This window comes from Coregonus lavaretus (assembly GCF_964263955.1).
Source record: "Coregonus lavaretus genome assembly, chromosome: 31".
Classification (NCBI taxonomy): Eukaryota; Metazoa; Chordata; class Actinopteri; order Salmoniformes; family Salmonidae; genus Coregonus; species Coregonus lavaretus.
This window is the reverse complement of record NC_140018.1, coordinates 39,371,632-39,432,088: the sequence shown is the minus strand read 5'-3', so window position 1 is coordinate 39,432,088 and position 60,457 is coordinate 39,371,632. Positions and strand designations below refer to the sequence as shown.

Sequence of the window (60,457 nt, the reverse complement as noted above, 5' to 3'; positions counted from 1 at the left end):
CATTACTAGCCCAATGCTCTTCACCGCTAGGCTACCTGCATAATGAATGGGTATAGTAGGCTATATTATCCCCTTGGGATAATATATTGAAATCTATCTATCCATCGATATTTGATCTTGTATGAGCGTATCCAAAGAACGGTCTTCTGGATGTGTTAGTTTAACTCCTACATTAATTATTGATGCAAAACCTTTCGTAGATAAATGTACATGTACCTCTTGCTGTCCATATTTAATGTAAATACAATTTGTTTGGATGTCTTTATTTACATTTACGTCATTTAGCAGACGCTTACAGTTAGTGAGTGCATACATGTTCATACTGTCAAATCACTAAGAATATCAAGCGTGAGCAACCTTTTTTCCAGAGAAACATCGGGTAGCCACTAACCAGTAGTCTTGCACAATCAGTCGTCATTAAACCCACAAGACATAACTCAGTAAAAATTGCATTTATTTCAGCAAGACACACTTCAAATGTGCAGAATTGGATATTGAGAATGCTAATCGTTAATTCCAAATACTGTCTGGATGTAAATATACTGTAGTTCGAGTGATTGTTTCTACATCTCCTTTGCGTAGACACAGTGAGGTAAGCAGATATTAAAGGAAGCCTTGAACCACTGACCCTTACACAAGACAGCCAGTCTTCCAAGTGGAAAAGGCACCGTTTTTCTACACACACAGTAGGGCTGGTGCTACAAGAGACAGTGCCAAAGAGAGTATTCATTCACATTAAATAATCAGGTTCTCTTTTAATTTTTGTACATCATTTAGAAGAGTCAATCTCAGTAGAGTCGGGCCCCGAATCCAAAAGTCTGTTTGATGGCTTCAAAGTAGTATCTCTTCCAACCCTCCTTCGTCCTATCCTCCTCTCCTGTCGGGACATCTTTACATTCCAGCTTCAGCTCCGTCTCATTGCCCCGATCCTTCATGTTTAGAGTGATAGTCGCATAGTGCTCTGGAAGAGGGAAAAGGGGAACGTTTTAGCATAATTTGTTGCGAAAACAATATTATATCCAATACTTTATGTTACTATCCAGGGTTTCTCAAGTCCAGTCATGGGGTCCCAACAGGGTATGCAAGCTTTTGTTCCTGCCCAGTTTCAACACACAGGATCCAACTAATCATCACGCCCGTGATTAGTTTAATCAGGTATGTTCAAATCAAAGTTTATTGGTTGTGTACACAGATTTGCAGGTGCTATAGCAGATGCAACGAACTGGTTATGTTACTAGCTCAAACAGTGCAGTAGAATCAAATATGTTTATAACTAAACCAAGACACACCACAGCTTGTCGTTTCCAATTGGAAGAAATTAGTCAGTGGGCAGAACAAGCAAAGAGGTGGGCAGAGCCAAGCAAGCGCTAGCGATATTCTATTGGCGAGTTCTAGTACACATCTGCATATTTCTGTTAGGGAATGCCTATTCTGAAGTGCACGTGTGCAATAACTCAATTTGTCTTTCTACCCCTTCTAAACAGCTCAATATTTTTTATTTGTTTGCAAAGGGTAAAGTCTACAAAACGTAGTCCACTCTGTTCATAACAGATTCTAGTTTTGGGAACAGAAAACTGTACTGAGATCAAATGTTTAATTGATGAGAATATTTGCAGAATGTGGCCAAAATCCATCTCGTTCCATCTTTTCCCACTGCCTCAAGGTGGGCTTCCTCGCACTACCATATTTGGTAGTGAGTGGAAATGCCAACCGAATGCTTCACATTTATACATCCAGTGAAATATCTCAGTGTTCTGTGGTAGAATGTCTAGCAAATACAAAACAAATAATCTAAAAATCTAAACAAGAAATCAAGCAGTCAGAACGAGTCCAATTTACAATCCAAAGTAGATATATCACGTCATCTTGGTAAGCAACTCAAGTGTATATTTGGCCTTGTGTTTTAGGTTATTGTCCTGCTGAAAGGTGAATTTGGGTCCCAGTCTGTTGGAAAGCAGACTGAACCAGGTTTTCGGCGGTGCTTAGCTTTATTCCGTTTCTTTTTATCCCCCCCCCCCAAAAAAAGTATTTGCTGATGACAAGCATACCCATAACATGATGGAGCCACCACCATGCTTGAAAATACAAAGTGGTACTCAGTGATGTGATATGTTGGATTTGCCCCAAACATAACACTTTGTATTCAGGACATAAAGTTAATTACCTTATGTGTGCCTTATTGCAAAATGTTTTATTCTGTACAGGATTCTTTTTTAAGTGATCTTTGACCAACAGATGCATATCTGTATTCCCAGTCATGTGAAATCCATAGATTAAGGCCTCATTAATTTATTTAAATTGACTGAATTCCTTCTGTGAACTTTAACTCAGTAAAATCTTTGAAATTGTTGCATGTTGCGTTTATATCTTAGTTCAGTGTAAAAATAAATGTTGGTCTGATGTGTATAAGGAGGAGAAACAAGATGCAGAATTTGGAATATTTGTAAAATTATTCTTCCCAATTGTTGACAAGCATATACCTGTTAAGAAACTGTGAGAAGTTTTAGAGCACCCTGGATTGATGATGAATTTAAAAATGGTATGGTTCAAAGAAATTGTGGGGGAAAACGGTGGATAACAAGTCAGGCTGCTCAGCTGACATAGTGTAAATTGAGAAATGTGACTAAACTTAAAAATATACACTACCGTTCGAAAGTTTGGGGTCACTTAGAAATGTCCTTGTTTTTTAAAGAAAATATTTTTTTTGTCCATTAAAATGACATCAAATTGATCAGAAATACAGTGTAGACATTGTTAATGTTGTAAATGGCTATTGTAGCTGGAAACTGCAGATTTGTAATGGAATATCTACATAGGCGTACAGAGGCTCATTATCAGCAACCATCAGTCCTGTGTTCCAATGGCACGTTGTGTTTGCTAATCCAAGTTTATAATTTTAAAAAGGCTAATTGATCATTAGGAAACCCTTCTGCAATTATGTTAGCACAGCTGAAAACTGTTGTGCTGATTAAAGAAGCAAAAAAACTGGCCTTCTTGAGACTAGTTGAGTATCTGGAGCATCAGCAATTGTGGGTTCGATTACGGAATCAAAATGGCCAGAAACAAATAACTTTCTTCTGAAACTCAGTCTATTCTTGTTCTGAGAAATGAAGGCTATTCCATGCGAGAAATTGCCAAGAAACTGAAGATCTCGTACAACGCTGTGTACTACTCCCGTCACAGAACAGCGCAAACTGGCTCTAACCAGAATAGAAAGAGGAGTGGGAGGCCCCGGTGCACAACTGAGCAAGAGGACAAATACATTAGTGTCTAGTTTGAGAAACATGCGCCTCACAGGTCCTCAACTGGCAGCTTCATTAAATAGTACCCGCAAAACACCAGTCTCAACGTCAACAATGAAGAGGCGACTCCGGGATGCTGACCTAGGCAGAGTATTTTCGGCTCTATTTACTCTTAGATTCGAAAATGCTAATTAGCATCAAAGTAGACATCACACAAGACTACAAATCCCTGCAAGATCCTGCACATCATCTCAAGCTGGCATCTTTGCTAATAGGTATTGTGTCAATTTAAAACTTGCACAAGACAGTTCACAGACTTGTCAATTTAAAGACATTTAGCAAATTTATTTATTACCAAATGTAGCTAACAGATAGTTAATCCAGAGATTCAGAGCCGTCTCGGAAGGGAGAACAACAACAATCAAGCGTCCTCTCTCCACATGTAACACAGGAGATGTGTTGGTGGAATTTCGGGAGAATTCTCCTCAGATTTCCTTTGATAAAGTCCTCAACTACAACAAATGCGGCCTCAGGAAATGCGGTTTCCAGTTTGCTCAATGTCACGTATAGTTCTAGGATGAAACAAAAGCCTGCATACTCTGTCTATCCCCAGGAGCTAGTTGAGAAAGCAGTTAGTGTTGTAGAGATGACCTGTATAGACATGCTGAAATGAAATGGTCATTGAAAGTTGCTGAGGTTAAAAGCAGAACACGCAAATCAATAGAGCACCACTGGGCAAGGTGGGGAAACCTACCACATGGCCATGTCTTGAACCTCCACTTCATAACAATCTTCTCATCTGGGACCTAAGAAGTATAAACAAAGACTACAGTTAGTTTTGGACATTCTTCCACAATGGGTTATGATTGACAGATAACAAGTATGATCTCAAGCAGACACGTGTCCTCACCAGCTCTGTAAACTCTCCGTTGACACTTCCCTCTAGCAGCTGAAACTTCCCTCCTTTTTCTCCGTCAACCACAGCTGCAGCATGGGTGAACGCCTGGACCATCTGCATTACCAGAGAGGAGACCAGAGTAGAGTCAAATCAGCAATGATTCCTACAAGCCCTCAGCCAATTGTAGTCATGATTCAAAAAGCGTTATGGGCCACCAATTGAAAAGTAGGTGGACATTATCTTATAATAGGCAACATTTCTGAACCGGAAGTAATCTACACAGAGTTAATGTCTAGTCTAGTTCATTGAGGTTGCTCCTCGTTCCCTATTGAAAGCAACAGTAAAATCCAACATGGGATATAAGAGTGAATCAAAAACATTTGCACTGGTGAAAATGATCTCAAAACCTTGGTAAAACGCTTTCTTTTGAAGGCAAACTAGCACATGCACTCAATTATATTCTTACTCTCTCTAACTACACTATTAGGGCAACTGGGCATGTTAATGACATGGGTGAAGCAGTAAGGAGGGTTTCCCAAACTTGGTGCACGTTTTGGTTTTTGCCCTAGCACTACACAGCTGATTCAAATAATCAACTAATCATCAAGCTTTGATCATTTGAATCAGCTGTGAAGTGTTAGGGCAAAAACCAAAACATGCACCCCTTGGGGTCCCAAGGACCAAGTTTGGGAAACACTGCAGTAAAGCATCTCTGCATCTCCCCATTGCCAAACTATGGTTGTTTCAATACTCTAAAATGGCATCCTTTCCTACTTCCTCAGTGACTGGGGAAAGAACTGGGGTGTATTCATTACGTCTGGCAAGGGAAACCGTTTAAGAACCAAAACTGAAGCAAACAGAGCAAATGGAACGAAACGGAGAAACTCTCGTTTTCGTTACAAATGTTTTTGTTTGGAGTAAACGGTTTCTGTTGCAAAACATTTTGCAAAATAGAATCAACGTAATGAATATACGCCTGGAGTATATTTTGGTCATGTAGTGTATTACTTCCAACTGTCATGTCTGACCCGATCAGTGATGTTCGAGGAAAGGACACAAGGAAAGGACTACTTGACCACTCACGTTCTGGTTGATGAAAGTTCTGTACAGCTCGTTAGGTGAGGTGAGGAAGGTCTCCTTGAGACTAAACTTGCAGGTTGAAATCTTGACCCCTGTGCTGGATGGTGGAGCGGAAGCAGAGGGACCAATCTGGGGACATACAACAGACAACCATGATCATTAAGTCCCAGTATTTGTAACTTAGGTGAAGCTCAAGTAATGCTCGATAAGCTTGAATACTTGATATCCAAAACTTGGAAGTTAAGTAAATTAATTATGGAATGGATTCATGTGGTGCTTTACATTGTATGAAGGGCGGGTGGGGATGCTCCATGAACTTAAACTTCACAGTTATTTCTGCAGATAAAAAAAAAGTATTCTCTAATTTCTTAATTTGTTTTGCTAATTGGACTATTTTTGAACACAACATGTATGGATCATTCCTTACACTGTTATTGCTAGTAAGGTTTTAACCATTACCCCCTTGATACATTGGTTCTTTGGTTGCGTCCCAATTCTTCATTTGTTTGTATTGGATTGACGTAAACATTAGCTGGAAGTTCCCACCATTGTTAAATCCATGACGGAAGAGAAAAGGTAGAGAATCAGGGCATAAGGTAAGAAGGCAACTACCACCCACCTGGGTTTTGTCAACTTTGACCTTTGTCTGTGTCTGCGATGGCTGTGGCTTGCTCGCCGCCCCATTCACCGTGGGCAGGATCATGCCCTGAGTGAACTCTGCAATCATCGTAAAAGTTCAATTTCAAATCAGTATCAAGCTGAACTAGCGCCTATAGAAATATCGCTATGAACAGGCAATAGGGTTAAATAGATTTGAATAAAGGCCTCACCTGATTTCAGGTGGCCAACGTAGCTCCCCAGGGCAGCTCGCACTTTCTTCGCTCCCTCCTTCCTCATGAGTTCGGTGAGAGGTGTATTGGGTTCATCCTTGCAAAGAGACACACTGATCTGTGCCCAGAAAAAAAAGAGAGCAAAGATTATACAGATTGTTGTTAGTTGTTCTACCCATATAAAAGTAATGCAAATAAATTAACTTAACTCCCTTTGGGCCCCCGGGACCAGGGTCAGGGGGCACTGATATAGACTAGATGTTGTTGGTGCTACTTTTGGAGAATGGTGTTGTTGGTGCTACAGTTGGAAGCCCGCATTACACCCAGCATTCTTAGTGTCAGCAGTGATGTTGCCATTGCCAATTACTGTCATTACAATTTCTTGTATGTTTAGTTTTTGTTTCCATCATTGTTTATTTTTATTGTCTATTTTAATTTTATTTACTTCTTTGTGATGTCCTTGTATGAAGCCTTGGTGGGGTGGGTGGGAGGGATGGATGGATGGATGGATGGGATAAGGGACTAGGGATGTTGTACTGTTTTCAATGTCTCTCTTTTCTCATATCTGAAAATCTATAAATAAAGTTGGAAAGAAATAAACGTAACTATTTTTAAGAGTAAATAACATTACAACCAACAGCTGTCGATTAGCCTGAAAGAACATGATCCTGAATGGCATTCTGTCATAACCTACATCTAGGTCGTCCATGTCATTTTCATCGGAGAGGTTGGGAACTTCAATGTTCCCTTTGTACTTGATTCCGGTTTTTGATGTTCCTGAGGGAGAGAGATAGAAAGAGCAGGTGATGTCACGAAGCCTACTTTGAAGAGAGATACTATGACAACCCACCCACTTCTCACTGAACCACAGGGTCTTTGTATACTGGAGAATATAGCTACAATCTCATCACCATGGAAACGAGTGCTACGCTGCTCTTAGTTTGGCTCAAAACCCTCTGTGTTTCAATCAAAATGTATGATACATTCAGCAGAAAACACCTTACTATATGTTCAACATGAGTTCCATACGGAATGGTGTGTGTGTGTCTGCTGCACTCACCGGTCCACGTCGCCTTGACGTTCCACTCATAGAAGTAGATGAGCTTCCCCTTGCGGTTGTTGATGGACGCCTCGCCGTCCAGCTTCGGGACGTCGGTGACCTCGCAGCGCCCCTCAGGGCCCTCCACGCACAGCCCCAACAGGAGCTCCTTCAGCTTGTCTGTCGACCAGCCTGTCACATCACGCTCCGTCCTGTAGGGACACACAATGCATTCATATATTCAACTAGGTTGTGTTCATTGTGGCACACACCATAACAGAAACAAGCATTTGTTATTGGAGGATTTCCCTGTTTCAGACCTTTCTTATATTTAGTGCCTTATGTAAGGAACTAGTAAAACTGAGATAATATGGTAATTTAGCTGTCAACATTGGCACAGTGACATGTTCAGTATCTGGCCCGTGAGGGTATCAAACTCACAACCCAGGTGTTGCTGGCACCATGCCAGCACAGCTCCATTGTAGCAGTGTGTGCATTGCCCTAGATGGACTCAAAAGAAGGTAAGCTGTTATAATAACATATTCTTAGGCAAGTGAATCTTTCCTTCAGAAATATAGTTAGTTCAATTGGGTTTATATTATAATAATAATAAACATTGCCTTCAGAAAGAATTCACACCCCTTGACCTTTTCCACATTTTGTTGGGCTACAGCCTGAAATTAAAATGGATTAAATTGAAATGCTTTGTCACTGGCCTATACACAATACCCCATAATGCCAAAGTAGAATTATTTATTCCTACATTTTTACTAATTAATAAAAAATGAAGAGCTGAAATGTCTTAACTCAATAAGTATTCAATTATTTTTATGGCAAGCCTAAATAAGTTCAGGAGTAAAAATGTGCTTAACAAGTCACATACTAAAGTGCATGGACTCACTCTGTATGCAATAGAGTTAAACATTACTTTTGAATGACTACCTCATCTCTGTACCACACACATACAGATAATTGTAAGGTCCCGCAGTCGAGCAGTACATTTCAAACACAGATTCAACGACAAAGACCAGGGAGGTTCTCCAATGCCTCGCAAAGAAAAGGGGACCTACTGGTAGATAAAAAAAATACAATGTTTAACAGACATTGAATATCCCTTTGAGCATGGTGAAGTTATTAATTACACTTTGGATGGTGTATCAATACACAGAGTCACTACAAAGATACAGGCGTCCTTCCTAACTCAGCTACCGGAGAGGAAGGAAACCGCTCAGGGATTTCACCATGAGGCCAATGGTGATTTTAAAACAGTTAAAGTTTATGGCTGTGATAGGAGAAAACTGAGGAAGGATCAACATTGTAGTTACTCCACAATACTAACCTAATTGACAGAGTGAAAAGGAAGCCTGTACACAATAAAAAATATTAATTTCAAAACATGCATCCTGTTTGCAACAAGGCACTAAAGTAATACTACAAGAAATGTGGCAAAGCAATTAACTTTTTGACCTGAATACAAAGTGTTATGTTTGGGGCAAATCCAATACAACACATTACGGAGTACCACTTTCCATATTTTCAAGCATAGTGGTGGCTGCATCATGTTATGTGTATGCTTGTAATCGTTAAGCACTAGAGAGTTTCCAGGAGAAGAAAAAGCACAGGCAAAATGTGGAAAACCTGCTTCAGTCTTTTCTACCAGACACTGGGAGATGAATTCACCTTTCAGCAGGACAATAACCTAAAACACAAGGCCAAATCTATACTGGAGTTGCTTACCAAGAAGACAGTGAATGTTCCTGAGAGGCCAAGTTACAGTTTTGACTTAAATCTACTTGAAAATCTCTGCCAAGACTTGAAAATGGCTGGCTAGCAATGATCAACAACCAATTTGACAGAGCTTGAAGAATAAAATAAAAAATAAAGGGGCAAATGTTGCACAATCCAGGTGTGGAAAGCTCTTCGAGACTTACCCAGAAAGACTCTCCGCTTTAATCGCTGCAAAAGGTGCTTCTACAAAGTATTGCAATTTGTAAGTCGCTCTGGATAAGAGCATCTGCTAAATGACGTAAATGTATTGACTAAGGGGTGTGAATACTTATGTCAATTAGCTATTTCTGTTTTTCAATAAATCTGCAAACATTTCTAAAACCATGTTTTCACTTAGACATTATGGGGTATTGTGTGTAGATGAGTGGAAAACACATTTTGAATTCAGGCTGTAACACAACAAAATGTGGAATAAATCAAGGGGTATGAATACTTTGAAGGCACTGTATTTCAGACCAGTGTATTACAGTTAATTTAGTCTTTGATTTAATAAGTAAAATATCTTTGAGTAGTAAACAGGGAAACAACGAGCCCCAGTTCGCAATAGAACATACCATCGTTTACTACCTAAATTATTGGGATCATCTCGTTACCACCAGTGTTCTGAATACATTGAGCTCGTTCACAAAACAGACCACAGGACACTTTTTCACACATTTATTTGTCAAAGGTCCACGGTGGGTCTGTGTAAGCTAATGCGATTATATTGGAGACAGGTTTAGAGCAGTGAATGTCATTCATTTACTGCTATAGTATTTCTCAGAGAAGTAACGTATGTAAGCCTACAGTACCACAGCGAGGTCAAAAAGGTTGTGTGTGTGTTGGAGAGACTGATTATTCTCTACCCCCAGTGCATGTGGTGTACTATGGTCTGGGCCACAGTGGAGAGGGTGAAAAGCTTCCAAGTTCCTCAGCGTGTACATGACTGACGACCTGAAATGGTCCCCTCACACAGAGTGGTGTAGGAGGCTGAATAAATGTGGCTTTGCCTCTAAGACACTCACAAACTTCTACAGATGCACCATTGAGAGCATCCTGTCGGGATGCATCACCGACTGGTACAGCAATTGCACAGTCTGCAATTGCACAGTCTGCACAACTGCAGGGGTCTCCAGAGGGTGGTGCGGCCAGCCCAATGCATCATCGGGGGCACACTGCCTGCCCTCCAGGACATCTACAGCACCCGGAGTAACAGGTAGGCCAAGAAGATCATCAAGGACCTCATCCACCCGAACCACGGCCTTCTCACCCCGCTATCATCTAGAAGGAGGAGACAGTACGAGTGCATCAAAGCTGGGACCAAGAGACTGATAAACAGCTTCCATCTCCAGGCCATCAGACTGTTAAAAAGTCACCACTAGCCGACCTCCGCCTTAGTCACTGTTACTAGCCGATTACCACCCTGTACCTTAGAGACTGCTTTGCCCAGTGTACATAGTTGTCACTTTAATAATGTTAACATAACATTTACCTCCTTTATATGTATATACTGAATTCTAGACATTCTGTATTCTAGTGCATTCAGAAAGCATTGAGACCCCTTAACTTTTTAAGTTAAGATTTAAAAATCTCAATCTACACAAAATACCCCCATAATGACAAAGCGAACAGGTCAAGATTTTTGTAGATTTATAAAAAATTCAAAACAGAATTATCTTATTTACATTAGTATTCAGACCCTTTGCTATGAGACTCAAAATTGAGCTCAGGTGCATCCTGTCTCCATTGATCATCCTTGATGTTTCTACAACTTGATTGGAGTCCACCTGGGGAAATTCAATTGATTGGACATGATTTGGAAAGGCACACACATCTATATAAAAGGTCCCACAGTTGACAGTGCATGTCAGAGCAAAAACCAAGCCATGACATCGAAGGAATTGTCCATAGAGCTCCGTGACAGGATTGTGTCAATACACAGATCTGGGGAAGGGTACCAAAACATTTATGCAGCACTGAAGGTCCCCAAGAACAATGTGGCCTCCATCATTCTTAAATGGAAGAAGTTTGGAACCACCAAGACTTCCTAGAGCTGGCCGCCCGGCCAAACTGAGCAATCGGGGGAGAAGGGCCTTGGTCAGGGGAGGTTACCAAGAACCCAATGGTCACTCTGACAGAGCTCCAGAGTTCCTCTGTGGAGATGGGAGAACCTTCCAGAAAGACAACCATCTATGCATCACTTCACCAATCAGGCCTTTACAGTAGAGTGGCCAGACGGAAGCCACTCCTCAGTAAAAGGAACATGACAGCCCGCTTTGAGTTTGCCAAAAGGCACCTAAAGGCCTCTCAGACCATGAGAAACAAGATTCTTTGGTCTGATGAAACCAAGATTGAACTCTTTGGCCTGAATGCCAAGCGTCACAACTGGAGGAAACCTGGCACCATCCCTACGGTGAAGCATGGTGGTGGCAGCATCATGCTGTGGGGATGTTTTTCAGCGGCAGGGACTGGGAGACTAGTCAGGATCGAAGGAAAGATGAACGGAGCAAAGTAAAGAGAGATCCTTGATGATAACCTGCTCCAGAGCGCTCAGGACCTGACTGGGGCGAAGGTTCACCTTCCAACAGGACAACGACCCTAAGCACACAGCCAAGAAAACGCAGGAGTGGCTTCGGGACAAGTCTCTGAATGTCTTTGGAGTGGCCCAGCCAGAGCCCGGACTTGAACCCGATTTAACATCTCTGGAGAGACCTGAAAATAGCTGTGCAGCAACACTCCCCATCCAACCTGACAGAGCTTGAGAGGATCTGCAGAAAAGAATGGGAGAAACTCCCCAAATACAGGTGTTCCAAGCTTGTAGCATCATACCGAAGACTCGAGGCTGTAATCGCTGCCAAAGGTGTTTAACAAAGTACTGAGTAAAGGGTCTGAATAGTTATGTAAATGTGATATTTCAGTGTTTTTTTTTATAAATACATTTGCAAAAATGTCTAAAAACCTGTTTTTGCTTAGTCATTATGGGGTATTGTGTGTAAATTGATGAGGGAAAAAAACAAATTAATCCATTTTAGAATAAGGCTGTAACGTAACAAAATGTAGAACTTTCCAAATGCACTAATAAATAAAATAATATATGTGCCCACCTCAGTGAACTAATCCATTGGGAGGCCTAGACTAAAAGCCAATATATGCTTGATTCGAAAATGTGGTCGGAGGCTCCATATGGAGGGTGTGACGCAATTCCAGAGGCATGCAGAAGCAAAACCAAGCTCTGTACCACATCGCCATGCGCCTCCCAAATTTTGTAACAATGAGGGGGGCACTGTATAGACATGATTGGTTGACGGTAGGTGGGGGCGTTACATCCTGTATAAACAAACTCACTTCCTTGACAACAGCTCTGCACTGCTCCGCGAAGCCCAAGAAGTATGAATGCCCTGACTTCTGCTGAGGCCATACCACCGTAAATGTTGCATGGCCAATGCAGACATCGGATTGACCATGCGCCCAGATGCACTTCACTCTCCAGAATGCGCTCTCCCACCAATGTGTGCACATTCATAGTTTCATAACTTCATTATGTGAATTGTTTGCGTTTGATTGTTAGTGTATATCAATTCCCCATTACATATACCACCAGTAGTACATTTACCATTATAAAATGTACTACTAATCTACATTTATTTTAATGCATTCAATATTATTCCAGTCTTCCTGTTCTCATTGTCGGAGTGGACACGTTGTTTGCAGAGTGCACAACCTATGCTACACTTGTGAGAAACAAGTTTTGGTTTATTTAATTCCATTTACGAGTTCGGTCAATTTAGTCATTGTCTTTTGTTTGGAGCACTCCTGTCAATGTTGAGTAAGGACGCGCATGCATAGAAGTACGCCTATAGGCTACCTAGCCTGCGCGCAAATGTAGGCATATACATGTGCCCATTTGGAGATCTGATAGTATTTCTGATTGGCTTAACGCACCACCACTAATAACCTGTGGAGCTTCTCAAAGTAATGTTTTCTTCACCTCAAAACAGCAAGCAAACAAAGTCTGATTTTACATCCTTTGAGAATTACAATAGTTCAAATCTTTCCAGCTCTCTCCCTTTCAATAACCACTCAGCGTGAAAGGGAAAAATGTCACGCTCTGATCCAGTGGAAACGTCATAAAATAGGCTTCTTATCAGTGCTTGACTTGGACTGAAAAAGGTTCCGGTACTCATTTTGGGTGCTGGTACTGTTCATATTTTAGGTGCAGGAGCTCCACAATACTTTTGAGCTAATATTATATAAGAGGAACAGGAGCTCAAGCAGTAGAAAGTTTGAGGTGCTGGTACTCAGCTCCGGTGAGCTCCTGCCCAAGTCAAGCACTGCTTCTTATCCCTTGTAAAAAATAGCCTACAGCTGTGTCTGTCCCAAGCTCACTGGCGCTGGAAACTGAGGGCCCAGAATATTTTATACAATGTTTCAAGTTCATTGCAAGTTCATGTGTAGCCAATGTGATTTACAGGATCTGTATTTTTTTTAAAGTTTTTTTTTTTTTAAATCAGCATATTTTCTACCTGCAATGTTTTTATTTGTTGGCTTTATGTAGGCTATTTTTACATAGTTGGCAATGGAAGTTACTTTATAGGTTTGTATCATTTTCATTTGGATAGAATTTTGATTAACCACATTACAATGATTGAGATATGAAGACGTTATAAATTATATTAAACTGTTTCACGAAAATGTGCATATGAATGCCATAACTGGCACGCAGATCGGTAGAAATGGTAAGATAAATTGGCATTTCACATGAGAAAGTTTCCCAACTCCTCGTGTAGCCTATTACCGGCAACTTCAGGAGAGCAATGGCAGAATCTGCGAAAGCCAGCAGGAGCTGGAGGAGAATAGTTGGGTCAGGTTAAGGTTTTTCTTCTTCTGGTTATCTAGATCTCTGGCACCCTCGAGGCATCAAACTGTAAGTTTAAAGCATCAGACAAGGCCAATGCACATAGTTTATTTTATTAAAAACACATATGGTGTGTCTATATGGGAAAATACACTTTTTTCTTCTTCTAGCAATCGATTGGTCGAAAGAACAGACGACTTTCGGTCAACCAAGATTTTTTGGGTCGGGGACAGTTCTAATAGCTATGACGCATTCCTACACGATTTCCTGATTTCACAGACGGAACACTTAGAAGTTAAATCATGGTGAAAATTGTTATTTTACCCACTGACAGAACATAGTCTTTCACCAAATTTACAGGAGTTTCATGATTTCTATTTGTGGGGGTGGATTATCCCTTTAAGGACTTTTCCGGTAAACACGTCACACTCAGAAAACGGAATGTTCTATTCTCAGCCAGGCTCATCTTTTCAAAGAAAAACGCCATTTAATTCTCTCTATTTGTATTTATAATGTCTTTTAAACACTGGTGGTAACCAGATGATCCCAATAATTTAGGTTGTAAATGATGGCCCCCCCCCTCTGGTATGTTCTATTGCGAACTGTCTGGGAATCGTTGTTGTTTCCCTATTTCAGGCCTACTACTCAGATATTTTACTTATTAAGTCAGAGGAAATTAACTGCAATACACTGGTCTGAAATATATTCGCATAACTGGCTACACAGAACCACGGCAGACCCGTTGCGTAAAATGAGGCTTTTCTCCGTATTAAAACGTGTCCGAGTGCAACATGCCTAGCTCTGCCCACTGGTGGCTTGGCCTACGGAGCACTTTTTGAAATAAGCGCTCGTATCATCGTAGTCCAACCGGCATCACAAACACGCGTAACCACACCAGCCCAGGACCTCCACATCCGGCTTCTTCACCTGCGGGATCGTCTGAGACCAGCCACCTGGACAGCTGATGAACATTTGTCTGTAATAAAGCCCTTTAGTAGGGAAAAACTCATTCTGATTGTCTGAGCCACTGCCCAGATATGTGCAATCCATTGATTAGGGCCTAATGAACTTACAGTTCATATAAGGAAACCAGTCAATTGAAGTAAGTCTAAATCTTTGAAATTGTTGCATGTTACATTTATGTTTTTTGTTCAGTGTAGTTATTTACCACATTTTTGCGCTTAACTATTATGAATATTGGCCGGTCAATATATTTAAAAACAGAACATAAACATATACATTTTTTGGGCAGCACTAGTACATGGCAAGGGTTTAAGAATGTAAATGTTTTAAGTATTGACTCCATAGCGACTCGGGGAGTTGAGGTACTTGGCTAAGTATGAACTACTGAGGTATAATAAGAACTGGAGACTGTGTCCAAGATGTCCGACAGTTGTTTAAGGTACACAGCATCGCATTAGTGTTCTCAGGGCAGGCCTGGTTGTAGCTAGATACCTTTGAGTCGCATCAGGGACAATTTTAGCATTTTTGCTAACCCTAACCCTTTTCCTAACCTGCCACGAAAAGTAACTTTGCTAGTCAAAACTGGCAGACCTGCCCTGACAAGTTTTGGTTTCCACTAATGCTATACAGAATAATCTACTGTCGTTCGCATACGCCGATTCATGGACCGTCTATATCCGGGTTGCATACACTTTATTCCATAGACATTAAAAGCAGTAGATAGCGCTGACGTCATCCATGTATTCCTATGGAAAACTCCCGATGGCGCATGAAGAGAGCGGTTTTCTTCAATACAAGAAACAGATTGGAATCTGGAGCTTCACGGAAGATGGCTGAAGCGGATGATGAAGTGGAATTTGAATACAATGGCGGTAGAATCAAGGAGAATTGTTCAAAAGAATGGAAAACGGAGCAAAGTAGGGTACAGTGATGAGAATGACCCTTCGTATCTAATAGGAGTATGGTTTATTAATAAGGAGCAGCTGAGCAGAGTACCAATCTTGAAGAAACCATTTGAGTTATCCAAACTGGTGGAGAGAGTGCTGGGTAAAGTGAAGGATGTGAGGATCACGAGAGGCAGGCTTGTTTAGATTTTTTTGATTCTGCGGATCAGAAGGAATGTGCGTTGTGTCTTAATTTGATACGTTTGAAGTGTGTGTCGCTTCGGAACAGGGCACCCCTTAAGGGGGTTATATCTGGCGTTTCGTTGGAAGTTGATTTGGAAGAGATGAAAAATATTCCTGGAGTTGAAGCACGTCAGATGAATTTAGTGGTGAATGGGGGAAAAGTGAAGAGTTTATCTGTTATTTTGTTTTTTGAAATGGAGTCTCTCCCTAATGAAGTGTGGTTAGGGTATATTAACTACAGAGTTCGAGCATTTATCCCAAGAATGCAGTGTGAACATTGTAAAGCTTTTTGTCACGTAGAAAGTATTTGCAGAAGGGAGAAGCCGAGATATACAAGATGTGGAAAATATATCAAGCTATGAAAATGGTTCAGGGTTTGAATGTTGCACCGGAAGAGTCCATGGTAGTGGATATGACTTTACTGCATGGGGTTGTCTTACACCAAGAGGATCCTGACATTTTAATGGTTAAAAAGGTGGACTTTGTGGCCTTTATCGCAATGGTGAGAAAGGTGGAGAAAAGATCTAGGAAGATTGAAATCATTGTGATTGCAGCGGAGCGGTTCCTGGGGCTGAAAGATTTCACAGCAAAGGAGTTACATGGAATATTAGCAAAAGCCATACCACCTTCTCAGGTCCTAGAGCCGGAGAAGGGAGATATGGAGAACTAAAAGAAGGAAGAAGTTTGTTTTGGCAATGCACAATTATTATTTTTTGTGGGTGGATTGTTAGAATCACTATTAACCTCCACGGGATCGGTGTCCCGTATACGGGACAGTTGAGCGAACGTGCGCTAATGTGATTAGCATGACTGTTGTAAGTAACAGCAAACTTTCCAGGACATAGACATGTCTTATATGGGCAGAAAGCTTAAATTCTGAATACCATGTTATTGTTTGAGGAGAGTGCACAACAACAACAAAACGTATCAAGGCAACTGGTTTGATACATTCACCTTTGAAGGTAAATAATGTACTTACATTCAGTAATCTTGCTCTGATTTGTCATCCTAAGGGTCCCAGGGATGAAATGTATCATAGTTTTGTTTAATAAAATCAATTTTTATATTAAAATGTAGGAACTGGGTTCTACAGTTTGAATCCCTGCCGTCTCTGGCTCCACACCCACCCCGCCCGGCCATCTAGATGAGTAAAAGTTTGTGTATAAGCTAATGATCCATCATGTATGACATTCCTGGGAGTGTGTAAACTCAGATTTTGTATTACCATATCATTTGTGTATGTTCTCTATAGTTATGTACTTGAAAATGTATCAATTGACCAATTCGGCACATATGGGCAGACTTGATAGAAAATAGTCCAGTATTGCAACGCTTCACTGGATCAAACTTTGCACACACACACTAAATTGTGCCTAACCTGCAATATTATGTTGTGGCCTTTCTCTTGCATTTCAAAGATATAACAAAACAAAAATAGAAAACGCATGTTTTTTTGTTTGTATTATCTTTCACCAGATCTAATGTTTTATATTCTCCTACATTAATTTCACATTTCCACAAACTTCAAAGTGTTTCCTTTCAAATGGTATCAAGAATATGCATATCCTTGCTTCAGGTCCTGAGCTACAGGCAGTTAGATTTGGGTATGTTATTTTAGGCGAAAATTTAAAAAGGGTCCGAACCTTATTAAGCATGTTATTCTTTTTTGGGGGGTTTCAAACCGTCCAGTTGGTGGCGGCAATACAACTTTTGGATGTAGTTCGCCATAAAACCCACAGACAAAGGCGGCGGCGCATGAAGCCGGAAGTATTTGAATATGAAGCGTGCCATATTGCTAAATGGGCTGAATGGCACCCAAAAAATTATAATCACTAAGGATCATGGTGTAAGTGGCCGTAACTAGCAAAGGATCATGGTCGATGTAGTCTTTTTCATTCTGCCTGAGAGAGTCAACTTTAATGTCTATGGCATGAGGGCGCGAGCCTTCTCATAGGCCCGTGATAGGTCTGTCAGCATGTGGTCCTGTATGACGACAACTGTAGTCCTCAGAATGGATCACTATTTAATTAAATATCTGGATTTGTAGCAAACTTTAAAATAATTCACTGTGGGGATCGAACTTGATCATAATAAACACATTTTAGAGTCAAAACGGGCGTCTAAAATGTTTTCGTTTGGCAGTTCTGGCGATCGTAATTTGCATAGGCTTCCTCGGGCAGACCTGGCATTTTGGCACCGCTAAGAGCTCTGCTGCTGCAAAGCAACGTGACTTCACGCTCCAGTCCAGACACTGGGGGTCTGGTTAAATGGACCAACATCACACGCACACCAGCACTCAGTGCACATAGGGAGCAGCAAAGACATTACGTCATCCAAAATCATGACAGATATTGGATGAATATAACATGTTAATATCTTTGGCTGTGAGTGACGGAAAAACAAAATTGGCCTCAGCAACAATTTGAATAATTCAATGGCTGTTTTATGCACAAAGGTGATGACTAAAGTGTCTTATTAGGAGTTTTCAACTCTGACTTCTCTATGTGGCAGTCTACGGATATTGTCTTTCTGGGCCGGGCGTGATTTAATCTGCAGTGCATTACCGAAGCAAAACTGTAAGAGCAGTCTAAACCGTGCTTCTACTTCCGGAACCCTGGCCCCTTGCCTTGGTCTGATTATTATTATTTAGATATTTATTAAAACAGTAACATGTAAAACACAAAAAAACTAACAGCCAGAGGGATTACACAAAGAAATAAGAGAAAAAATTATAATACAAATCCACATTATATCAAATCAACGAATTTAAAAATGTAACGAATAATTTTTTTTTATGTTGTTTTGTATACGTTTTAATGATAGAGTTTTCCAAATCTGATCCCAAAAAACAAGTGGCTTTTTCTTCATTAATTTTGATTTGTGTATGAAAAGTTTTCCTAATAAAATAAAGAGATTTATGACATACTGACATTCAATTGTGGAATCAGTGTAGTAAATATGTCAAACATATATTTCAATGGTTGTATGCATTTTGTTGCCAAGATATAGTTGTACATCAGTCCAGAACACCTCACTATGTAAACAATTACAAAATAAGTGTTCAATAGATTCAAATTCTAGTTCACAAATTGCATTCACTAGTAACATCAGGTATATATTCAGAAATCAGGCTATTACACGGGTAGAATCTACTGATAATATTAAAGGAGATCTCCTTTGCTTTACTGGTCACCATAAATGTGTGTGGAGTGACCCAAGCACGGCGTCAGTTTACATCAAACGATGAAGCCCAATAAAATATAGGAGAAGGAATAGAATTCCTGTAGAAAATGTCCCTTAAACGATTATTGAATTTCTTATCTAGTAAACCTATGCCATGCACTTGGATATCGCTTACAATAGGAGATGTTCCAAAATATGCATTATTCTGAAGTAAAGATTTTATCCCACTAGGTATAGCTTTTATAACAGTGTCATATTCCTTGCTTGAAACCTCAAAGTTTTATCTTTCCATAAATTCTCTCCGTGTAAATAGATTCCCACTAATACTAACTAATTGGCTGACAAGGACAATGTTTTTCGAGAACCAGTTACAGTAAAATAACATCTTGTTTCTATGTAATATCGACCCATTATTCCATATAAAACATTTATAGAGGTGAAAAGTTGTTTATACAGCAAAGCCCAGCACATTAAAGCCTGCTTGTGAAAAGCCGCCAATTTCACAGGACATTTACCCACAATATTGGGACATTGCAGTAAATAATTAAGCCCTCTGAGCTTCTGAAAAACAAAATGAGGTATAATATTCCAGAAACTGAGGATTTTTTAAGTACCTTTTAACCCAGTTGATTTTTTATATCTGATTAAAGAGAGTGAAGTCTAATACATTTACACCGCCATCACAAACCCTGTTGGTGACAACATCTCTTTTTATCTTATGTGGCTTTTTTTTCCATATGAAGTTGTACAATAGTCTATCTAAGGTACAGCAAGTGGATTTGGGAATGTCAATAGATGAAAAAAGATTGGATGCACGAGATGACCCCTCAGTTTTGGATAAAAGCACCCTCCCTTGAAGACTTAAATCCCTCCCAAACCATGAGGAAATTTTATTTGATAGAATCAGTTACAGGATTCACATTAAGATAATTCACAGCCATAAGATTTTTAGTGATCTTTACACCAAGGTAGGTTACAGTATCTTTTTTAGAGATGTTACAATCTGCTGGATTGACAGTTCCTTTCAGAACAAACATCTCACATTTGGAAAGATTTAATACCAAACCTGAGATTTTGGAGAACTGCTTCAGAACAGCCAATGCCAATCTAGCTTGTGACACATTTTTCAAAAAAGTGAGGTGTCATCCGCCAGTTGGGATATCTTGATCTCTCTGGCCTGGAATGTAATGCCGTCAAATTTACTTTGATAAACTAATGAGCATAAGGTTTGAGAAACTAACAAAAATAAAAAAGGTGAGATTGGACAACCATGTCATATTCCTTTGTAAATGTTAAACCTTGAGGATGTTCCATTACAGTTTGATACAGCTATTGCTACCATTATACAGAGTTATAATAGCATCAACAACAACAGATTACCATACTTCAAATGCTTAAAGCAATCAAAGTTTAAATTGTGACTTACGGTATCAAATGCTTTCTGAAAATCAAAAAATAAAATAACAGGGGAGTCATCCAATAGATCACAATACTCAAATCTAACACCAGCCTCAGATTATTAGATATATGGCGCCCTTTCATAAACCCTGATTGACATTCAATCAGATCATTCAAGCACGACTTTAACCTTTTCACAAAGATTGAGGCTATAATTTTGTAGTCGTTATTTAGGAGTGCGATTGGACGCCAATTATCAATAATTAAGAGATCCTTTTGTGGTTTAGGTATAAGAGTAATAACCCCTTGTTTCAGAGAGGCAGGTAGTTATCCCTTCTTTATAGCCTCTAAAAGGTTTCAAGTAAGAATTGTGCTATTTCTTAGAGAAGGTTTTGTAAAATTCAGAGGTTAATCCATCACAACCTGGAGACTTGTTATTTTTTAATTGAGCAACCCCATATTGGATGTCCTTAACGGATAAATCTTCACAACAAGACCGATTGAATTCTTCACTAAAATAGTTAACATTCTCTATAGAATCAAGGAGATCCTTAGAATCACTCAAACTTATCTAAGGAGTAAAGATTCTCATAAAACTTAAATGGTAAAGTCTTATAACTCTCTATCCTCAGAGGTTACCCCATTAATCTTAAGTTTCCGAAGTGTGTTGAGTTCCTCTCTCCTCTTTTCCAAATTAAAAAAGTATCTGTTCTTTTCACCTTTTTCAAGCCATTGTTTTCTGGATCTTATGAAGGCTCCTCTAGACTTTTCCTCATAAAATGTATCTAGTTGATTCTGTAAATCATTCAATTTAGCTTTTTCATTAAGATCAAGATGCTCAATCTCTGTGATTTCAGCAATTGTCTTAGAGAGCTCAACTACCTCACATCTTCTTAAAGCATGCCATTTCCCGTAAGTAATACAGGCTGAGCGGATTTTACATTTCAGCAGTTCCCAATATTTCCCATATTCTGCATTAGAGGTAGCTAAATTCCAGTAAACAGAAATGTTATTCTTAATAAAAAAAATTTTATCATGCAATAACAATGAGTTATTCAATTTCCAATAACCTCCAGAGTATTTCTTATCATCATTACTGCACACTCTCACAGTCAGCCATATGACTTTATGATCCGTCAGGACTGCAGGCAGTATTTCTACCTCTACAGTGTTGGGCTCAAGACTAGAGGTTATCACCCACAAGTCAATTCTTGATTGTAGTGAATGATCGAGCAGCTGCCGATGGCATCTTGCTTCTTCCCAATACGATGAGCGACATCCACAGCCATATATCCTTTGGGGAAGTCCGAAGCCACACGGTTAGATGTCACTTACTATGCGCTTCACATTCTCACCCTGGTCCTCTGGGACACCGTAAAGCCGTAGCTTCCGACAAGCGCTCTTGCATGTCGGCGATGGTCTTCTCCTGTGCAGTGTTTGCATGTTTAAGCTCTTCTATACATGATTCAGAGGTCTCGAGGTCAATGATTTTTTATGTGTTTTCGCGTATAATTTTATCCAGACCATCGGCTCTTTCGTTTATCTTTGCAGTGACAGCATTCCAGACTCCACCTAAAACCCAGGGCTCTCCAGAGGATGGTGTGGTCTGCCAAACGCATTATCAGAGGCAAACTACCCGCCCTCCAAGACACCTACAGCACCCGATGTCACAGGAAGGCCAAAAAGATCATCAAGGACATCAACCACCCGAGCCACTGCCTGTTCACCCCGCTATCATCCAGAAGGCGAGGTCAGTACAGTTGCATCAAAGCTGGGACCAAGAGAATGGAAAAACAGCTTCTATCTCAAGGCCATCAGACTGTTAAATAGCCATCACATTAGAGGCTGCTGCTGCCTATTGAAATCACTGGCCACTTTAAGAAATGGAACACTAGTCACTTTAATAAATGTTTACATATCTGCACTACTCATCTCATATGTATATACTGCATTATATTCTATAATATTCTACCGTATCTTAGTCCGTGCCGCTCTGTCATTGCTTGTCCATATATGTATATTTTCTTAAATTCCATTCCTTACTAGTTTTGTGTGTATTAGGTATATGTTGTGAAATTGTTAGATATTACTTGTTAGATATTACTGCACTGTCGGAGCTAGAAGCACAAGCATTTCGCTACACCCACTATAACATCTGCTAAACACGTGTATGTGACAAATAACATTTGATTTAATCGATTATGTTGACCTGGAGTTCGCGCAAAGACAATTCTTTGTGTCTTTTTGGGTGCATGACTATTGGCTGGAGTTTCTCAATCAACCGAATGTCCAGATTCCTCCATTTCTTATTCTGAGGAGTCAGGTGGCGGTTTCTCTCAGGTGTATGAGTGGTCAGCTAGCAACTGCTTCTACTTCCTTTGCGCTTTCGCAATTTTTTTTCTTCCATTTTTTCAAGTTTCAGATAAAATTAGCGGTCAATTGAGCGTTGTTCTCTGTTGTGTTTACTATAAACCGGGTTGTTACATTTAAGTACGTTTGAGAGAGATACAAGTTAAGGTTACTCGGAGCAAGATAAAATCCTGTCTGCACTCGCCGCCATCTTCCAGACTCCACCCGTGGTCTGATTATGGCTTGTCAGTGAGCAGGCCTTTCCAACTGGATCTTGAAAGACAGTGTGCTTTCTTCAACTAGGCTAACGTTACTCACCAATGCCAGTTGTTGACGTTTGTTGCATCAGCTCTCTCCTCCACGATCCAGCGTGGATCCCCTTCTCCCCATTTAGCCATGACGACAGTGGTGGCTAGCTAATGTTAGCAACAGTAGTTACTATCAAACAAGCTATTCAATTGATTCCCCAAAGCTGGCTAACTAGCTAGCTAACTGAATCGCAAATGCCGGCAACCGAGAGGAAGAAACGTGATGATTAGCTAGCAAACGTTAGCTAGCTAAACCGATAAAGTAAATAGGTTGTCTATTATCTAAAATCGCGTTATGGCCGTAACTATATTCCTGAGCGACGGTGTGCTTCTTGGTTTTATGACCCTGGTTTTTCTAGAAAAGTCGTTTAGAAATGCAAGGCGCTTTCGCCATTGCCATTTGAAGGTTGTGACTAGGCGGTATACAGCTACAGACGGAAGTGACGCATATATCGTTAAACATCAAGGATATTTTTATTCTGTGGATTTTATATGGCGGTTGGCAACCAATTTTAAGGTGCATTATCGGCACCAACTGGACTGGAGTGTGGACCAGAGACAGTGAAGGTCTAAATCCTACCCAATATTCTAATCCCCCTAAGATTTCACCAGCATTTCACTCATACCTGGCTCTTCAACCCCATTTCTCCTCAAATCTAATAACAATTGCTCCCTTTCCCTCCCATATTTCTGGCACTGAAATAGAACACGTTCCACTGTCTCCATCTCCTCCTGACAATGATCACACCTCACAGTCGGATGTTTTCCCACCAATTTGAATGTACTATTGAGCCTTGTGTGTCCCAGTCTCAGCCTTGTGATTACACTTTCCTCCCTTCTCTCTCTGCCTGAGGACCTCCCTGCCCCCACCTTTTCCTGGATCGTATACAGGTGTCTTCACTTTCTCTCCCTGTGCCACAACTCTTGCTATTTGTTTTTAACCACTGTTCTTATTAACCCATTGGCTTCTGCTTTACTGATTGACAATTCCATCTCAACATTAGGATGTTGAAGAGCTTGCTTGGCGATAACATCCACCTCCTCATTCCCCTCTACTCCCACATAAGCTGATACCCAGAGGAACATCACAAATACCCCCATCTATTTCACCCTATTCAAGCACTGCAAAACATCATACAATACATCCTGTCTGCTCTGAGACAAATGAATTTAAGCTCATCAGTGCTGCACAGGAGTCAGAGCAGATGACTACTCTGTCTGGCCTCACCTCCTCCACCCACTCTGCAGCCAATAATATGGCCAACAACTCCATTGTGTAAACAGATAAATTATCCGTTGCTCTTTTTGTCACTGCCACCTTAAACTCAGGAACACTAAAAGCTGCACCTGTCCTCCCTGTTTTAGGGTCCTTAGATCCATCTGTGAATATATTCAAGAAAGCATAATATTATGTTCTTAAATGTTCACTTGCAACTGAATCTACTCTTTCCTCAACATATCTTACCCTCTCAAGCAACCCTAGATCTATCACTGGCTGGGGGAGAAACCAAGGTGGGATACCAGGAAGAATAACAGAGGGGCTAAACTCCCTCCCAAGCAACACCATATAATAATATAATAATAATATGCCATTTAGCAGACGCTTTTATCCAAAGCGACTTACAGTCATGTGTGCATACATTTTTACGTATGGGTGGTCCTGGGGATCGAACCCACTACCCTGGCATTACAAGCGAGCAGGCCTTTCCAACTGGATCTTGAAAGACAGTGTGCTTTCTTCAACTAGGCTAACGTTACTCACCAATGAAGAAACAGTTTGAAGTCTTTCCCATTAGCCATCAAACTTCTTTCATTCCATTGAAGGATTAACACCATTATGAAAATGAACCAATACATGATTCCTGGCTGGACTGATTCTCAATCTTATTGAGGTCATCCTGTACATTTTCCCATGTCAGTCATGTGAACCCGAGATACCTCACTGCCTGCTCCACTATGATCTGTATCTTCTTAGTCTTCGATTGTTATTTTTCTGTGCAATTGATTGCTGCTGTCACAAATGTAACAACCTTCCTCACGTCTACTACCATTCTTGTGTTCTCCCCCATTCTGATCCCTACATCACGCCCAACCTGCATCACAATCTGCCCTGGAATACCTGCTCTTCTAGGTGCCCCGATTGTTTCTGCGTGAACTACCTTCAATGCTTCTGCATATGAGATTTTTCGCTCACTCCTCACCTGCTGCACTTCCTGTCTTTTGATCACTGAACAATCCCCATACGCCACACTATGCCGCCCCCACAGTTACAGCACTTTTCTGGACCCCATCTCCACATTCCCCATAAGTATGTTCTCCCCCACACATCTCCTTTTGCCTTTAAACACCGCAGCCACATGCCCAAACCTTTGGCAGTTATAGCAACGCAATGGTTTCGGAATATATGCTCGCACATAATAACTCATATACCCAATCCTCTCAAAGTTTAGTAGCACTGAAAGCTATCCACCTTCTTCTCATCTCGTGTTATCTGGAGGAGCTTTGCCTCAATAAGAGAGCCTCCCTTCAAGTGGTCCTTTTTTTTCTTTCATGTTAACAATTTCTGGAACTCCTGTAATAAAACTCCCTTCACCCACTGCCGTCCAATTTGATCCGGCATGCTACTGTTTTGTTAGGCTTCAGTGCGGCTTTTGACATTATCAATCAGTCTGCTGCTGGAAAAACGTATGTGTTATGGCTTTACACCCCCTGCTATATTGTGGATAAAGAGTTACCTGTCTAACAGAACACAGTGGGTGTTCTTTAATGGAAGCCTCTCCAACATAATCCAGGTAGAATCAGGAATTCCCCAGGGCAGCTGTCTAGGCCGCTTACTTTTTTCAATCTTCACTAACGACATGCCACTGGCTTTGAGTAAAGCAAGTGTGTCTATGTATGCGGATGACTCAACACTTTACACGTCAGCTACTACAGTGACTGAAATGACTGCAACACTTAACAAAGAGCTGCAGTTAGTTTCAGAGTGGGTGGCAAGGAATAAGTTAGTCCTAAATATTTCTAAAACTAAAAGCATTGTATTTGGGACAAATCATTCACTAAACCCTAAACCTCAACTAAATCTTGTAATAAATAATGTGGAAATTGAGCAAGTTGAGGTGACTAAACTGCTTGGAGTAACCCTGGATTGTAAACTGTCATGGTCAAAACATATTGATACCACAGTAGCTATGATTGGGAGAAGTCTGTCCATAATAAAGTCTGTCCACTATCAACAAGGCAGGTCCTACAGGCCCTAGTTTTGTCGCACCTGGACTACTGTTCAGTCGTGTTGTCAAGTGCCACAAAAAGGGACTTAGGAAAATTGCAATTGGCTCAGAACAGAGCAGCACGGCTGGCCCTTGGCTGTACACAGAGAGCGAACATTAATAATATGCATGCCAATTTCTCCTGGCTCGAAGTGGAGAAGATATTGACTTCATCACTACTTGTATTTGTGAGAGGTATTGACATGTTGAATGCACCTAGCTGTCTGTTTGAACTACTGGTGCACAGCTTGGACACCCATGCATACCCCACAAGACATGCCACAAGAGGTCTCTTCACAGTCCCCAAGTCCAGAACAGACTATGGGAGGCGCACAGTACTACATAGAGCCATGACTAGATGGAACTCTATTCCACATCAAGTAACTGATGCAAGCAGTAAAATTAGATTTCAAAAACAGATAAAAATACACCTTATGGAACAGCAGGGACTGTGAAGCAACACAAACATAGGCGCAGACACATGCATACACACACACGATAACATACAGTGGGGAAAAAAAGTATTTAGTCAGCCACCAATTGTGCAAGTTCTCCCACTTAAAAAGATGGGAGAGGCCTGTAATTTTCATCATAGGTACACGTCAACTATGACAGACACAATGAGAGAAAAAAATCCAGAAAATCACATTGTAGGATTTTTTATGAATTTATTTGCAAATTATGGTGGAAAATAAGTATTTGGTCAATAACAAAAGTTTCTCAATACTTTGTTATATACCCTTTGTTGGCAATGACACAGGTCAAACGTTTTCTGTAAGTCTTCACAAGGGTTTCACACACTGTTGCTGGTATTTTGGCCCATTCCTCCATGCAGATCTCCTCTAGAGCAGTGATGTTTTGGGGCTGTCGCTGGGCAACACAGACTTTCAACTCCCTCCAAAGATTTTCTATGGGGTTGAGATCTGGAGACTGGCTAGGCCTCTCCAGGACCTTGAAATGCTTCTTACGAAGCCACTCCTTCGTTGCCCGGGCGGTGTGTTTGGGATCATTGTCATGCTGAAAGACCCAGCCACGTTTCATCTTCAATGCCCTTGCTGATGGAAGGAGGTTTTCACTCAAAATCTCACGATACATGGCCCCATTCATTCTTTCCTTTACACAGATCAGTCGTCCTGGTCCCTTTGCAGAAAACAGCCCCAAAACATGATGTTTCCACCCCCATGCTTCACAGTAGGTATGGTGTTCTTTGGATGCAACTCAGCATTCTTTGTCCCCCAAACACGACGAGTTGAGTTTTTACCAAAAAGTTATATTTTGGTTTCACCTGACCATATTACATTCTCCCAATCCTCTTCTGGATCATCCAAATGCACTCTAGCAAACTTCAGACGGGCCTGGACATGTACTGGCTTAAGCAGGGGGACACGTCTGGCACTGCAGTCCCTGGCGGCGTAGTGTGTTACTGATGGTAGGCTTTGTTACTTTGGTCCCAGCTCTCTGCAGGTCATTCACTAGGTCCCCCCGTGTGGTTCTGGGATTTTTGCTCACCGTTCTTGTGATCATTTTGACCCCACGGGGTGAGATCTTGCGTGGAGCCCCAGATCGAGGGAGATTATCAGTGGTCTTGTATGTCTTCCATTTCCTAATAATTGCTCCCATAGTTGATTTCTTCAAACCAAGCTGCTTACCTATTGTAGATTCAGTCTTCCCAGCCTGGTGCAGGTCTACAATTTTGTTTCTGGTGTCCTTTGACAGCTCTTTGGTCATAGTGGAGTTTGGAGTGTGACTGTTTGAGGTTGTGGACAGGTGTATTTTATACTGATAACAAGTTCAAACAGGTGCCATTAATACAGGTAACGAGTGGAGGACAGAGGAGCCTCTTAAAGAAGAAGTTACAGTTCTGTGAGAGCCAGAAATCTTGCTTGTTTGTAGGTGACCAAATACTTATTTTCCACCATAATTTGCAAATAAATTCATTAAAAATCCTACAATGTGATTTTCTGGAGAAAAAAAATCTCAATTTGTCTGTCATAGTTGACGTGTACCTATGATGGAAATTACAGGCCTCTCTCGTCTTTGTAAGTGGGAGAACTTGCACTAAATATATTTTTTCCCCCACTGTACTTCCGGGTATGAACAAAACAAAAAATGGAATGCATTTTGTTATTTGTTTTCTGTTATTCCAATTTTGATACAATAAATGAGAAAACAAGTCGATTTTCAGAAATGAAATACGAGCCGTCTTTTGAATCAAATAACAATTTTTTTCATTATTCATGGTAATCGATTTGGCCAACCATTGTCATATTTGGGTTTAAGGGGTAGGGGGCTTTGATAGTTAGGATTTGATAGCTATGTAGAGTTGAATATTTTAAGACCTTTATTGAGTTGAAGTTGTTATTCAAAGACATCTCTTTACCTTTAACCCTATTTGCCAACAGAGTTTAAGAAAAATGTGTGTTTCCAGGTTAAACAACATTCAACGATTATAACAACTCCCAAGTTTCCTGTTGTCGTCATCATCCAGATTTCAGATAAACAGTTTCTCCTCACATCCCTGGGTGCGAGGGCGAAGCTGAAAGCCTAGCAGAGCTCTACAATGCTACCATTTTGGTCGCATATGCTTCTAAATATTTTGCTGTAATACCTGGAATTTTTATTTGGGAGCACCAGTGCCCCTTGAAAAGAAAATCACCCAGATAATAATTGTTGTAATGATTATTTCGCTGTACAGCAGCCTCTGGGTGCCATCGAGAATAAACTGATTAATAAGCATATTCGTGACCGTCATGCTTGCACCATTACTACAGTGAAAACAGCTTGTTTCTAGCCCAAACTGTTCAAATGTTATGACCCATATTACCGGCGCACTGTTTTTTTCTTTCTATCACGTATTCGCTTCCCTTGTTCAGACATGTTACAGCATTAGCTAGCTAACAACCTGGTACCACAGATGAACATTATAATCTTTGTGGTAACTATACCAGTAGCATGCAAACATTTGGTGGCGCAGACAGAAAGGAAAAGGGAGAGGTTCTTCAAGAGATGAGCTTCAAAAGTAGCTAGGATTCATATAGGCCCAATGTAGGCTACATCTCAATCTTTTAAATATTTTTCAGGTAGACCTTAAAACCTCTTAAGGATCGGACCCTTTTTTTCTATTTTCGCCTAAAATGACATACCCAAATCTAACTGCTTGTAGCTCAGGACCTGAAGCAAGGATATTCTTGATACCATTTGAAAGGAAACACTTTGAAGTTTGTGGAAATGTGAAATTAATGTAGGATAATGTAACACATTAGATCTGCTAAAAGATAATACAAAACAAAAAAACATACGCTTTCTATTATATTTTTTGTTCCATCATCTTTGAAATGCAAGAGAAAGGCCACAATATAATATTGCAGTTTAGGCGCAATTTAGATTTTGGCCACTAGATGGCAGCAGTGTGTGTGCAAGTCTCAGATTGATCCAGTGAAGCATTGCAATACTCAACTATTTTGTATCAAGTCGGCCCAAATGTGCCGAATTGGTCAATTGATACATTTTCAAGTACATAACTACAGAGAACATACAAAAATTATATGGTAATACAAAATGTAAGTTTACACACTCCCAGGAATGTCATACATGATGGATCATTAGCTTATACACTAACTTTCACACATCTAGATGGCCGGATGGGGTGGGTGTGGAGCCAGAGACAGTTGCCGTGATAAGTTTTTTGTTGTTGTTGTGCACTCTCCTCAAACAATAACATGGTATTTGTTCACTGTAATAGCTACTGTAAATTGGACAGTGCAGTTAGATTAACAAGGATGTAAGCTTTCTGCCCATATAAGACATGTCTATGTCCTGGAAAGTTTGCTGTTACTTACAACAGCCATGCTAATCACATTAGCGCACGTTAGCTCAACCGTCCCGTATACGGGACACCGATCCCGTAGAGGTTAACCCTGTGTTTCATAATTGTTGGCAATTCTTATCATTAATACCACAAATGTTTTTCATTGTGCTCCTAAATGTCTTTATTTGCTCCTACATTTTTCAATTTAGGAGAACATGTGGTCCTTGTAAAAAATGCCAGCGTAGAGCCCAGCCTGGTTCGATGTGGATGTTCACCACCAAGAACTGGCTGGGCTACACCAAGAAAAAGTAGCCCATCATTCAGAAAAACAACGCACCAGTAAAGGTAGGTAGGCCAACTACACAGCAGCATTTTCCCAGTCTGAACAGCAGGTGGTGCTGTATGATATATATATATTATTTTTTTTATCACATGAAACATGCAGTGTTCTGTTAAACATTGTTTTCAGTGTTCTGCAGATGTATTGGGTGTGGCACATTACATGCAATGCAGTTGAATTGGACCATTCAAAATCCATAATAGCTCAAATTAAACCAGAAAATGCCTCAATCGATTTGTATTTCATAGTTAGATGCTTACTTCAAGTCGTGTGTGTTTCTTTTTTCACAGATTACACAGACTATGACTGTTATGTCAAATCATGCAGATGTGTTTTACAACATTGCTGGTAACCTATCTTTATTTTCATCCCTCTCTCATCCCTCCTCCCTCTCTTTTCTGTCCCGCTTCTCCTTTCTACTCAGGTGTTGCAGGATTACGTGAATCTGGTTGATGACACGGAGCAGAAGATCAGTTTGGCGCAGAAGTATAAATTTCACGACGTCATCATCAATATGAAACATACACACATGTTATAGCTCTAGGTAGTAATTGCCCCTAACCACAGATCTAGGATCAGAATATGCAGCCCCAAATCCTAACCTTTACGCTTAGTGGGATAGAAAAATGTCTGACCCTGGATTAGCAGTTAGGGGTAACCAACCAATTTCCATGTTCTAAAGCACTATATTGAGTATTGATCAGCTATTTATTTATGTATTTCTTATTTTTTACCAGGTATGTCAAATTATTGTGTACAACACAGACATCCCAATACTGATCTTTTTCCACTTATTGGCGGTTTGGCCAATCAGATCAGCTCTTTTGACAATAATTGGGCAAAAGATAAGAATTGGGCTGCCTGTGTAAACACAGCCTAGCACTACTGTTACTGCTATTTACCATAACTTACATTGGTAACAGTACTGCAGTGTAATACTATGCCTACAATGCCTAGTGCTCAAGAGCTCAAACAATTGTGGAAAATTATATCATTGACAGTACAGATAACATACAATCTCTTTTAATGGCATCACATGGGTCGTTCCATGAATAGAGTACATTTTGTATCGTGTAACTTAATTAAAAAAACTACATTTCCCCAAATTTTTACATTCTGTCATAAAGAGCACACGTTCAACTTCATTAAATAACATGTTTTCCCATCTCAAGAGGTTCATTTAAAAAAATGACTACAGTAAGTGCCAATAAAGTGCCATTAAAGTAACAGGGTTGACCTTAACAGGGATGAGGTTTTCATCTTAAATCAGCCATAAATCCCCTTGTGACAGTGGAAATGAAAGCTTGTTGTGCGCAATAGGGAAAGGTAATTGAATGCAAGCTTCACAAAAACAATTAAATTGTTAAACCATCTTCTAGACCTCCTCTGACACTGTTGCCCTGTCCGACGATACCCTCCAGACAGGGCAAACCAGGCAGGATATAACCCCACCCACTTTGCCAAAGCACAGCCCCTACACCACCAGAGGGATATCAACAGACCACCAATATATTACCCTGAGATAAGGCTGAGTATAGCCCACGAAGATCTCCTCCACTGCACAAGCCCAAGGAAGCGACAAACCGGACAGGAAGATCATGTCAGTGACTCAACCCACTCAAGTGATGCACCCCTCCTAGGGACAGCATGGAAAGCACCAGTAAGCCAGTGACTTAGCCCCCGTAATAGCGTCAGAGGCAGAGAATCCTAATGGAGAAACAGGAACCAGCCAGGCAGAGACAGCAAGGGCGGTTTGTCGCTACAGTGCCTTTCCGTTCACCTTCGCACCCCTGGGCCAGACTACACTCAATCATAGGACCTACTGAAGAGATTAGTCTTCAGGAAAGACTTAAAGGTTGAGACCGAGTCTGCGTCTCTCACATGGATAGAAAGACCATTCCATAAAAATGGAGCTCTATAGGAGAAAGCCCTGCCTCCAGCTGTTTGCTTAGAAATTCTAGGGACAATAAGGAGGCCTGCGTCTTGTGACTGTAGCGTACGTGTAGGTATGTACAGCAGGACCAAATCGGAGAGATAGGTAGGAGCAAGCCCATGTAGTGCTTTGTAGGTTAGCAGTAAAACCTTGAAATCAGCCCTAGCCTTAACAGGAAGCCAGGAAGCCAGAGGCTAGCACTGGAGTAATATGATCCAATTTTTTGGTTCTAGTCAAGATTCTAGCAGCCGTGTTTAGCACTAACTGAAGTTTTTTTAGTGCTTTATCCGGGTAGCTAGAGAGTAGAGCGTTGCAGTAGTCTAATCTAAAAGTTTCTGATTTTTGTAATGTTACGAAGATGGAAAGATGAAATATTCTTGATATGTTAGTCAAAAGAGAGATCAAGGTCCAGAGTAATGCCTAGGTCCTTCACAGTTTTTTTTAGGTGACTGTACAACCATCAATATTAATTGTCAGATCCAACAGAAGATATCTTTGTTTCTTGGGACCTTGAACTAGCATCTCTGTTTTGTCTGAGTTTAAAAGTAAAAAATGTGCCGCCACTTCCTTATGTCTGAAACACATGCTTCCAGGGTAGGCAGTTTTTGGGGCTTATCACGTTCGTCGTGTAAAGGATTGGCCCAAGGTGCAGAGTGGTATGCGTACTTGTTTAATTTAAGAAGTAAACACACAACAAAACAACAAAAGCAACTTAATGTAAAGTTCTAATGGGCTACACATAAACAAGCCAAACCAGAAACAAGATCCCACAACTAAAGGTAGGCAAAATGGCTACCTAAGTATGAACCCCAATCAGAGACAACGATCGACAGCTGCCTCTGATTAGGAACCACACCCGGTCAACATGGACATAGATAACATAGATCTACACATAGATATTCACACCCTGACCAAACCAACTAGAGATCTCTATGTCAGGGCGTGACAGTACCCCCCCCCAAAGGTGCGGACTCCGGTCGCAAAACTGACTCATTAGGGGAGGGTCCGGGTGGGCATTTAGCCTCGGTGGCGGCTCCGGCTCCGGGCGCTACGTCACCCTTACTGTCCTCTCCTTTTCCGGCTCCCCGTTGCACACCTGGTCCGGTCTGGACCCCGACGCGATGCTTCCCCTCTCAGTCCTCCCACGATGCACCAAGCCCTGTCTGGACCCTGGTGTGGGAGGCCCAGACCCTGGAGAGGGGCTGACATCTGGGCCTGGACCGGCAATCCTCCCGTGATGCACCAAGCCCTGTCTGGACCCTGGTCTGGGAGGCCCTGACCCTGAAGAGGGGTTGACGTCTGGTTCTGGCTCTGCAGTCCTCCCGCGATGCATCAAGTCCTGTCTGGACCCTGGTGTGGGAGAGTAGATGACCGGACCCGGACTGGACCCCCGGTGGAGCGGACTGCTCTGGCTCTGGACTGGAGCAGCTGACCGGGGCTGGACTAAGCACCGGTGGAGCGGACTGCTCTGGCATTCGACTGGAGCAGCTAACCGGAGCTGGACTGGGCACCGGTGGAGCGGACTGCTCTGGCACTGGAGTGGAGCAGCTGACCGGAGCTGGACTGGGCACCGGTGGAGCGGACTGCTCTGGCACCGGAGTGGAGCAGCTGACCGGAGCTGGACTAGGCACCAGTGGAATGGACTGCTCTGACCCTGGACTGGACCATACCGGAATGGGGACACGCACCACTGATTTAGTGTGAGGAGCTGGCACGGGCCCTACCGGACTGGAGACACGCTCCACTGGTTTGGTGCGAGGAGCAGGCACGGGCCATGCCGGACTGGAGACACGCACCACAGGTTTGGTGTGAGGAGTAGGCACGGGCCGTACCGGACTGGAGACACGCACCACTGGTTTGGTGCGAGGAGCAGGCACGGGCCGTGCCGGACTGAAGACACGCACCACGGGTTTGGTGCAAGGAGCAGGCACGGGCCGTACCGGACTGGGGACACGCACCACAGGTCTGAGAAGGTGCCCTGGCCTCGCCGGTGCATAGCCTGGTGCCTGCACGTTCACACGCTCCTCAAAGCGAGTGCAGGGAGTTGGCTCTAAGTACTGAGCTCTCTGCTGCTGAAGCGTTAACTCCTCTCTCAGCTTCTCCTGTTGCCTGGCCAACTCCTCTCTCAGTGCATCCACTGACTCCTTCTCCCTGTGAGCCTACTGTAGCGCCTCCCTCTGAAGGGATAACTCCTGCTCCCTCTGAGCTAACAGCCCCCGCAATGTGGTGGTCTCCTCTCTCAGACTGCTGAGCTGCAGGTCTTGGAGGGCCTCTACTATAGCGGCCTCCTCCTCCTCCACAGTCAGCCTTTTCACGGCCTACTGCTGCTTCGTCGACCACCCCGTGTGGGAGCCATTTATCATGTTCAATATAGGAGGGCCAAGCACAGGAAGTAGCTCTTTCAGTAGTTTAGTTGGAATAGGGTCCAGTATGCTGCTTGAAGGTTTAGAGGCCATAACTATTTTCATGAATTTGTCAAGAGATATAGGATTAAAAAACTTGAGTGTCTCCATTGATCCTAGGTCCTGGCAGTTTCGTGCAGACTCAGGACAGCTGAGCTTTGGAGAAATACGCAGATGGAAAGAAGAGTCCGTTATTTGCTTTCTAATGATCATGATCTTTTCGTCGAAGAAGTTAATGAATTCATCACTGCTGAAGTGAAAAGCATCCTCTCTGGGGGAATGTTGCTTTTTAGTTAGCTTTGCGACAGTATCAAATATAAATTTTGGATTGTTCTTATTCTCCTCAATTAGGTTGGAAAAACAGGATGATTGAGCAGCAGTGAGGGCTCTTTGATATTGCTCTGTATTTTTGTAAGGGTTGGGGTGAGGTGTGACCCAGGTGCGGTGCAGGACATACAGTAGGCAGTAGGTAGAGATGGTGAAACAAGGATCTTTACTGGTGGTCCCCAAGCCAAAATACAAAATAACGGACTTATCACGATAAAAGAAAGGCAGAGCAAATAAGTCTAAAAAAAAACGGCTGACAGCCAAATACGAAATACTACCTGTCACGATCGTCAAAAGGAGTAGACCAAGGCGCAGCGTGGAATGCGTACATCTTTTTTAATTACAGTACTTTAAACACAATACAAATAACAAAACGAAACGTGAAGTCCTTGGTTAACAAACAAACCTACACGGAACAAGATCCCACGAAACACAAGTGCACAATAGGCTGCCTAAGTATGGTTCCCAATCAGAGACAACAAGCAACAGCTGATTCACGTTGCCTCTGATTGAGAACCACCCCGGCCAACATAGAAAACACATGAACTAGAAACAGAACATAGAACACAAAACATGGACACTACACACCCTGGCTCAACATAAAAGAGTCCCTAGAGCCAGGGCGTGACACTACCTAAGACTGAAACAAATAACAAAACAGGGAGAACACTTCTCAAGTACCTGTACATAGATCTCCGATCAGACACTGAGTAGTGCTGCTTGACATAGAGAAACTAGCATAGAAAACTGAGCAAGAGAACACAGGGAAGTGAAGGCATAAATACACAGGTGAACCGATAGACACAGGTGACAACAATAGGATGATGATTAGTCCCGATTGTGAGTGAGGAGGTTCCTACGGTTGTCTGAGGATGACATTGACCCCCTCCTGTAACAGTGCACCTCACCCCCGACGAACGGCCCCAGGGATGTTGCAGGTGGTAGGCCACTGAGTTGACTCGCCCTAATCACTTCGAATGGCCCGACGAACTGGGGGGACAGCTTCCTGGACTCCACACAGAGGGGAAGATCCTGCGTGGAGAGCCACACCCTCTGTCCTGGGTGAAAGACCGGGGCCGGGCGACGCCTGTGGTTGGCCTGATGTTGAGACCTGACCGAGGCCCGCTCATGCGCCGTCCGTTTCTGCCTCCAGGTGCGGCGACAGCGACTGATGTGGGCTTGGACCGACGGGACCGCCGCCTCCTCCTCTTGCTCGGGGAATAGGGGGGGTTGGTACCCGTATTGGCACTGGAAGGGGGACAGGTCGGTGGACAAGCAGAGTAGAGTGTTTTGGGCGTACTCCGCCCATGCCAGTCGCTGACTCCACGTAGCTGGGTTGCTGGAGGCGTAGCACCTCAGCACCCCCTCCAGATCCTGGTTGACGTGCTCCGTCTGCCCGTTCGACTGGGGATGGAAGCCGGAAGACAAGCTGACGGAGGCACCGAGGCAGGTGGCGAACGCCTTCTAGAACCTGGAGGCGAACTGAGGGCCCCGATCCGACATCACATCTTGGGGAAGGCCATGGACCCGGAAAACGTGCTGCATCACCAACTTAGCCGTCTCCCGGGCCGACGGGAGTTTGGGAAAGGGAATGAAGTGGGAAGCCTTCAAGAACCGGTCCACAACGACCAGGATGACTGTGTATCCATCAGAGTGGGGTAGGAGGGAAATTAAATCCAGCGAGATGTGGGATGGGGGGCGCTTGGGGATAGGCAAGGATCGGAGCAGCCCTGCCGCGGGCTGACGTGAGCTCTTCGTGTGAGCACACACCAGGCAAGCAGCTACGAAGGCGTGCGTATCCCCCTCAGAAGATGGCCACCAGAACCTCCTACGCAGGAACTCCAATGTCCTGGCGCCCCCCGGATGGCTGGTGAGGTTGGACGCGTGCACACACTGAAGCAGCCTATCAATTCCCCACGAAACTAGGGCAGCAATCAGGGCTTAGGGGACAATGGGGTCGTCCCTCTCCACCAGGTCCACGGGGTCGAACTGCCGGGAGAGCACGTCAGGCTTGGTGTTACTCGACCTGGTGAAGAACAACGCCAACCTGGCCTGGCACGAGTTGAGCCTCTTGTGGTCAGTCCATACGACGAATGGATGGGCGGCCCCCTCTAGCCAATGCCTCCACTCCCCCAGGGCGAGCTTGACCGCTAGCAGCTCACGGTTCCCCGCATCGTGATTCCGCTCTGCCGGGGACAGTTGTATGCAGTTGTGGTGTCAAGACAACGATGCTGATATGTTGTGATGACAAGAAATCCGCTGACACTGTCCTTGATTATAATGGTTTATTACATCAAAGATTACAGTATCAATTTACAGACTCCCGCAGAAATCCGGAGAACAACTGACCCAATCTCTAATATGTTATTCTCTCCGTCCTTTGTTCAAAACATGGTATTTATATCCTATAAGATGGGTGGTTTTTGATAGACCAATCCCTGGCCTCCACATATCTCCAAATGTCCTCTATTCCAAGAAGCCTATGTAGTAATGCTTTCCAGATGTTTCAGCAAAGCAGAGTAAAGTTCATCTATCACACCATTTGCAAACGTCAGCCAAAATTATAAACTGTTTAGATACTACAAAGTAAATCTCAGCTCTGTTAAAAGTACACTCAAGAAAATATTTTATTGATCATAGTGATTCAGGAGTATTATTAAAACAGGTTAACATGCCCCACTAACATTAGACAACTAAACAGAAATCCCTTAAGTAAATCAAATCAATGATGAGAGAATAGTCAAATTAACTGATAAATGACAGACACGGTGGTGTAGCAGGAGGATCTGAATGCATGAACCAAGAGGTTGTGAGTTCAAATCCCAGGTGAAGACATGTTGAATAATAATTACTGTATAAATGAACATACACAATGTAATCATGTAAATTGAACACGTATGTTTAACGTATGTTAAAAGGACTGTGTCTGAGTATCCTTAACCTTGCCAACAGACAAAGCGCTATAAATGGATCAGTGGTTCACCAATAACGGCATTGATTGGCTCAGCGACGTGATGTGTAATGAGTTTTTCTTTGGACATAAATGTTCTTGCAACGTTCTCATGAAACATGTCTAGAACATTAACGTCTTATGTTCTGAGAACATGGCAACCATGTTCTGTGTATGTTTGGTGGGATGTTTATGGAATATTCTCCTAACCCAGTTCAGTGTAGTATTAGCCAGCGCCATCTTTCCCCCCAAATAGTTAGAATTTACTCATAGTTCCTCACAGCTATCCAGTTGTTTCAGATCTACAAATGTGTCCAGGGAAGTCCCACACCCAGGTCAGAGGTGAAACTCACAATAAAATAAGACAGCAGGAGACCATTTTGCGGGGCTCAAACAAAAGTTGTTCTTTAATAAAAGTTGGGGGGGAGGGGAGAAATAAAATGGAAAGGCCTCTCGGGTAATGGGTGGGTCACTGTGTCCGGCATGGTGGCTCCTCGGACCGCCTGTGGTAATGAACAACCAAAGACAGCGATGAGTCCAGGGATTCAATACTTGCTCTCAACTTGCGCAGGGTGGCGTGCTGCCCGGGAATGGGTCCTCTTCCTTTGGGGCCAAAGAAAATGGAGAGAGACAGGTGAGTCAAACATTGCCTAGTATCTTTGGCGTCTGATCAAGGTGACTGATGATTGGCTGAGAGAAATTGATGATAAAAATATTGTGGGGGCTGTTTCGTTAGACTTCAATGCAGCTTTTGACATTATCGATCATAGTCTGCTGTTGGAAAAACGTATGTATTATGGCTTTACAATCAATCAATCAATCAATTTTATTTTATATAGCCCTTCTTACATCAGCTAATATCTCGAAGTGCTGTACAGAAACCCAGCCTAAAACCCCAAACAGCTAGTAATGCAGGTGTAGAAGCACGGTGGCTAGGAAAAACTCCCTAGAAAGGCAAAACCTAGGAAGAAACCTAGAGAGGAACCAGGCTATGAGGGGTGGCCAGTCCTCTTCTGGCTGTGCCGGGTGGAGATTATAACAGAACCATGCCAAGATGTTCAAAAATGTTCATAAGTGACAAGCATGGTCAAATAATAATCAGGAATAAATCTCAGTTGGCTTTTCATAGCCGATCATTAGAGTTTAAAACAGCAGGTCTGGGACAGGTAGGGGTTCCATAACCGCAGGCAGAACAGTTTAAACTGGAATAGCAGCAAGGCCAGGCGGACTGGGGATAGCAAGGAGTCACCACGGCCGGTAGTCCCGACGTATGGTCCTAGGGCTCAGGTCTCTCAGTTGGCTTTTCATAGCCGATCATTTAGAGTTGAAAACAGCAGGTCTGGGACAGGTAGGGGTTTCGTAGCCGCAGGCAGAACAGTTGAAACTGGAATAGCAGCAAGGCCAGGCGGACTGGGGGCAGCAGGGTGTCATCATGCCCGGTAGTCCTGACGTATGGTCCTAGGGCTCAGGTTCTCAGAGAGAAAGAGAGAACGAGAGAATTAGAGAGAGCATACTTAAATTCACACAGGACACTGGATAAGACAGGAGAAGTACTCCAGGTATAACCAACTAACCCCAGCCCCCCGACACATAAACTACTGCAGCATAAATACTGGAGGCTGAGACAGGAGCGGTCCGGAGACACTGTGGCCCCATCCGAAGAAACCCCCGGACAGGGCCAAACAGGAAGGATATAACCCCACCCACTCCGCCAAAGCACAGCCCCCGCACCACTAGAGGGATATCCCCAACCACCAACTTACAATCCTGAGACAAGGCCGAGTATAGCCCACAGAGGTCTCCACCACAGCACAAACCAAGGGGGGGGGGGGCGCCAACCCAGACAGGAAGATCACGTCAGTAACTCAACCCACTCAAGTGACGCACCCCTCCCAGGGACGGCATGAAAGAGCACCAGCAGGCCAGTGACTCAGCCCCTGCAACAGGGTTAGAGGCAGAGAACCCCAGTGGAGAGGGGAACCGGCCTGGCAGAGACAGCAAGGGCTGTTCGTTGCTCCAGCCTTTCCGTTCACCTTCACACTCCTGGGCCAGACTACACTCAATCATATGACCTACTGAAGAGATAAGTCTTCAGTAAAGACTTAAAGGTTGAGACCGAGTCTGCGTCTCTCACATGGGTAGGCAGACTGTTCCATAAAAATGGAGATCTATAGGAGAAAGCCCTGCCTCCCGCTGTTTGCTTAGAAATTCTAGGGACAATTAGGAGGCCTGCGTCTTGTGACCGTAGCGTACGTATTGGTATGTACGGCAGGACCAACTCGGAAAGATAGGTAGGAGCAAGCCCATGTAACGCTTTATAGGTTAACAGTAAAACCTTGAAATCAGCCCTTGCCTTAACAGGAAGCCAGTGTAGGGAAGCTAGCACTGGAGTAATATGATCAAATTTCTTGGTTCTAGTCAGGATTCTAGCAGCCGTATTTAGCACTAACTGAAGTTTATTTAGTGCTTTATCCGGGTAGCCGGAAAATAGAGCATTGCAGTAGTCTAATCTAGAAGTAACAAATGCATGGATTAATTTTTCTGCATCATTTTTGGACAGAAAATTTCTGATTTTTGCAATGTTACGTAGATGGAAAAAAGCTGTCCTTGAAACAGTCTTGATATGTTCGTCAAAAGAGAGATCAGGGTCAAGAGTAACGCCTAGGTCCTTCACAGTTTTATTTGAGACGACTTTACAACCATCAAGATGAATTGTCAGATTTAACAGAAGATCTCTTTGTTTCTTGGGACCTAGAACAAGCATCTCTGTTTTGTCCGAGTTTAAAAGTAAAAAGTTTTCAGCCATCCACTTCCTTATGTCTGAAACACAGGCTTCTAGCGAGGGCAATTTTGGGGCTTCACCATGCTTCATTGAAATGTACAGCTGTGTGTCATCCGCATAGCAGTGAAAGTTAACATTATGTTTTCGAATAACATCCCCAAGAGGTAAAATATATAGTGAAAACAATAGTGGTCCTAAAACGGAACCTTGAGGAACACCGAAATGTACAGTTGATTTGTCGGAGGACAGACCATTCACAGAGACAAACTGATATCTTTCCGACAGGTAGGATCTAAACCAGGCCAGAACTTGTCCGTGTAGACCAATTTGGGTTTCCAGTCTCTCCAAAAGAATGTGGTGATCGATGGTGTCAAAGGCAGCACTAAGGTCTAGTAGCACGAGGACAGATGCAGAGCCTCGGTCTGACGCCATTAAAAGGTCATTTACCACCTTCACAAGTGCAGTCTCAGTGCTATGATGGGGTCTAAAACCAGACTGAAGCATTTCGTATACATTGTTTGTCTTCAGAAAGGCAGTGAGTTGCTGCGCAACAGCTTTTTCTAAAATTTTTGAGAGGAATGGAAGATTCGATATTGGCCGATAGTTTTTTATATTTTCCGGGTCAAGGTTTGGCTTTTTCAAGAGAGGCTTTATCACTGCCACTTTTAGTGAGTTTGGTACACATCCGGTGGATAGAGAGCTGTTTATTATGTTCAACATAGGAGGGCCAAGCACAGGAAGCAGCTCCTTCAGCAGTTTAGTAGGAATAGGATCCAGTATGCAGCTTGAAGGTTTAGAGGCCATGATTATTTTCATCATTGTGTCAAGAGATATAGTACTAAAACACTTAAGTGTCTCTCCCGATCCCAGGCCCTCGCAGAGCTGTGCAGATCCAGGACAGCTAAGCCCTGGAGGAATACGCAGATTCAAAGAGGAGTCCGTAATTTGCTTTCTAATGGTCATGATCTTTTTCTCAAAGAAGTTCATGAATTTATCACTGCTGAAGTGAAAACCATCCTCTCTTAGGGAATGCTGCTTTTTAGTTAGCTTTGCAACAGTATCAAAAAGAAATTTTGGATTGTTCTTATTTTCCTCGATTAATTTGGAAAAGTAGGATGATCGAGCAGCAGTGAGGGCTCTTCGGTACTGCACGGTACTGTCTTTCCAAGCTAGTCGGAAGACTTCCAGTTTGGTGTGGCGCCATTTCCGTTCCAATTTCCTGGAAGCTTGCTTCAAAGCTCGGGTATTTTCTGTATACCAGGGAGCTAGTTTCTTATGACAAATGTTTTTCGTTTTTAGGGGTGCAACTGCATCTAGGGTATTGTGCAAGGTTAAATTTAGTTCCTCAGTTAAGTGGTTAACTGATTTTTGTCCTCTGACGTCCTTGGGTAGGCAGAAGGGGTCTGGAAGGGCATCAATGAATTTTTGTGTTGTCTGAGAATTTATAGCACGACTTTTGATGCTCCTTGGTTGGGGTCTGAGCAGATTATTTGTTGCGATTGCAAACGTAATAAAATGGTGGTCCGATAGTCCAGGATTTTGTGGAAAAACATTAAGATCTACAACATTTATTCCATGGGACAAAACTAGGTCCAGAGTATGACTGTGGCAGTGAGTAGGTCCAGAGACATGTTGGACAAAACCCACTGAGTCGATAATGGCTCCGAAGGACTTTTGGAGTGGGTCTGTGGACTTCTCCATGTGAATATTAAAATCACCAAAAATTAGAATATGATCTGCTATGACTACAAGGTCTGATAGGAATTCAGGAAACTCAGAGAGGAACGCTGTATATGGCCCAGGAGGCCTGTAAACAGTAGCTATAAAAAGTGATTGAGTAGGCTGCATAGATTTCATGACTAGAAGCTCGAAAGATGAAAACGTCATTTTTTTTTTTGTAAATTGAAATTTGCTATCGTAAATGTTAGCAACACCTCCGCCTTTGCGGGATGCACGGGGAATATGGTCACTAGTGTAACCAGGAGGTGAGGCCTCATTTAACACAGCAAATTCATCAGGCTTAAGCCATGTTTCAGTCAGGCCAATCACATCAAGATTATGATCAGTGATTAGTTCATTGACTATGACTGCCTTTGAAGTGAGGGATCTAACATTAAGTAACCCTATTTTGAGATGTGAGGTATCACGATCTCTTTCAATAATGGCAGGAATGGAGGAGGTCTTTATCCTAATAAGATTGCTAGGGTGGACACCACCATGTTTAGTTTTGCCCAACCTAGGTCGAGGCACAGACACAGTCTCAATGGGTATGGCTGAGCTGACTACACTGACTATGCTATTGGCAGACTCCACTAAGCTGGCAGGTTGGCTAACAGCCTGCTGCCTGGCCTGCACCCTATTTCACTGTGGGGCTAAAGGAGTTAGAGCCCTATCTATGTTGGTAGATAAGAGGAGAGCACCCCTCCAGCTAGGATGGAGTCCGTCACTCCTCAGCAGGTCAGGCTTGATCCTGTTTGTGGGTGAGTCCCAGAAAGAGGGCCAATTATCCACAAATGTTATCTTTTGGGAGGGGCAGAAAACAGTTTTCAACCAGCGATTAAGTGCTGAGACTCTGCTGTAGAGCTCGTCACTTCCCCTAACTGGGAGGGGGCCAGAGACAATTACTCGATGCCGACACATCTTTCTAGCTGATTTACACGCTGAAGCTATGTTGCACTTGGTGACCTCTGACTGTTTCATCCTAACATCGTTGGTGCCGACGTGGATAACAATATCTCTATACTCTCTACACTCGCCAGTTTTAGCTTTAGCCAGCACCATCTTTAGATTAGCCTTAACGTCGGTAGCCCTGCCCCCTGGTAAACAGTGTATGATCGCTGGGTGATTCGTTTTAAGTCTAATACTGCGGGTAATGGAGTCGCCAATGACTAGGGTTTTCAATTTGTCAGAGCTAATGGTGGGAGCCTTCGGCGTCTCAGACCCCGTAACGGGAGGAGTAGAGACTAGAGAAGACTCAGACTCAGACTCCGACTCGCTACATAATGGGGAAAACCGGTTGAAGGTTTCTGTCGGCTGAATGAGCGACACCGGTTGAGCATTCCAACAGTATTTCCCTCCAGAAGCCATGAGAAAGTTGTCCGGCTGCAGGGACTGTGCGGGGGGAGTTATACTAACGTTACTGTCTGTACTTACTGGTGGCACAGACGCTGTTTCTTCCTTTCCTACACTGATAATACTCTTGCCTAACGATTGCGTCTGAAGCTGGGCTTGTAGCACAGCTATTCTCGCCGTAAGGCGAGAATTCTCCTGTATATTATGAGTACAGCGACTGCAATTAAAAGACATCATGTTAATGTTACTACTTAGCTTCGGCTGTTGAAGATGTTGATGAGCCATGTCCAGATAAAGCGTCCGGAGTGAAAAAGTTGAATAAGGGAAAAAAAGTTGCGATGGAAAAACGGAAAATAACGTAAAGTTGGCAGCTAAAACGCACAGGAAAATGACTCTTCTGTCTCGGGATAAACGTCCGGGGTGAAAAAGTTTAACGAAAAAAGATGAGTGAGGACAAAACTAAAAAGTTGGTAAATTTGTTGAACACAGAGATTGATTAAACGTTTATTAAAAGTAAAACGTGAATAGTTTGGCAGGTAGCCAAGTAGCAACAAACAGCAGAGCAGCACGGAGACAATGCGGAAGCGAGACGGAAGTCACGTGTCACTGATCTGGAATCTCTAGCCCTCTCCTGCTATAATGTTATAATGTGGATAAAGAGTTACTTGTCTAACAGAACAGAGGGTATTCTTTAATGGAAGCCTCTCAAACATAATCCAGGTAGAATAAGGAATTCCCCAGGGCAATTGTCTAGGCCCCTTGCTTTTTTCCATCTTTACTAACAACATGCCACTGGCTTTGAGTAAAGCCAGTGTCTATGTATGCGGATGACTCAACACTATACACGTCAGCTACTACAGCAACTGAAATAACTGCAACACTTAACAAAGAGTTGGAGTTAGTTTCGGAATGGGTGGCAAGGAATAAGTTAGTCCTGAATATTTCCAAAACTAAAAGCTTTATATTTGGGTCAAATCATTCACTAAACCTTAAACCTTAACTACATCTCGTAATGAATGTGGAAATTGAGCAAATTGAGGTGACTAAACTGCTTGGAGTAACCCTAGATTGTAGACTGTCATGGTCAAAGCATATTGGTACAACAGTAGCTAAGCTGAGGAGAAGTATGTCCATAATTAAGCGCTGTCCTGCCTTCTTAACAACACAGGTCCTACAGGCCCTAGTTGTTGCACCTAGACTACTGTTCAGTAGTGTGGTCAGGTGCCACAAAAAGGGACTTGTGAAAATTGCAGTTGGCTCAGAACAGGGCAGCACAGCTGGCCCTTAAAAGTACACGGAGAGCTAACATTGATGACATGCATGTCAGACTCTCCTGGCTCAGAGTGGAAGAGAGATTGACTTCATCACTGCTTTTTTTGTGAGAAGTGTCGACGAGCTCGGACACCCATGCATACCCCACAAGACATGCCACCAGAGGTCTTTTCACAGTCCCCAAGTCCAGAACGGACTATGGGAGGTGTACAGTACTACATAGAGCCATGACTACATGGAACTCTATTCGACATCAGGTAACTGATGCAAGCAGTAGAATCAGATTGAAAAAACAGGTAAAAATACACCTTGTGAAACAACGGGGACTGCGAAGAGACACACACAATATACATATAGACACTCACTCTACACACGTACACATGGATGTTGTATTGTAAATATGTGATGGTGGAGTAGTGGCTTGAGGGAACACACTAAATGTATTGGATAAAGTGTTATGAAATAATGTCATGTAATATTTTAAATTGTATATAACTGCCTTAATGTTGCAGGACCCCAGGAAGAGTATAATTGGGATCCTTAATAAATACAAGGCGGTTATCATACTCACTCCGGTTCTTCTAAGGTCTAGGCGTACCCTCTGCCTGTCTGCCCGAGTGACTGCACCTCTACTTATACCCATTTGGGGTAACGAGGGACAGGTGGGACCAATTCCAGATGCCAATTGGTTACAGCACCTGGACTGGGTAGTATTGGTGTTGAATCACCAGCCCCAGGTGGTGCCTGTAGAGCTGTCCATGGTGCTGACTCACCTTAACCTCTGGAGCTGACCAAGGCCCTGCTCCTTCCTTTGTGGCTCATTGCTGGCCCCCGGGTTGCCACAGCATGTAACGGAAAACGTTTAAGAATGTTTTGAAACAGAAAATTAGTCCAAGTAGTCCATTCCTGTTTCAGTCCATTTTCTTCGGTTACGTGCACTATTGAACATGACCCTGATCTGGAAGCCAACACTGAGATTTTGCAAATCCTCTCCCAGGTTTGTATTCATTAGTGAACATCCTAACAATGCCTTTTGCAATGGAAAATGTTTAGCAACTAAAATTAGAGTGTCTCATTGGACATATCCAGGTAGTCCCTCCCTGTTCTGGTCAGTTTGTTTGTTTCTATTGAATACGACCCAGGTCTCCCCTGTCCTGAGCGCAGATGGGAGAGACAAGATAGTGTAAAACAAGCTATGGTTCGAAAAGTTGACTGTTTTCAACTGAAGTTCCCCTACTTTTTGGATTGAGAAGTATTTCGCCTTTTATTCTTTCAGTTCCTCTAGAGCTTTTGAGGAACTGTGTAATCTTGTTTTTGGCCATGTTTTTGCGCAATTTTATGTAGCTTTTTTGGCTGCAAGTAAGTTCAGGAGTGGGGCAAGTTCAGAACAACCCTAGCAGCGTTACCACTAATCCTTGCCATAGGCTATTTCATTATTTAAACAATATCCTTCGGCCTTGTCTAAATGTTAACACTAATGCAAATAATTATACTTTTTTCAATGATTGTGCTGGCTTACTCATTGGATGTCCTTCTGTTTTTACACAGAAGACTAGGTAAAGAAATGTGCAATGACTAGGTCATCAACAGACATTTCAGAGCAGGTAGCTCAGACATGACAAGGGGCTCTCTCATTTTGTACAATGGCCTACACTTTTTAATCATTAACCATTGAGTAAATGATTCCAGGTTTGGTTTATAACTTGAGCTCTGAAACCAACCGAAATTCAAATAGTTAAACGTTACTAGTCTGTTATCAGTGGAGTTTATTGTCTATGGGCTATTCACTTTTGCAGCTCAGTTGCATGTAGCCCCATTAATTTATTTTAGGCTTATTTTTGTTGTTGCTTTAAACGAAATTATGGATTAATTCACTAGCCACATATTTACACTATTCATTTATCTTGTAGAGATTGTTAAATAAAGCCAGATTGTCAAGCAGGTAAAATAAATGTAGTTGTACACAGCAAAAAAATAATTGCATGTGCTTATGTATGACTTTTTCAATAAGTAATTGCAATAAAAAATTGATGAAGAGGTGGTAGCCAGAGTTCACTGGAGCAATAAATAAATGATTGTCTGTCACTTGATATTACTATATTCAAACCACGTGACACTTGAGAGCGCGTGGACCTCCTTGAACGCGTAGGCAGACGTTCAAACAGCAATTGAACAGTTTATGAATGTAGCATATATGAAGGTGGAAGAAGCATGCTCTCTTTCAGACAGCAATGAATGAAGACTGTTTGCAGATTTCGATAGACGATACAGCTAAACGGTGAGTTTATCTGACAAATGTTGATACGTGTGATTGTAACTTTTAGGAAATAATTGATTTAGCATTAGCTCTGGTCCAGGTCGTTAGTGCGCGTTCCTTCGTAGTGCAGATCACATCAGTCACTGGTAGTCACGAGCAGTAGTCACTCCATTCACCTATGGGTGGTCGAGTTCTCAGTTGGGGGTCTGCTGCATTAGCTGTTATTGTTGTAGCCTACATTGGGTCTTTTTTACGCCTACATGGCAATTGAATAAAATAGTGAGTTTATTGGTGGTTAGCCTACTATCTTATATTTTATTATATTAGTATTAGAAAGCAATTGGGATTATACATTCCAGGCGGCAATTAATTATTAAGTGCCCAATAAAATAAGCAAGCATAGCTGTTCAGCTTGCCACCTTGTTCGATTTAGTGTGTTATTTGTTACTGTAAGCAAAGGGATTATCAATATTTAATGAATAGATGTCATTGTAAGTTTAATTGAAATTGTCTGGCAATGTCTGACATCTAAAATAATAAAATATTTTTAATCAGTCAGGTTGTTGTAGTGACCTTGCAGTGCATGTTGTTTATAGAAATAAATGTTAACTTGTTGACATTTAATGTCAAGTAATGTGACACTAATTCTGTCCAGAGGGAAGGAATGCTACTGAAAGAGCGCACGAGCGCTCACGCGAGCTCAGCCCGTTATATTTTAACCCTATTCTCAGAATATTGTGTTTCCCATCAGGTACGCTGGCTAGCCTAGACATAAAATAACATAATGTAGGCCTACACGTCACACTTGTCTCCCATACAAACTCTCAAGTGAGTTGACGCTCCTTTCCCCAAATATGTCCGGAGCACCGAGATTAACGGGTGTGAAATGAGTGTGCATCACGGTCACTTATGGCAGGCGACACATTGAAAAAAGGTTTCATTTGCTCCGAAGGTAATCGTGTCCTTCCTAACCATTAATGTGTGTCAGGAAAGAGGGCAAGTAACACAATGAAGACAAAGCCTTCCAGCAGGCCGAGTAGCCCCTCTTTCTTTCAATATCGATTCAAAGTGTCTAGTCGGGATTCTATTTCAGCGCACATGCTTGGTTTCAGAGAAAAAATATACATAGGCAATGCACTGACTGAACCAGTGTCCTGGTCCATTGTTCTGTAGAAGCTATACAGCCTGGGCTATGATTTCATAAATTCTGAATGGTATATTCCATGTAAAACTAATATAGGTTACTTGTACTACTGTATTAATGATTCAAATTTACATTTGTCTAATCAACATTATCAGCTCCTAGTCTCACTTGCCAGGCAGCAGCTCCCAGATGCTTGTTTTCCCAATGCTGTAGTGATCCATTCATTAACCTGTCTCATTATAAATGTAACTGGAAATAAACAATGTATTATTTAAGCATCGATCTTGAACAGCCACAGAGGAGAGTGTTGCTATAGTGTTGCTCTTGTTCATGGTGCTTGTACCAGTCACAAGTAAAATGGTAAAACAAGGCTTCTTGACCCATGCTCATTTCAGAAGTGAGGATATTATTTTATCAATTAAAGACTGTTTCAAGTATAGACTGGGCTGGTCCAATTAGTTCATTTCTCCTCAGCACATCACAGGGACTGTCAACTGTATGACTGCAGGGTTAAACCTCAGATATTTTCAGTTTTATAAAAACACACAAGCTAGATGTAAGACTCTCTTTGCCTGAGTCTTTGCCTTGGCTGAGAGTGAAGTTTAATTATATCACTGCTTTGACTCAAGTCACTCAACAATTCAAATACCTGAACTGGTTATCACCAGTATGCTGTTCAAAAATACCTCATTCATCATGTCCTCATTCATTTATTAATTGCAAAACCTCCTCCAATCTCAGTAATTTGTAGGTGTAAATCTTCATTAGATTTCAGATTTATTCTAATAAAATATATTTGATGACTATGATATCTAACATTCATTTGTCGTCGGTGTTAAGTGGTGCGCTTGTTTTTCTATCTTCAGTATCCCCCCCCCCCCCCCCCCCCTTTCTCCTCTGAGATGTGTGATGCATTTTTCAGGAGATGTCTCTTTAAGCTTGGGGGCGAGAGAGAGAGAGAGAGAGAGAGAGAGAGAACTGGTGGGGGTGGGTTCTGGGTTAGAGTTGTTGTTTTGCTGTGAGCGGTTAAAAGCTGGTCGTAGCCTACACCTCTTCCGGTTAGAGCTCTGTTGTGTGTGTGGTTAGATTGCTGTTATGGTCTTTCGTTTCAGGCACAGAGGGGATGAAAGGGTGAAATAATAGAGAGCAGTGCTACAATTATACTGAACAAAAATATAAACGCAACATGTAAAGTGTTGGTCCCATGTTTCATAAGCTGAAATAAAAGATCCCAGAAATGTTCCATACGCACAAAAATCGTATTTCTCTCACATTGTGTGCACAAATTTGTTTACATCCCTGTTAGTGAGTATTTATCCGTTGCCAAGATAATCCATCCACCTGACAGGTGTGCCATATCAAGAAGTTGATTCAACAGCATGATCATTACACAGCTGCACCTTGTGCTGGGGACAATAAAAGGCCACTCTAAAATGTGCAGTTTTGTCACACAACACAATGTCACAGATGTCTCAGGTTTTTAAGGAGTGTGTAATTGGCATGCTGCCTGCAGGAATGTCCACCAGAGCTGTTGACAGATAATGTAATGTTAATTTCTCTACCATAAGCCTCCAACATCGTTTTAGAGAATTTGGCAGTACGTCCAACCGGCCTCACAACCGCAGACCGACCACGTGTAACCATGCCAGCCCAGGACCGCCACATCTGGCTTCTTTACCTGCGGGACCGTCTGAGACCAGCCACCCGGACAGCTGATGAAACCGAGGAGTGTTTCTGTCTGTAATAAAGCCCTTTTGTGGGGAAAGACTCATTCTGATTGGCTGGGCCTGGGTCCCCAGTGGGTGGGCCTGGCTCCCAAGTGGGTTGGCCTATGCCCTACCAGGCCCGCCCATGCTGCGCCCCTGCCCAGTCATGTGAAATCGATAGATTAGGGCCTAATGTATTTATTTCAATTGATTGATTTCCTTATATGAACTGTAACTCAGTAAAATCGTTGAAATTGTCATATGTTGCTTTTATATTTTTGTTCAGTATAGAAAAAATGTGCAGTGTTACAATTTTTTGAAATTCTGAGAGGAGGGAGAGTGAAATACTATAGGGCAGTGTTACAATTAGGCCTAGATTCAGCTTTATTTGGAAAACTGTTTCTGAGAGGACACCATTTTCTCTCAGAAAGTATGAGACAATCCCCAGAAAGACAAGTATAGGGCTACAGTGAAAAAGTCCCTAACGTTAGAGTAGAGAACAAACCATGAGGAAGCCAGACACCTAAAGGGGCAGTACAGTACCCTCTCCCTTTACAAACCTAGGGTTGTGTACACACAACGGAAAACGAAAATGAATGCTTCTGTCCACAAAGTCCCTCTTTTGTTTCAGTGTGTTTTCCTCCATTTGGTGCCTAATGAACAAGACTCCGGTCAAGAATAGATGACTAACCTTGATGACCATCAAGGTTGAAGACTTGATGAGTCATCAAGGTTTGTTGACAGAAAGTAGGTTTCAGTTGAGATACACCAACTGGGGTCAATATTTTAGCCTCTGAAGGAGTTGTGGTATTACTTGTCTACCGTGTTGTTTTTGGTAGCTTGCTAATTGTTTCTCAGCAAAGAAGAGCTTTAACATGCTAATGACTCAACATGCTAAGGGCAATGTTTTCTGAATATTCTTTGACAACTCACATGCACATTTTCATAAAGCCGAGGGCTGACTTTAAACCATGTTGCCACTTTTGAACACCAGCACATAGTCATGCATGTGACCCACTATGCATATGACTCAGCTTCTGTATCCTTTGAGCAACTAACTCATTGGTCCTTTAGTGGCCCCTAAGGGAGGGTTATAAGGCCTTTCCTGTGAATACAGAGAGTAATTATGTGTATGTCTCTGTATGTGTATGTAGGTTAGGTAAAGTCTATCACATGAACAGTATAATACAAAGACCAAACAAAAAGCTTTGAAACCAGCCATTATAACAAAAAGTTTTATAACAAGCCATTATAATCAATATTAAAAAACCTTTGACATGCATGTCTCTGGAAAAAGGGTCTGCAAATAGAGTGATTTAGAGTTAATCTTGTGATTTCCTCATTTATGTTCGCATACATTCCACATTTCCCATTTTCCCCTCTTTCCTTCTCTCTCTCTACCCTCCAGACACCATGCATGACCCGACTGTGACTCAGACCAGCGTGGCGGCCACCACCTGGAGCACTGATGCACCCCCCTGCACCCCGAACTACGATGAGGACCGCGTGCCCCTGGTGGTGCTTTACAGTGTGGTGCTGGTCATCGGGCTACCCGCCAATATCGCTACCATCTACCTGACCTTCCTCCAGGTGTGCCGCAAAAATGTCCTGGGCATCTACCTGTTGAGTCTGTCTGTGTGTGACCTCATGTACCTCTGCACCCTGCCCATGTGGGCCAACTACGTGAACGCGGGCCACCAATGGCGCTGGAGCTCCATGGCCTGCAAGGTGACGGGCTATTTCTTCTTCAACAACATGTACATCAGCATCTTCCTGCTGTGCTGCGTCTCCAGCGACCGATACGTGGCTGTGGTCTATGCCGTGGAGTCGCGCGGCCTTCGCCGTCAGAGACTGGCGGTCGCAGTTACCGTGGCCATCGTCTCGGTGGTGTTCGTGGGCCACGTGCCAGTGTTTACCATGCCGGAGGGCGATGCGGCAGAGGGGCAGCGGCGCTGCTTCGAGCCGGGCAAGGGTACGTCCACCGTGACGGGTTTCAACTACGCCCGCTTCGTCATTGGCTTCCTGGCCCCCCTGGTCGTGCTGGTGGTCACTAACCGTGCCATCCTGGCCAACGTGCAGGCTAGCACAGGGCTAAGGCTGTGCCAGAAGGAGCGGGTGCGCTATTTGGCATTCGCCGTGGTGGTCCTCTTCCTGGTGTGCTTCGCGCCATACCACGTCATTCTGCTCCTGCGCGCAGTCACCTTCCACTTCCCCGAGCTGCAGAAGTGCCATTTCCAGGAAAGCATCTATACCCCTTACACCATCTCCCTGGGCCTGTCCACCTTCAACAGCGCCATCAACCCCATCCTATACGTGCTCTCCAGCGACAACATCCGCAAGGAGCTGCGTCGCGGCCTGGCAGGCCTCCGGGGGCGGGCCACCCTGCGGCCACGTTCCACCGACAGCAGCCAGCACAAGATGCACAACTCCAAGAACTCGTCCGAAGTGGCGGCCGCCACACGAGAGGGGGAAAAGCATGGTCGTTGATGGCAGAGGAAGGTTAGGGGTTTGATGTACAGTATGTATGCTCAAACTATGGGAGCCAGAGGGATATGCAGGTGTGACTACTGAAGGAACCCTGGGCTGGTGACTTGCAGGTACTCTGGAATATTAAACAGGCTCAGCATAGAGCCAGGTGGAACCCCAAACATAGCAAGAGCAATGGGGGACGTTGTAATCCATCTATCCCAGAATATGACTGAGGAACTGATATGATTGAAATGGTTCAAGCACTAGCATTGTCTCACTATAGATGGCATCATTCTAATAAGACTCACAGTTGCCAGGAGCCATCTGTCTAAGGGCAAAGTTTGATAAGAGAATGACGGCACAAACAGCACAAACCGTCATTCTGTTACTAAACTTTGCACCTGCACTCTTCATCAAGTAAATGTGTTTTTGTAAAAAAAATTGCAGAAACTATTAAAAGTACTCCTTGGTTTTTGTTTGACATACATTTTAAAGTGAAAAATCTGAGTCTCAGTGTCACTCTGTTACCGTGAAATTGCCCCTAACCAAACGTGGAGCTCATCTCTAAGAATTTTGATTTTGCTAATCTGCCGAACACTAGTTTCTAATTCTGAAATTCACTCTGCTTTCTGTAGCTATGACGTACTGGCTATACGTATACAGTATTTGATACTACAGCAAACCATGCTCGATCAGCTGAGCAAACTTACTTCAGCTAGCATCCTTACCATAGCTTGTTTGAATGGCCATTACAGTAGCTAGTTTGCCAGCTTGTTGATGAAGTTGTATGACACCAAAGTTATGTGAATGTTCTAAGAAATCAGCATGTATTTGACTCTGACAGCTGTCACATTTGGCCAACTGGTTCAGTCTCAAATTTTCGTGCACATTATGATTTTCATAAACACACCTTAGCTAGATGTAGAATTAGGTAGTGAAGACTTGCTCATGAAAAAAATGTCAATATTAGCTACAGATTTATCATTTTTGGTAAGATTAACTCGGACTCTTTTGAGGATTAAAGGGGGTTCCGTGGACGATGTCACCTTGGTAACATTTTCTAATGTTAGGACAGCATATTGTAGCCTAACGTCTTTTTAGCTATCCCATGATTGTTTGCGAGTTATCAGACAGGGCCTTGTTTCCCAGAGCCTTTGTAGCGTTGAATCAATTGAATAAATAAAGATGCATCTGGTACGATCGTCGAAATGCTTAAAGGCCCAGTGCAGTCAAAAACGTGATTTTGTATATATTTCCACACTATGAGGTTGGAATAATACCGTGAAATGATTATGGTGCCATTTTAGTGTTAGAGCTGATTGAAAAGACCACCTGAAATGTCTGTCTATTTTGGTGGGATAGAGTTTTGGCCTGCCTGGTGACATCATGAATTAGTTAATAGACCAATAAGAAAGAGAGTTCCAAACCTCTCTACCAACAGCTAGTTTTCAGTTTTCCCCTCCCCACTCAGACCACTCCCAGACAGTCCTAGCAAAATTCTTGCTTGAGACATTGCTCTTTGCTATGAAGCTACGTTTTTGTTTCTTTTTGACAATTTTAACTGGAAACGATCACTTTAAGATACTTAATTGTTACCCAGAAATGATTTGATATTGAGATTTTAAAAAATGGCTGCATTTGACCATTAAGTTACATCACAGCTGGGAAACTAGGCCCTGATCAGTGCAGACGGCCGTCGCGCTATCTGACGTGAGACATTAACGTTAAATTAATTTCTGCCTCATGTTTTGCTGTTCATCTCCAGATGAAGGAATTGCCAATGTTTTGACAAATTCAGCATTTATTTGTGTCCATATGAAAGAAAGGTTTGAAACTTGACTGCTCTGCTGCTAATGTAGGAGTGAGAAACGTTTACAAAACTGTCTATTACTGAAATGTTCTATGAATGGAAATAATGTGTTTGTCTTTGGACAAACAGTATTTGTTAAGTAAATCATGCAAAAGCTAATCCAATATGTTATGCTGCAATACATAGATATTGTGTTTGTCTCTAGAATTTCACAGTAGATGCAAAAATCTACATCATGTTCTTACAGTTTAATCAACTTTTATTTAAATAACAAGAGCAATTGTAGTATTCATCATGTTTTAGGTGTTAAGTGTTTTGTAACAATGTAAATATAAGTGAAGATATAATCTTCATATAACCTTTATAACCTTCATATAACCTTTTATATACATTGGTGTTTTTCCTCCTATATTGCAGACCTTTGTAAAAGTTTGTAAAAAGAAAAAGGTTGTTCTTTTTATTAGAAAATTGCACTTCTTGAATATTATTTATACTCTTTCTGTACATTTTTAAGTAAACATTTGAAGTAAAATGTGACATTTCAGTTTCATTATTGAAGTGGATGTCTGTACATATTTATCTTGCTCTTACTGATGAGAAGGGAGGTTCACACTAAAAGGGTAACAACCAAAGAGTCTGAGAACACGTAGGAACTTAAAAGTACTAACGCATAAAATAGCACAAAAAAAAAAAGCTTTACTGCACTAATACACAGTCAGATTTTGCAGTTTGCACACTGTATGTACGGTTTCGTGAGATGGAAAAAATTGCGTTAGTGTTCAAAAAATCTCTGAACATGCAGATGAAAGTGTGTTTAAGAGCTGTGTCAACAGAAAGAGGATCCGGTAAGCTTGTTGTTTGAAACTTTTCTCATTTAATTTTTTCGCTGCCAAAGGACGCTTAAAACTGTTAGGTCTAGCTGTTCTTGGGGCTTCATTTGTGTTGACACATTTATGTAAACAAAGTTCATGAAGGTGGACAGATTTAATTGAATGGTTTTGCTTGTGATACTCTATGCGTATGAATGACTGTGGTTTCGCTGGGGTAGCAATTTGACAGTTCATCAAAGGTAAAGGCAAAGTGAAGAAATCACAGCAGAGATGGTTCCACATCTAAGGAGGAAATCATGACTAATTACAAAAGCAACATGTATCAAGTGTCTTTTCATTTTGTTATAAAAACAGAGTCAACCAAGATTTCACTGCAACTATATTTCTCACTGGAAACATGTCTATACTAAATAATGGCTAAATAAACTTCCAATGTGAAAGAAAAGGATCCGCAATGGCAGCTCTGTGTACGATCTCCGTAAAGGAATAAGCACATGCATTAAAAAAATGTCAACGCTTAATATAATTCTGTTTAATATAAATATTTTGCTCTCACTTGCCAATCATCCTCGTGCCCTGACTGTGTCATCATGCATACAGTACATAACACAAGCGCAGTCACTCTGTTACGTGGCTCATTCGACTGAGATTTCAGACCCTCACCATGTCAATAAAACATGCCTCACCTCTCACACTAGCATAACACCTGTTTATCCCAGTTACAACTCAGCCTTATTTATATAGCTCACTGCCATTCTATCCTGGCTTACAATATATCATTATGATTAGATTTTGACTGACAGTTTTTCTTAGTTTGCTGTTTTTGTTTTTGACTGACTGACCGTTTTTAGTAGGCTAGTCGTGCATTTAAGTGTGTGAACCTGTGATGTGTCTGTGAAGAGTGTTTGTGTTCCATAATGTGCTGCATATTCTATTTGTGGACGTTTTCTCCCCCACCAACACAACCACTGTCTGAGCAGCATTAACAGGCCTATTAAATTATTCTGCTGAGAGGTTGATGGACTGACTGCTCTCACAAAACAGCCTTTCCACCTCGTCAGCCTGATTCCAGTAATAAGTCCTGAATATACTGTACAGCACTCATAAATAATAGCTTTTAAAATATAAATCTTGGGGATATGTTTTTTTCTGTATGAAACATAATAGGACAAGGAGGCAAAAGGGCAACTCTTATGTATAGCATCTTGTCGACAGGTTATATCAAACGGCTTCAGGAAAATAGAAAAACAGTTGGTAATGCCATGACAGAATTAGTCTGAAAAGAGTATTACACCAACATTTAAAAGAGATGGATATGGTAATAACAATATGAGGGTTGATCATTCTCTATTTTAAAAGAACACATAATCACTGACAAAGCGTGATCACATCAGACTATAGAGAATGGCCGAGGGGATACAAGATGGCTCATACCCACCTCCTCCACAGCACTCTAATAAATCACAGCGGGATAGGATACATTTTTGAATAACCACAATGGTCATACGGCGTGACGGGGACAACCAGATGGTCATTTGGTGCATCGGCCCTCTCCTACCACACACACCTCATGAATATTGAATCCACTAAATGACCAAGACAGCCTGCTTAATTGGACCCTGATGAATATTTAAGTACCCAGCACCTGGCAGCAGCCAATAGGGCCCTCCTATGCTCAGGGGGAACACCCCAGCCCCTCCCCTTTGCCACCCTTGCACTTGGCCCGGCTGGTGTTTGTTGTTACTGTACCCGTCTGTCTGAGTCTGGGTGGCGGCGACAGTGGCACGGGCAACTGTCTGGACAGCCTAATGGCCTACAGGGGCTTTGAGGGGTCCTCAATCTCAGCTGGTGGCCATTTATGCATCATTCACCTGACTACACTGTTCAGCTCCACCTCTCTCGCAACCCTTGTCACCAGGCAGGCTAGGCTAGATATTGGGGTGAGAGATAAACAGAGCAGAGCTGGCTGGAAAAGGGGATGGCGTGGGCGTGGGTTGGGTTGGGGAAGAGTGAGTGAGGTTTCTCATTTGTTTTGAGGGCTTGTCTGGGCCACATTCACTGAGGGCACAACGTTAGATGGTTCAGAAGGGTCAGTGAAAAGGGCATGTGTCCCTATAACCTCTCGATACTGACTGGTTGAGCTGAGTGATACAGGTAGCAGACAGTGGCTTTTGGGTCCTGGTCAAAAGTAGTGCACTAAAAGTAGTGTACTACATACAGATGTAGGATATTAATTTGATCACCCTATTGCAATGTAGGAAATGTAAAATGTGTAGTGTATTTGAGGTTTATAAAGGCTTCTGAAGTTTGTAATTTCCACTTTGAAATGTCAGACTTGATTTTCCCATGCGAATAATTTATCAACCCCTACAAAAATGTACATTAATTATAATACACATAATAATTCACATTTCCTGTTGCTGCAGGATTATTTTCCTGCTGTAGCAAACTAGCTCAAATTAAGATCTGACATCTGTAGGGAATAGGGTGCCATTTGGGACACAAACAGTATCTCATCAGACAGTATCTCATTCCAAAGTATCCCAGTTTGAAAGTTGGCCCCATGCCAAAGTCTGATCATTTACGCCCAATCACAAATCAAGTGCTAGTCTCCCTACTCCCTAGAGCCGGGGTTCTTAATCCTGATCATAGGGACCCACAGGAGTTTTCATTTTAGCTTCTGCCCAGCAGTAACTTACCTGATTCAGCTAATGAAATGTTTGATGAGATGCACATCCTTCCCTTCTGATTAAGTTTTCACCATTTTCCTTCTATCTATCCAATCTTTTCAGATGTACACAACTGTACAGGGCGTGGTTAGGAGTTGTTTCTGGACAGGCTATTGACAAATTCCATTCCGTCTGGTACTGATCTCCCATTATGGCTCTATGCTTAATAAAACAGGGAAGTAACACATTGTAGGTGACTGATGCTCCCAGTCAGACCATGAAGGAGAGTGATTAAAACGAAATGATCAGAGGAAGTGTGCAGAGGAAATGTCTATATACAGTCTTAATAGTTCTGAGGTCTGTGTATTCTGGCTGTGTCAGTGAGACATTATTCTGCGGGAGTTCTGGGTTGAAAAAAAGAGAAGGAATTGAGGCAGGACAAGTTCTGTTACAGAATATACATACATGTATAACCTGGCTTCTTAGTTTGAGACTTGTTATTCAAAGGGGACAATTTTCTTAATCTTGACCTGTTTCAACAGTTGCACATAACAGTCCATGATAAAGAGCCCAATCTTGGCTTGATCATGTCATAATTAAGCAATGGTGGAATTCTTAAAGCAGGGTTTCGCTATAGGGACCCACAGGAGTTCACGTCTTCCAATCCAGCGCTTAGACAAGTCAAGGGCTTGATGATGGTTCAAAAGACTGCTATGTATGATACATATGGAAAACATATTTACAAACTAGAAAAATAACAGGTTTCTAAAGTAGCTATTTACAGTATATTGTGTGCTGGGAGGGGTGTTTTTCACGCTGTGAGTCTCCCATGGTAACACCGGCGACTTTTAGTGCTTCTAACCCCTTTTAAACAATGTGTGTTTTTGAAGTACAGACTTCTGGGTTTTTGCATTGGATGTTTCTATTTCTTGTGCATCCACCAAAACCAACCATTAGCTGAACTAGAGCGGTGTTTTGGATCTCGAATTTTTTTTTTTTTACAAAAACATCTGACCCCACTATGAAAAGATGAGACTCTCATGAACACGCACATGTAATCTGTTTCGCTCTATGAAGCTCACAAGCCACACAAGAGTCATTACAATGTAAGGGGTTCTTCTACATAGAAGATCATAGGAAATCTCAGGACATAGTGTAATAAGCTCATAGTTGCTCTCACAAACTCCAAACTCCACATATTTGTCACTGACTAGCCTGATATTAATTTCCCTCTGAGCAAACCATTTCTGTACTACTTTTACTTGCAGCCCTGGTTTTCATGAAAATATAATGGTATAACACTTCAATGTGAGGCTACATGTGAGGGCAGAGCGAGCAGATTTAATAAAAGTAGTGCATTTCAGCTATTTCACTGTTGGAATCCCCGGACCAATTTTAAGGACCTGACTCGGCATAAAAAAAAACAATTGATCTCTTCCTCTCCCCACAGAAGTAATCTGCTTGCTCTGCATATGTGGCGACATCTTTCACACTGACCCACTTCTATGCTGTTTGAGTTCAAGTTTGTCCGTTTACCAAGGTAGTTTGTTTCACGCGCTCTCTCTCTTTCCTCCTTCTGGACACTGTCTGGTCTCTCTTGTTTCTGAGGCTGTTTCTTTTGTTCTTTCTTCTGCCTCTCTCTCTCTCTCTCGCTCATGGCACCCTCCTTTGTCTTCCTTTTTCCCGAAAGACGTGTATTATTAATGCACAAATAAGCATGGGCTCCCACTGACTTTAGCCTCGGGAAACACAATCTCACACTTGGATCCTATAGCATTACTTGGGAAAAGCTTCTACCTTTCCCAAAGGATGATTCCCCAAATGTACCGGATCTCAGGCAAGCCTGAAAAAACATGAAATGAGCATGAAAATGATACTGATATTATCTATATGTAAAAGATGATGCTTCAGGTACAGTATATCATAGACTATTATCCCACTTTAGATTATTCAGTCATTGCATGAGGAAACAAAAGATTTCAATCATTTTTTACATTTCTGTAGTTCAACATAAAATAAATAGCACAAAGGGCACAAACACAAGTGTGCTGGATAGAACATTTTTTTATAAGATAGGTGCTGGAAGGATAGATAGTCAGGGGGGACCACCAGTAACTAACTTTATGTTCTTGCTCAGTTTTGCATTTTACGTCCAGAATGTCACGGAAAACATACGCCAACCCAACCCAAATCCCAGATCTGTGGTTATGGGGCAACCTTAACCTGCAGCTGTCTTCTGCAACCTGCATGTATTGGCAGCATTTCAATTGAAAAACAGAGATCACAATAGTCTCTGGGAAGAGTAGAAAATTGGGTCATACATATTTACATGTTTTGCTGTCTTATGGACCTGTGTCTCCCTCTGCTGGCTAATTGAGGGA

The 60,457-nt window shown here is 42.3% G+C and overlaps 2 protein-coding genes across 2 annotated transcripts; one reads left to right on the top strand and one right to left on the bottom strand.

Moving 5' to 3' along the window:
• Positions 1-437: 437 nt before the first annotated feature.
• Positions 438-23,481, bottom strand: LOC311106442 (activator of 90 kDa heat shock protein ATPase homolog 1-like). Its single transcript, XM_084148777.1, has 9 exons — positions 23,050-23,481; positions 7,111-7,301; positions 6,745-6,827; positions 6,051-6,168; positions 5,840-5,937; positions 5,224-5,349; positions 4,153-4,254; positions 3,997-4,048; positions 438-961 (listed from the first exon to the last, which is right to left on the bottom strand). Exons 1-9 carry the CDS (start codon positions 23,127-23,129, stop codon positions 789-791), a joined length of 1,023 nt encoding a protein of 340 aa, XP_084004903.1. The 5' UTR covers positions 23,130-23,481; the 3' UTR covers positions 438-788.
• A 23,921-nt stretch (positions 23,482-47,402) lies between these two features.
• On the top strand, positions 47,403-54,988 carry LOC311106441 (putative G-protein coupled receptor 132). The gene is made up of 2 exons (XM_084148776.1): positions 47,403-47,469; positions 51,707-54,988. The coding sequence occupies exon 2, from the start codon at positions 51,712-51,714 to the stop codon at positions 52,783-52,785; it is 1,074 nt and encodes a 357-aa protein (XP_084004902.1). The 5' UTR covers positions 47,403-47,469; positions 51,707-51,711; the 3' UTR covers positions 52,786-54,988.
• Positions 54,989-60,457: the final 5,469 nt, after the last annotated feature.

Coding starts and splice junctions, on each gene's coding strand:
- LOC311106441 (XM_084148776.1), top strand. CDS start 51,712: ATGCATGACCCGACTGTGACTCAGACCAGCGTGGCGGCCACCACCTGG.
- LOC311106442 (XM_084148777.1), bottom strand. CDS start 23,129: ATGGCTAAATGGGGAGAAGGGGATCCACGCTGGATCGTGGAGGAGAGA. Junction 7,302..23,049: donor AACGTCAACAACTGGCATTG/GTGAGTAACGTT, acceptor GTGTCCCTACAG/GACGGAGCGTGATGTGACAG. Junction 5,938..6,050: donor CGTTGGCCACCTGAAATCAG/GTGAGGCCTTTA, acceptor CGATGATTGCAG/AGTTCACTCAGGGCATGATC.